This window comes from Phocoena sinus, chromosome 4, assembly GCF_008692025.1.
Source record: "Phocoena sinus isolate mPhoSin1 chromosome 4, mPhoSin1.pri, whole genome shotgun sequence".
Lineage (NCBI taxonomy): Eukaryota > Metazoa > Chordata > Mammalia > Artiodactyla > Phocoenidae > Phocoena > Phocoena sinus.
Window position 1 is genome coordinate 39658123 of NC_045766.1, and position 71864 is coordinate 39729986.

Consider the following 71864-nt stretch of genomic DNA (forward strand, 5'->3'; position numbering starts at 1 on the left):
TCCGCAACAAGAGAAGCCACCGCAATGAGAAGCATGCGCACCACAAAGAAGAGTAGCCCCCGCTCGCCACAACTAGAGAAAGCCCGTGCACAGCAATGAAGACCCAACGCAGCCAAAAGTAAATAAATTAATTAATTAAAAAAAAAATAGATAACGAACAGGACCTACTGTATAGCACAGGGAACTATACCCAGTATCTTATAATAACATATACTGGAAAAGAAACTAAAAAAGAATATATATATATATATATATATATATATATATATATATATATATGTCTCTGAATCACCTTGCTGTACACCTGAAACTAACACAATGTTGTAAATCAACTATTTTTCAATAAAAATTAAAAAAAAAAAAAGCTGTCAGAATGTGCCCAGCAGCTCTCTTAGCAGTTCACTTCACCTGCCATTAGGTGATCTTTCAGAATACAAATAAAACAAAGCAAAAAATAAATAAATAAAGCTGCAATATATTTGCATGTTAAATAATTCAAACAGTACAGAGGATATTAAATAAAAAGCAGGTTTTCCCACTACTTCAAAGATTCAATCTCCTTCTCCAGAGGAAATGGTCATTGATTTTCTATGCTCTTAGGAGTGTAGATCTATGTTGATACTGTACCTATATCTATGTGTATGTATATATATATATATATATATATATATATATATACTTTTTTCCTTGCACAAATAGAAGCATATTACACACTGTTGTGAACCTTGATTTTTCACATGACTTTTCACATAATGAAGATTGTTTCTAACACACGTATAAATCTAATTCAATCTTTTTAATAGCTACATTGAAAAATTCATTGAAAAGATGAATTAGGCTTTATTGAAACAATTCTCTATTAATGGACATTTAGAATGTTTCGAGTCTTTTGATATTAAAAATAATACTTTTAATGGAAATCAGTCTTTATGTATACGGGCAAATAGTTTACAGGATAAATACTTGGAAGTGGAATTGCTGAGCAAAAGTATACATATATTTTTTATTTTAATAGCTATTGCCAACTAACCCTCCAAGTATATTGCACTGGATTATACTCCCTCCAACAGAATATTGAAACCTGTTTCCACATACCCATAAGTCATCAAACTTTCTAGTTTTGCAAATGATAGGTTAAAAATCATATCTAGTCATTTTAATTTGCATTTCTTTAATTTTGAGTGCAGCCGAGTATTTGTCATATGTTTCTAAGTAATTTGTATTTTTCTTTCTTTAAACTGTCTATTCATAACAGTTGCCCATTTTTTATTGGATTGTTGGCTTTTTTTTTTTTTTTTTTTGCGGTACGTGGGCCTCTCATTGTGTGGCCTCTCCCATTGCGGAGCACAGGCTCCAGACGCGCAGGCTCAGCGGCCATGGCTCACGGGCCCAGCCGCTCCACGGCACGTGGAATCTTCCCGGACCGGGGCACGAACCCGTGTCCCCTGCATCGGCAGGCGGACTCTCAACCACTGTGCCACCAGGAAAGCCCACTTTTTTCTTTTTAATATTCATATTCATATACTAAGGAGATCAGCCCTTGATCTGTCATACGCCATTGCAAATTTTATTTTTGAGGTTATCATTTGTCTTTAAATGTTATCTATGGTATCTTTTTCTCGTAGAAATGTTTGTTCTTTATATAGTCAAATTCATCATTTCTTTTCTTTTTAATGTCTAAGCATCAGGTGATATCATAATGCATGACGCTGCAATGCCCAGGAGCTGTATCATTTTTGTTTGTTTAACTGTCTCAAGATGCAGAAAAGTTTGCAACAATATTCATAAAAATCTTTATTCTGGAGCATCAGTAAGCAACAACAACACCTTTCCTGGAATATTTTCTTGAAGACCACTGTTAATACTTTTGAGGTTCTTCAAGACAGCATGATAACATATGGATGTTGCCTGTAGAAACAGTGCTATGAATATTTAGGACTCTCCTTCCCCCCCCCCCCCATTGGGAAGTTGCCACTTAACATTTAAAAGAGTGCAAAGAGTCAATTGTGGAAGAAACTGGTGAGTGTGTGCCTTAATCCAAAAATAATAACTGCACCTCTCCTTGTATAGTGATATCTCATAGCGATGACACTCTACCACTGTACAAATGTCTTACCTGGTCATTATATAATCTGATTCATATGACAAGGCTAGACAATCAGGGATTGCCATCTCCATTTTGCAGATATGAAAATTAGGAAAGTCAGTGGCTTGTCTAAGCTTACATGGTTACCAAGTTGCAGAAGGGGCCTAGAACCTAAGTCTTTTGATCATAGATGCAAAGTTACTTTAGACTCTACCGTAGCCTCTCTGGCTCAGCTCACTACTATTCTCCCTGCTGCTGAAACACCTCACCACCAAAGAAGAAACTGCTCCATGGAACCAGCCTCATCAACATGTCATGTTTGAGGTTGCATTATGCAGCGAGGAACATAAGGCTCTGCCTCTTAGCCAACAGGTCACCTTTTTTTTTTTTTTTTTTTTGCGGTACGCGGTTCTCTCACTGTTGTGGCCTCTCCCGTTGCGGAGCACAGGCTCCGGACACGCAGGCTCAGCGGCCATGGCTCACGGGCCCACCCGCTCCGCGGCATGTGGGATCCTCCCGGACCAGGGCACGAACCCGCATCCCCTGTAACGGCAGGCGGACTCTCAACCACTGCGCCACCAGGGAAGCCCAGGTCACCTTTTAAGAGCAGAGCTGTACTGGACTCCACACTGTCAGATGGCTTGCGAACACCAGCTGATTTATGCTCAAATTCAATAGCTGCTATAGAATAGAACTGCAGGAAATCTGACAGTAGAGTCCTTGCTATATTGTGAAGGACGCTAGTGTTTACAATACCTACCTACAGATTCACATTTACAGTTTCAACTGATCACAAGTCTCTTTGGAATCTCACTTCTTCCAAGAATGGGCTGCCACTCTAAATTATGGCACCAGAGATACAGTCCCAAGTCTATTGTTCAGAGCCTATGACTATGAACATGTCTACTCATGGAGAAGAATAATGGTGAAAGCAGGTAGCCTGAGCTACTACTGATATTTAGCACTATTGCAGGTATCCAGCACGACTGCTAATTTGGATGGTATAACTTCTTTTAGTTTGGGGAAGCGAGGAGCCATCCTGTGTACCGTAGGATGTTTAGCAACATGTTGCATCAATTCTCTACCCACTAGATGCCAGTAACAACCCCCTTACCCCATTATGATAACCAAAAATTTCTCCAGACATTACCAAATGTCCCCTGGGGAACAAGATTGCCTCCAGTTGAGAAACTCTGATACAGAGCCTTAATACATTCTGCCAAATTCCTGAAAAGATCTTTGATTCCCAGTGATGGATCTATTAGGTGAGATCTCAGATTGGCCCACTGCTCAAACTGAAAGGGAAAGGAATGACTAATAGAAAAACTATCTGAATATACTAAACTACAATTAAAGTTTGCAAACAACTATCGAGTTATCTGCTTAGAAAGGGTGTCTTTACTTATCAACATTTTGGGCAGAATAAGGACTTCAGATGAAGAGGATTAAGTTGATCATATTCTTCAATTCATGACATCACAGGTCCCTTCTTTCATATGTGTGCATACTTATACTTATATATTTTATTTATCTCCATTCCTTATTCTCATTCCCATCACTCCTCAATGGGATCTATCCTAATATGTTTAACACGTATCTTTTTGTTTGCAGGTGTCCTTGTGTAATGTGTACAATTTTGAATACATTCTTCTCATTAAAGTATATGGAAGTCCACAATCACTTACAATTCTGAAACCTCCCAGCTTTGGACACCAAAGGTTTATTTTTCTTAAGCTCACTAAGCAGCAAAATATGACTCATGGGATGTGAGGTTATTTGTAGCCTTTATCCACTTAATGTAACCATTCCTACATTTTGCTGCAGAAATATTGTGTTCAATCATGAGATGTTACCTTTTCACTTTCTAAAATCCAACTTTTTTGTATTCCCCAAACAAATTTGACTCCAAGAGGTTTAATTGTCTACCTCTAGTGTTATATACAGATCTTACTCTGTTTTTATCTTTATGTTTTTACCCAGTATTATGTTTTAAAGACCTACCCATATTGATGCATGTACATATAGTCCATTATTTCTAACTGCTGCAGAGTACTCCATGAAGTGGATCCCTCACATTTCACCTACTCATTTACCCACTGGTGGGCAACTAGATTGCCTTCAACTCCCACCACTACGAACAGTGACTTAAAGAACATCTTCATATACAGGCTTTATGGACCTGTATAAGAATCTCTTTGGGATGTACATGCCAAGATAGAATGCTGGGTCATCAGGTATACATATACTTAATCTGACCAAAGCTAGATGCCAGAAGAATGCCCTCTAGTATAGCTGCATCAGTCTACTTGCATTATAGAAAAGATCCTAGAATCCTACATTTCACCAACATTTGTCAATATCCAATGTACTCATTTTTGCCAGTCTAAAAAGTACAAAGTGATACCTTATTCTTATTTTCTTTGGCATTTTATACCTTATTCTTATTTTCTTTGACATATTTCAGATTATAATATATCTGAGCATCCCATGATGCTGGTTAGCCTTTGGGGTTTCCTCTTTGTATACTGCCTGTTCATAAGTTCTGCCCATTTTCATTGGGGTTTCTTTTTCTTGCTGACTTGTAGGAGTTCCTTGTATACTCTCCTATTGGTTTTAGACATTGCAAAATATCTTCTCCCAGTCTGTCAGCTATCTGTTAACTTTGTCGATGGTTAACAGGAAATTATACTACAGAAATTCTTAATTTTTATATAATCAAATTTACGAATATTTCACTTATGGCTTGGGGCTTTGATGTTTTTAAGAAGTCCTTCCCACTCTTGAGTGACAAAGATAGCCTCCTACATTTTCTTCTACTATTGTAATAACTTTACTTTTCACATTTAGTCTTTAACCTACTTCCAAGTGGCTTCACTTCTGTATGTTGTTTTAGGTTGGAGTCCAGTTTTATTTTTCACCTTACAGTGAGAATTTTCTAGTAAACAATCCATGCTTCCCTGATTGTCCTGGGTGCTATTGTATCTTTATACTAAATATGCATATATATGAGTCTGTCTGTAATTTTCTATTTTGTTTCAAAGGTCCATTTGGCTGTCCTTTTGCCAAACACTATTTTTATTATTATTGCTCTGAACTATGTCTTTATATCTGGTAGGGTTACTCCCCCATCTTTATTATTCCTTTGCAAGATTAACTTAGATATTCATGGGCTTTTATTCTCATATATTTTAGAGTAGGCTTATTATTAAGTTCTTCAGAAAAGTTATTTGTAATTTGTATTGCAATTGCATTGAATGTGTGAATTAACTAGAAGAGACTTGAGCTATTTACATCTCAAGATCTTCCACCCAAGGGTATGTGTTTCCCATTTAAATTAAATCACTCTAATGTTCTCGATTAAATTTTCTCCAAAGACTATTTTATGTTTCTACTAACCCATGTAATAATCACAACAAAACTATGGTACTTTTATTATCATCATTTTCCAGATGAGGAAACTGAGCCCAGAGAGATAAGTAACTTGCCCAAGAACACACAGCAAGTAACTAACAGAACCTGGATTCAAATAGTTTAGAGTCCATATTCTTAACCACTGTACTGCCTCTCCATCTACAGGCAGTTGCTTTATAGTTTGGCTGCTACTGTGAATGGTATTTTCTTTTTATTACTGTCTATTTATTATCTGGTATATTATTTTTTATTATATTTTCTAATTGGTTGTTGCAGATGTACATAAATTTGGTTGATTTTTGAAAGTAGGTATTTGTATCCAGTGAAGATGCTGAATTCTCTTATTAGTTCTAGTATTTGATCTGTTGTTTCTGTTGCTAATAGTGACACTTTTGTCTTTTATGTTCCAGTTTTTAAATCTCTCATTTCTTTTTCCTTCCTTATAGCATTGGCCAAGACTGCCAGTACAATGCTAGATATCATGTAGTAGTAATCATGGGCAAAGAATGTCTCTTATAGAAAAGTAATGTTTTCCCAGAAGAAGGCTGTTGTTCTATCTTGGCTAAAGGATGTGCAGCACATCAGAGAACTTTCACAAAAGTATAGGCAAAAACTGTGTCTGGTGGCCAAGAATCCATTCTGAGCAGAGGCCCTATGCTCATTTATGCTGCAGAAATTACTTTTCCATAGGAGATGGCCCTTCCAAGGGAGAAATAGCTCAGTTGTGATAAACTTGACTTCATCTGACTTAAGTACATTTAACTCCATCCTAAACCCCTATGGCAACAACACAGCTCAGCATCTGTCATTTGCTTCACACAATCTGCTAGATGCAATTGTTTCTGACAATGCATTGCTCTCTATTCCCAAGGGGTAATTCACAGACCACAGCATTGGAAGGAGCTTTGGAGATCAACTATTGCTCCCATTTTACACAGATCTACAAGTCCTATGGTGGGTACCTCATCACCCTTGAGCAGATGATCTGCTAGGGGGACTGATGCCAACAACAGAGAGAGTTTGAATCAGACAAGGGGTTAACACAGCTTTCTCCTTTCTCCTACTTGGCTTCATCACTCCATCTTCAGTAAAGTTTGGCCCTGCTGAGTGTTCATGGTAACATCTCAAGGTTTACCTCATCCTTCCCGACTTCAACAGGGATCCAGGGGAAGCACCCTCTCTTCTCTCCTGTATTCCAAAAGGCTTATCCCTATCCAAGTTTAGTGCATCTGCACAAAGGTGGGCACTGGCAGCTCCATTGTGAAGTCCTGGGGCTTTAGTGCAGTCAGATCCATCAGAGATGCTGAGTGGGTGACCAAACACACCCCTCCCTTTCACACATACCCAGGGTGACTAATGCTCGTGGTACAAATGAGTGAACTGAAAAGTCCCACAGGAACCTCAAACCCAACACATCCAAAGTGGAACTTCTCAGTGTCTCCTCCAAACTCACTCCCCTCTTACAGTAACCCCTGTGCAGGAACTGGAACAACCTCCATTCAGCCATTCTCAGCACCTTCCTATCACTCTCACCTGAGGAGTTACCAAGTCTTGGTCCCTCCCCACCCTAAGTATCCCTCTTGCCCACCCTCCATTCTGAATAGGGCCTTGGTCACGCCCTCCCACTCCTGACCCCTGGGATCCATCCTCCATACTACTGCTGGAAGATCTTCCCATCATGCAAATCCAACCATGTCTCCTGCCTAAAACCCTAGAAGGCTCCCCACCACCCTCACCAGAATGTACACTCCTTAGCACGGCATCTACTACCCTCACGGCACAGCCCCATCACCCTCACCAACCTCACACCCTGTATAGGACCGCTAGATCGCCACCTCCCTCCACCTTCCTTGACTGTACTTCTGATCCCTGTTCCTTCAACCTAGAACCTGCATCCCATCCCACTGGAAGCGGTCTAATGCCTACTCACCCATCAACATTCAGGTCGCAGCCCCCTGCTTCTGGGAGCTTTTGCTGCCCCCTCACCCCCGTTGCTCCTGCTGACGTGCCCTCTCTCTGGCCTCTCCTGCCAAGACCCTGCACATCCATCCCACTAAATTGTAACGATTCTCTCCTGGACACTGTAAAAAAACTGGATTCTCTAGGAGAGTAGTTACTGCATAGCCAGTCTGATTTTCATCCCTTTCCGTGTTTAAGAGGGTACCCAGGAACAAAACACATTGAGTCAGATTTCGTGTGGGAGTGCCCCCAAAGTGACCTGTTCACTGCTGGGTGCCCCGCACCTGGCACACCGTGGACTATCTGGATAAAGGAATGATAAATGAATGATTTGCCCACCCCACTCCAGAACCAGGCCAGAGGTCAGGGCTCATCCTGGATATAGATGGAGAGCCGGTGGCCCTACTTGGCGCTCCGTCGGGAGGGGGCGCTGCAGGGAGGCGGGACCAGGGGTGAGTACCTGGGGGCGGGGGCCGTCCGAGGGTGGCGGGCCAGGGGTCGGGCTTGCCCGGGGACCCCGCGCCGCGACTCTGCGCGAATTTCTCTTTCGTTTTGGGCCAGGCCGGAGGCGGCGGGGCCGTCCCGGAACGACTGCGGCCGGGTGCACTGGGAGTTAATCCGAAAGCGCCGCAAGCCCCGCGGGCCAGACTCCACGTGTCACAGAGAAGCTGATGTAGAGAGGAGACAGAGAGAGAAAGAAAGCAAGAGACCAGAGTCCCGGGAAAGTCCTGCCGCGCCTCGGGCAATTATAAAAATGTGACCCCCCGGGTCGGCCTCCCAACCACCACCCTCACCTGCCGCGTGCACCCGTCTGCGTCCAGCTGCCCGCTCGGTTCGGTGCCCCCGCAGCGCCGCTCAGCATGTGCCCGCCTCGCAGTAAGTAACCAGCCGGAGAGACTAGCGCTCGGCGCTTGGGTGGGGAGGGGCGGCGGCCGGGAAGAGGAGGCAGAAACTTGGGACAGGCTCCGCGGAGCCTGGAAGGCAGTCAGCAATCTTCGGGCAGAGGAGAAGGAAAGGAGGAAAGACATTGCGGACTTACCCTGCGCTCGATAGGATATCGTCTCTTTTAACCTTGAAAGAGCCCTGTGAGCTAAGTATTATGCCCACTTCACAAATGAGAAGCTGAGGCCCCACGGGATGGTTTCTTGCCCAGGGTCCTAGGCTACAGCTCTAAGAGGGCAGATCCCAGCCGGCTTCAAAGCGAGGCTTTGTCACCCCACTGCTTACAAAACACTGGGTCGCTTCACCACCTGGCCTCACTTTCCCTCCTCCTGAAATGGAGACTTTCTCTAGGTGAACTCTGTCCACACCCCTATCTGAACTCACAGGTGGCCGTGACAGCGAGTAGGCTTCTAACGCTAGCACAGAGCGCTTGTCCTACAAGAACCCGATTCATCTTTCAGTTGTTGTAGGAAGACTGGAAACGGGTGGCGGGAGGCAGGTGCCCAGAAGAAATGGATGGGTGGAGATGGCCAGAAGAGGTGGAAGATGGAGGTAGGCCAGCTCATCCCCTCCATTCCCTTTCAGGCCTCCTCTTTGTGGCCACCCTGGTCCTCCTCCACCACCTGGACCACTTTAGTTTGGCCAGGAGCCTCCCCGCCACCACAGCGGGCCCCGGAATGTTCCAGTGCCTCAACCACTCCCAAAACCTGCTGAGAGCCGTCAGCAACACCCTTGAGAAGGTGAGCTTTTCAATGTCCTGGTTCCCACTCTGCAGCCTTTGTAGTGAAGGGGCATCTCCGAACCCCTGGTCACCTGAAGGAACTGCAGGGAAATTGTGGAAGTTAATCAGGAGCTGTCAAGAGAAGAAGAGGGGGCTTCCCTGGTGGCGCAGTGGTTGAGAGTCCGCCTGCCGATGCAGGGGTCGCGGGTTCGTGCCCCGGTCCGGGAAGATCCCACATGCCGCGGAGCGGCTGGGCCCATGATCCATGGCCGCTGAGCCTGTGCATCCGGAGTCTGTGCTCCGCAACGGGAGAGGCCCCAACAGTGAGAGGCCCACGTACCGCAAAAAAAAAAAAAAAAAAAAAACAAAAAAGAGAAGAAGAGGGAACTTTACACATGGCCCAACTATTAGCTAAAGAGTTGCAATGAAACTGTGTTTCCAGAGAAAGCAGGAGGGGTGATAAATTATAATGGCATTCGTGTGGGCTGTGTCTACACAGAGGAAAGTGGATACTTACAGTGTTCCTTGTAGCCTGCCAACAGAGATGGAATTGTGTCAGGCCCACACTGTTCCTCTGACATACTTATCAATCCAGGAAACCGCTATTAGGGGCGGCCTGTGTGCTCCAGGGCTTGCGAAGATGAATTAGCCTTGTGTCTAATGCTCCTCTCCAGCTTCCAGTCTGGTGACTCAGCTTGTTGCTGGAGCATCACATTTCAGGGAGCTCGTGACAGTGCACATCCAGCCTTCATTTTCTAGGGAGAGAGTTATCTAATTTTATTTACAGCTTCAGTCATCTTTTTAGCTTTCATATTTTAATGTAAAAAAATTTTTTTTTCTTCCTTTAAAAGCACTCCAACATCTATTGCTTTTGCTGCAACGGCCTAAGACTGATGTTTTAAAAGATGTCCTTTCGCCTTCCTGCTCTCTAGTAAATCTTCCTTGAAGATTTCTAGCTTGTTGCTTTATGAATATCTTAAAGTAAGCTCAATGCCACGAGTCCTTCTTAAAGAACTCTTTTTTTCCCCTTCTAATCTTTCATAACTTGCTGCCAGTTTTTCCTTACAGTTCAATCCATCTTAATTAAAAAGGCAGCTCACCAAGTGAAAACTGCAGAGATAGGTGCTTTGATTCCTAAAGAAAGGTTCGATATGGGTAAAATTTAGGAGCTCCTATTTAAATAGATGCTTTATGTGAAAAAGCTGACTCTTCTACTCCCAGATGCAGCACCAAAGGTGAAAGATTGCAGAACTCAATTTGATTTTTTAATATGATTCCTGCATCAATTTTGCCAGAACAAATCAGCTGGCTACTTGCAGAGAAAATAGAGGTGGCAAATGCATGTGACTCACAGGCCATATCTAGTCCACAGATCTGTAGAGTTTAGCCATGTCTTTTTTATTTCATTCTGATTTTTGAGTTTCATGCCATTGAAAAAGTAGACCTCCCATATAAGGATCCAAATTTCCAGCTTCTCCTGAAAAGATCTGAAAAACTATAGCAGTGGGCCCACATTTTCAAGTCTAATTTTTTTGGCTTTATTTATTCATTTTTTTCATTCAACAAGTACTTATTGAGTGCCTACTGTATGCCAGGCACTATTTTATAGATTCCTGAAGGTCATCTTTTTTAACCATGCAATAGTAATAGAGAGGTAGTCGCCATTTTCATTTTGGAATAAAGGTAAGCAATTATCACAGAAATAAAACTATTGTGTTATTTGGAGATTTTTTTTTCTTATTGAAGTATAATTGCAAATCTAACTTTTTAGAACCTGCTCAGGATAGCAGCTGCCTCGATCTGCTTGACCACCTCCAGGAACAGTGTATTCATTTTCTATTGCTGCTGTAACAGATTACCACAAATTTAGTGGCTTTAAACAACACAAATTTATTATCTTACAGCCCTGGAGTTCAGAAATCCAAAATGGGTCTCACTGGAGTAAAATTAAGGTGTCAACAGAGCTGTAACCCTTTCTGGAGACTCTAGGGGAGAATCCAATTTTCTTGCCTTTTCCAGCTTCTAAAAGCAGCCCACATTCCTTGGTGGTCCCCTTCCATCCTCAAAGCCAACAAATGAGACTTAATCATGCTGCATCACTCTGAGCTTGACTCTCTTGCCTCTCTCTTCTGCTTATAAGGACCCAGTGATTACACGGGACCCACCCAGACACTCCAGGATAACCTCTCTATTTTCGAGTCAGCTGACTAGCAACCTTAATTTCATCTGCGACCTTAATTCGCCTTTGCCACGTAACATAACCTAGTCTGTGGTTCCAGGGATTGGGAGGTGGCTATCTTTGGCAGGGGCATTATTCTGCTTACCACAGACAGGAATTTTAGTACTTGTACCCCAGCATGTTCTGTACTCTCAAGCTTTGATTCATGGCTCACGCTGTTCCCTCTGCCCTCCTCTGTAGATGCCCCATCTCTGGGGAAGACTTTGCTTCCCTTTCCACCCCCTTCCCAGAGCCTTCTGACCCTTCTCAGCCCTTCTCACTTGCCAGCATGTCTCCTGGTCATTTGGGCACTTGCCTGACTCCACAGCTGAACTTGGAATTCTGGGGGACATAACATAGTCCCCTTGTTTGTCACTTTCCTTTGTACCTAGCACAGTGCCTGGCACACATCAGGCTTGTTAAATGGAACAATGATCTCGCTCTTTAATCAAAAAGTCATCGACTTCTTAATATCATAATTATAGTCAGCATGCCTGTAAGATGACATCTGTGTGTGTGTGTGTGTGTGTGTGTGTGTGCGCGTGCGCGCACGCGCGCGTGTGTACACCACATATTAAATCTCCACTTGTCTTTAAGGTTGCATGTTTGTTATGTTCATCATGTAGTGACCTAACAGGCCCCCTTTCGAAGCTATTCTTGAAAAAGATATTCATAAAACACAGCCATGCTGACAAAAGGAAAAAAACGTTTTTGAAAGCAAGTGTCACAGCGTGGTGTAGAGGCTGATTAGCACAGCCTGTTGAAATGATTTATAGTGTTTACGTAATGGAAAAACATATCATCCAGAGAAACGTGTCCTAAGCAAAAGGGGAGGAGGGATGGAGAGAGAGTGTAAATGATCTGTTTCCTTTTGTCTTATGAAGACCCTAAAATTCCTACAGATCAGAGGTGGAGGTCAAGGGCAGCCGGCTCTAGCTTTGGTGCCAGTGCCATGGGGAGCTGGGTGCCTTGTTAATCTTGTAAACTGGGTTTCTCTTTATGTTTTACAGGCCAGACAAACCCTAGAATTTTACTCCTGCACTTCTGAAGAGATTGATCATGAAGATATCACCAAAGATAGAACCAGCACAGTGGAGGCCTGCTTACCACTGGAATTAGCCACGGTATAGAGGGTTTTCCTCCCAAAGCTTGTAATACAGTTAAGAGCTGTGCATCAGACCTCGTCTTCTTCCAAAAATGTGCATGTTTCTGGGGTCCATCACCATGGGACTTCAACAGGTCCCATTGTAGAAGTTCAATTTGGAAAAAAAATTTATAAAAACGTGGTTTTTCACAGCAGTGTGAGATATACTTAACAGTACTGAACCGTACACTTAAAAATAGTTAAAATGGTAAATTTTACATGTATTTTTTACCACAGTAAAAAAAAAAAAAAAAGATATGTTTGAGAAGAAAAGTCAGAAAAATTTACATTAAGAATTAACGATTAATGTCTTTGATGTGTGTTTTTTTTTTTTTTTTTTTTTTGACTCTAGAATGAGAGTTGCCTGGCTTCCAGAGAGACCTCTTTAATAACTGTAAGTCAGAAAATTGAAGGTTTTAGCTCATGTTATGAATTCATGTCATTGATGTCTGATTATTTTTTCTTCTAGAATGGGAGTTGCCTGGCTTCCAGAAGGAGCTCTCTTATGACGGTAAGACACAAAATTCTTTCCTCAAATGCAACGGCAGGGGAAGGGGGGGTACGTTTTTAGCCCATCTCAGTAGTTCCTTCCCCTCTTCGTCGTATTATGCAGACCCTGTGCCTTAGCAGTATCTATGAGGACTTGAGGATGTACCACATGGAGTTCCAGGCCATGAACGCAAAGCTCCTGATGGATCATAAGAGGCAGATCTTTGTGGATCAGAACATGCTGGCGGCTGTTGCTGAGCTGATGCAGGTAAGGCCTTCTTCATGCTGAGACCGCCAGCCAGGGTCCCTGATGAAGGGGTATACCATCAGCCCTTCCTGGGTTGGGGGAGGCCTGAAATGCCCCCTTCTGAAGCCAGCTACATATTGGGGGAGACAGCCTTGGGGGCACCCTCTAGAGAGAGGGCAACGTAAGCAGGTCACATTAAGGAAAGCAGCCTCCTGCTTGTTGACCATGCGGTACGCACCAGGCTCTGGGCAAAGGTGCATACATTTCCTTATGCTGTCCCCTTGGCAACCACCTGGGGTCTGTGCAGATGAGGAGACCAATGCTTAGAGGGTTAGCCACTGGTCTGAGGTCACACAGCTTGGAAGTGGCAGAGGCAGGATTTAAACCCCCGTCAAAGGGATTCCACTGCACTCATCTTCTCATGCATCTCTAAAGCCTCTGGGATGTACATGCAAGGGGCTGGCATGCATATCTGCAAATACTGCTAGAGAAGAGAAGCGGGGCTGGTGCCTGGATATGATGCGTGCTGAACCAAAATGTGAATGAAAGAAAAGAATGACCTATCACCTGGGGACAGCCACAGTGTTACTCATAGACAAGAACGTGCTTTGTAACTTTCTGAATCACCATAGCACATGATGCTAACATAAAACACACAATTATCCACTTAAGAAAGAGCAGGGTGAGTGCCGTGTTGGCCAGGGCATGGGATAAAAATACGGCATCAGAAATGATTGTCTGAAAAGAAATTTATTTCATTCACCCTTTTTAAATTTTTTTTTTGGGGGGGTACCAGATTACTGGTTTGAAAGGCAGTGAACACTGTGCAAGTATCAAAGAATGTTACCATCTAGAGAGTTGTAGATGATATTTCATTTTCAGGACCAAGAGTCGAATCAGTTCTACCAGTAATCAGACAACTATGCCCAGACCTTTTGTCCCTCTGTGCCTCAGTTTCTTCCTCTGTAAAATGGGATGACTTTACCCACCCTACCTTTCTTTTAGGCTTTTTGTGAGGAAGTACAAGCAAAACTGCTGATCACTGTGCAAATATGTGGTCTTGCATTGTGTTATCAAATTAAAGGGCTCAAACTGTCAGGTTTATTTATCTCACATGAGTAAGTGTCTTTAGTCAACAGGTCTGATACTGACTGAGAGTTTCCAATCAATAGCAACCCATCACCTCCCCGTTCTGAAAAGGATGCCGCTTCTTAATGTAACATATAAAAATTAATTACATATCACAGCAGATGTCGTCTTAACAGAATTGTTCCTTGCTAAAATACAACTCCCACTGATGATTTTCTAAATAGCTTTCAGGGTCTTTTCAGAGCTCCCTGAAGATCCATGTGCCTGGATAATGAGCATTTCTTCTCTCAGGTTCTGCCTGCCCATCTGGCTGGGAGTAGATTTGATTTGGTTTAGGAGATGCAGTGAGGGAGTGGGTTGCAGGCTCTGAGACATGTATTGGCTTCACTCATCTTTACGGATGAACGTTTTAATTTTGAAATACTGTCTATGTCATGCTCAATATTTATTCTCCTAGGCCCTGAATTCCCACAGCAAGATTGTGTCACAGAAACCCTCCCTGGAAGAACTGGATTTTTATAAGACTAAAGTTAAGCTCTGCATACTTCTTCATGCCTTCAGAATTCGTGTGGTGACCATCGACAGAATGATGAGCTATCTGAGTTCTTCCTAAAAAGCTGAGGTCTCTCCTAAACTTAAAGTCATTTTTACAAATATTGGAACCAAAGAAATTGTAATAGGGCATGGGTTAAGAACTGGGGCGGGGGTGGCTTGACCTGTTCCTACTTAAGCTGGTACCGGAATTCTCATGCTTGTTTACATTAGTCATTACTCCAGATTTGCAGGATGTGACTGTTCTATCCACATGATTCCTTTGATCAAGTCTGTTTCATATTTACTATGGATAAGTTATTTTTAAGTTTTCATGAGCAAACTGATGAGGGGAAATGTCCTCCCAGAACGTGTTTTTCTTTTTTCCCCTTTAATAGAAGAGCAAGAATTTATAAGCTATTTCAGTACCAAAGAGTTTGTAGGAACAAACACTCAAGCATAATTTATTTTAAAATATTTATTTATATAATTTTGTGTTCATGAAAGCATGTGAACTTATATTTATTTATATTTATTAAGATATTTATTGTCAAGTGAATTTGAGATATACCTTATGTTGTTTTAAAATAAAATGACTGAATTAAAGTAATTCTCATATTTTTCTAATGTGATTGGAATATTTGAGTGTTAAAATACACATCATGGGAAAACTGAAAACTCTGATGAAATTTGAACAAAATCACCTTAGAAAGAATGCCATGATATTCTTACTCATTTCCTAGTTCCTTTAGTCTCACATTTTAAAGGGAGCCTCATAAGGCTAGATCTGACTTAATACTGAGGCCGTTGAGTGAGTTAGTTTTTGAGAATATACTTTATTACTTTTGTTCAACATCTGAATCTAAATATAAAATACATAAAAATGTTTTTCCCTATTAACCACAGCCCCATAACATACTGTGCATTAAACAAATACATAATAATATCCACCAACTGGGAAAAGCATCATTAAGAGGTCTTCTAGTCAAATTATTCTAATTTTTGTGACCCTTTGGGCTCTCAGGGGGAAGTTGCTTCTAAATTACAACTAGAAAAACTCTCCCTTTGCTTTAAATTATATAGAACTTCTGCCTGAACCACATGGATAACTGCCTTCCTTTGGCTTAAGAGATGTGCTTTTTAATTCTTTAAACCATGAGAATTTTAGAAGATTTACCTGATGGAATAATACCATGTAATTTTCAAACTCTGATAATCACATTCCTCCTTAATATGAAAAGGTCATAAGAAATGAACGATTCAGAGTCCGTCCTGTCCCCCCTACCTTTCCTCATGTGAATCCTCCCCTCCAGAGCTCAATTCTTATCCCTGTAGACAGGGAGGGGAATGTGTGTATGGCCACCCCAGGTCCTCACTTGTGGGGAACTTACGCGTTTTTCAGAGTCTCACCCTACTTGATGTACAATTAGATAGAAATCATCAAGCTGGATCCCATCACATACCTTCTTTTCTTTAGGAATTCCTCCCCAAGCTTGGATGACGGGCAGGTGATTCACAGGTAGGAGCTTCTTGCCTTTAAGTATCGGTTTTGGGGTCGGCAGCTTCGATTGTGGCGAGAACTCATGGCTTTGATGAAGCTGGCACTGTAGAGTTACTGCCATCCCCGCCCCGACCCTGCTTTCCTCTCCTTCCTCCTCACGCCCACCCATTGAATGGCGACTTGTCTGTTGTCTGGCCGGTTGTCTGTGCCCAGAAACAAGGAGAGGAAAGCCTGTTGACTGTGCTACAGACTGGGTTTATACAAAGGGACAAAGTGGCACACAAAGGGTCGCTTTCGTTCTAGAAATTGCCATGACATACGCTTCAGAAACATGACTGGCCCAAGAAACAACTTCACAACTAATTCCATTCTTCACTACACGGTCAGTTTTCTGGGTTTTTTTGTTTTAAGCCTGGGTCTGCCATTTATAACTTGTATGATGTGGCCATGTTGTTTTGCCCTCACCCTACCCGTTTCCTCTTCTAAGTGAAGATAGGGACTTCCCTGGCAGTCCAGTGGTTAGGACTCCGCACTGCCACTGCAGGGGGCACGGGTTCGATCCCTGGTCAGGGAACTAAGATCCCGCAAGCCACGCGGCCGGGCCAAAAACAACAAAAAAAGTGAAGATACTACTAGAAACTTGATCTGATTGATCAGGGGTTAAATGGAGCAACTCCTACAAAGCACTAGCGTTGCACCTGGCAAATAATCTGTACACAATAAATGTGAGCCATCTTTGACAATGTTTATTAGCCTCGGGGTTTGGTGACTGGGCCAAATTGGTTAAAGCCTCTTTGCTACTATTTTCTTACCTGTGAAATTCAGAAAACTGTAGCCCCTATTTCACAGCGCTGTTGTGAGGACTGAATCACTCAGTCCAGTGCTGGCATCTAGTCAGTGCCGAACACCAATTTTTTTAAATTGTTAGACTGTTTGCTTGAAGACCTCAGTGACGCCCTGTCCCTCCAGGGCACTCAGCTATCCGGGGCGTTCAGCAGAGGAGGCCATCTGGTGCAAGACACGACAGCAAAAAAAGCAGGGTCCTGCCTTTCCAGAACAGAGGGTGGGAGCAAAGTGACTTGGTGAGACCGAGGTCCCCCCTAAAAACAGGCCCCAGACCTAGACTACTAGAGACATTTGATAACAAATTACTTTTTAAAAAAGAAAATAAACAGTTTAAGTGTTTCTCACACGTAAAAATGACTGAATCAGAGAATTAACATAAAAAACAGCTGACAGCTGCCCTACTGAGAGCCAAGAGCTTTGGGGAAAGGGGTCAGTTCTGGGGAGTGGTCTGGCCAGACATCCAAAGGTGGGTTTGGGAAAACTCAAGAGATGCACAAGGGCCTTAGACACCTTAAGGAGGAAAGAAAACATGGGAGGGGAGAAACCCAGCTTTGTCTGAAGCCAGCACAGACAGAGACCGTGAGTCCCCCTGGCCATGTCACCCTGGGCCATGCAGTTGTTGTCCTTGTTTAAGGACAAAACATTTGGTTTTAGCTAGCGTAACTGTGGCTTCCTGTTTAAGGCAAAGTGCACCTACAATATCGCTGTGGACTGAACAATTTGTGTTCCCTTAAAATTCATATGTTGAAGCCCTGATCCCCACTGTGACTGTATTAGGAGATGGGGCCTTTAGGAGGTTAGGTCATAAGCATGGAGCTCTCATAGTGGGATTAGTGCCCTTATAAGAGACTTGGAGAGATCTCCCCCCAACCTCCATGTGAGGACACAGTGACAGGTGGCCTGCTGCAAACCAGGGATAGCTCTCACCAGACACCAAATCCACCAGCACCCGCATCTTGGACCTCCCAACTTCAAGAACTGTGAGAAACACACGTCTGTTGTTTAAGCCGCCCAGTCTGCAGTTTTTTGTTGTAGTAGCCTGAGCTGAGAAAACTTTTAAGTACGTCAGAAAGAGAAAAACAAATACCGTATGCTAACACATATATCTGGAATCTAAGAAAAAAAAAAAAAAGGTCCTGAAGAACCTAGGGGCAAGATGGGAATAAAGACACAGACCTACTAGAGAATGGACTTGAGGATATGGGAAGGGGGAAGGGTAAGCTGTGACAAAGTGAGAGAGAGGCATGGACATATATACACTAACAAACGTAAAATAGCTAGTGGGAAGCAGCCGCATAGCACAGGGAGATCAGCTCGGTGCTTCGTGACCACCTAGAGGGGTGGGATATGGAGGGTGGGACGGGGGGAGACGCAAGAGGTAGGAGATATGGGGATATATGTATACGTAGAGCTGATTCACTTTGTTATAAAGCAGAAACTAACACACCATTGTAAAGCAATTTTACTCCAATAAAGATGTTAAAAAAGAAAAAGAAAAAACCCAATGACAATTTTCCAAAAACTGAATTGTATCAACTTTTCGGTTGAAATGTATTTGGTCAGAACAAGTCAAAAACTTTAGTTGCATGTATGTATCTTTGAGTATGATATTAAAATTATGAGTATAAATTATGACATCAATGTAACATCAGAGACAATACACTCACGTAACCTTTTTCAGAAGCAATAGGAACTAATGCTTACTCCGTGCTTACTAAGTGCCAGGCATGTTTCTACAAGTGTTTACCACAAATGCACAGAATCCTCCCAAAAACCCTAGGAGGAGGTGCTATTACCTTCCCCTTTTTATAGATGAGGAAACTAAACCAAGAGGCCATAGACACTTACAGGGTAAGTGGCAGATGCTGGGATCTGAACCCAGGCGGCCTGGCTCTGGCCTATGCACACAACCCCAGTATCCTTTGCTTCTCATATTAAGGTCACACAGTAACTCATCATAACCATGCGAACAGCCTCATAGTTACTTATGCTTCTCCTCTCTCCCTCACTACACTGTGAGAGCTTCAAGTACAGGAAATGTCATGTTATTCAAGTATTTGTGTACTCAGGCCCCAGCACTCAAAGATGGTAGAGAAAGGCAAATCTTCATGGGTTTCCACACGTTTCTCATTTCTTTTCCTAATCTAGGAATACATAAGAAAGTCTTTAGTCTTTAAAAATCAAATTATTCCCAATTACAAAAAAAAAGTTAAAAATTGTAAAATGCACGTGCTTGCTCGGCTCAAAACCATTATACATGCTTAGAATGGGGGAAAACCCAAAATTCATTAACAATTCATTCGTTGTTTTTGGTTTTTTGGCCTAAAACAAAGGTTTATTTCTTGCTTGAGGTACATGCTCATTGCTTATCAGCTGGGGGCTCTGCTCTCACGGTTCTCTTCTGGAACACAGGCTGATGGAGCATCAGCTGTCATCTGCTGTCATCATTGCAGAGGGAAAGGAAGGCTGGAAGGTCTCCACAAGCCTGTTGACTTAAATAATTGACGTGTCTATGGTTTGGCATTATGTGATCCCTTCAGGAGCAAGGTGCCGCCCAAACATCCATCGCTGGTGAACTGGAAAGGGGTTTACCTCCCGTTGCAGAAATCGTAGATACAAACTCCTGGACGACAGCTTCCAGAGACCCAAGCAGTCATCTTATCAGCTGGTTCCCACGCTGCCCCCGACAGGAGTGGGTCAGGGGTCCAGCAGGGTGCCTCGATGACCCCTCATCAGCCCCCAGAAACCCCCCAGCAGAGCGGCTCCACTTCTGAACGCTTTACCAATGCAGGTTCCAGGTGAGATTTCCTTTCACAAAGGGCTCCTACAGCTAAAGAAAGAACAGAGCTCAGCCAAGCCCCTCCCCGCAGTTAAGTTTTTATAAGGCACAAAACCACCTTTTAGATTTCTCAACTTGCTTGAAAATAAAACACTGCTATAAATGCATAGATCAGACCCCCTTCTAAAAATGAAACTCGTGCCAAAGGTTACAGCAGACAGCAAGAATGTACTTCTGCAGAATAAAGATAGCAGCCTAACTACAGGCTGTTTAACCGGAAATTTACATCACGATTGGAATAAATTGGATCTTAAATCCTCTGGAGGCTCAAGGCTGGAAGTCCCAGTTAAAAAAGCAGGAAGAACTTCAGAACTCTGCACTCAGAATTCAACCCCAGGGCCTCTGTTTTAGTATCAGCAGCCACAGAGCCATTTACAGAAATGCTCAAGCCCTGGAATGTGGGCTGGAAAAGATGCATTCCCAAGCAGTCTGGAATCCCCACCTTCAGCAAACAGTGTGCTGCTTCAACCCAAGAAGGACTTCCAGCAACGGCAACAGGCTGGGCCAACCGCTGAAAACCACTGTCCTCGTGAGAGCACTCTTAAATATCGGCAAATACACTGGCCTCTTTAGAAAATGGAGTGGAAACACTCTTCCACATGATGAAGCAGGGAAGAAAGGTTGTTCCCTAAAGCAATCCAAAAAAATAACAATACGTGCCCCCAATATGCAGAAAAATCCTGTTAACAGAGATGCACAAGTAAGGAACTAATTATGAATCTGCCTGGTTTTACATAAAAACATACCTCCCCATCCACGGGGCGGCGGGGAGACACACTCTAAATCATTCCTGGAGTGAGAAGGGTTAGGGGATGTGCAGGTTCTCCTGAATCTGTGCAAACTCCTGGGTTAGTTTACCCTGGTTTACACTCACTCGGCCTCAGCCCAAGAACTGGGGCTGGGAGCAAAACCAACTAACGCCCAAACAGCCAAGATAATAGTAACCAAGGAATATGATGCTTTAAAAAGTAATGTGTCGGGCTTCCCTGGTGGCGCAGTGGTTGAGAGTCCGCCTGCCGATGCAGGGGACACAGGTTCGTGCCCTGGTCCGGGAGGATTCCACATGCCGCGGAGCGGTTGGCCCGTGAGCCATGGCTGCTGGGCCTGCGCGTCTGGAGTCTGTGCTCCGCAACGGGAGAGGCCACAACAGTGAGACGCCCGCGAACCGCCAAAAAAAAAAGTAATGTGTCAGTAAATAATAATACAAAGACGACATATTAGCACTGTACAAATGCAGATTTATTGTTCTTCCCTTTATCCACAGTAGGAAAAAGGTTGGAAATTGTTAGGAAAGCAGCTTATATACAAAGCACTTCTGAAATTATGCTTTTCTTTGGAAAACAACTTATAAAAAATAATAAACGTTTAAAACATTCAAGTCCTTTAAGTATTTTACACTTCTGAAGGTTAAAACTCCATGTGTTTCCTATAATATATAGACCAATTTTTAAAAAAACTCATAAAGTGACATTGATTTGAATTCCACAGAATCCCTGACCATTAGAAATACGTTCTTCCCTATAAAGTCAATTTGTTCTTCACAGGCAAAGCTATAGTTAAAGTGTGTTTCTCTAATTCATTGAGATTGAATTTTACTCTCCAGCTAATGTCTTCAGGAGACTAAAAGTAATTTATAGTTTCTTCAAATAAGTTAACATATCCAAAATGTTAATCACCACATGCATAATTCTGGGAGAGTGACAGTATCTATACATACCAAAAAAAAAAAAAAAAAAAAGATTTCACCCATTAACAAGAGCCAATATGGCCCATTATTCCCTGGGGCAAGTCCTCTTTGAGAAGAGATGACAGTTCTCCCTTGGTCCTGGCTAAGGCTATTTCTGAGTGGCATTCCTGTGCTCCCCACCCGCCAACCCTCCCCAAAGTAAATGACCCAGGGGCCAAAGTCAAGAAATGTAGTGTTTGGCCTGGTGATTTCAGAAGGTTGATGAACCTGCAGGGACTCTGAAGATGGACCCAGCTGAACTTGCCCAGTGAGATGACGCAATCACCTCTGAGGGTTTGCACCAACACTGATGGGGAGAGGATTACATTCCTTTCTAATCACCCTAGGACCAGGTAACATGATTGGTTTAAAGCTTTAGCAGACCACTAGCCAGACTGGTTAGTAATGTGAGACGTGGAAATCACACCCCACATAAAAAGACATATTGTACCTGGAGGCACATAAGTGTCTGACTGCGTGGGAGCTAAAAGAACAGGAACCTCTCTTTATTGTTAATGTCATTAGGAAAAAAGCTAAACGAAATTGGTGCCATTTAAGTACTCCAACACTTAACTGCTAAAAATGTTTCAAACACTTGATATATATTTCATAGTTCACAGACTCCAAAAGGAAAACTATCACACTTCTCACCTGACTGCGTTGGGTCATTTTAAGCACCCTTTGCAAGTGTATTTGTTTGGGTGGGGAAGCGGGTGGGAAGGTGTGAGTGGGAGGTACAAAAAAAAAAAAAAATCTTGATATTGCAGAGGATTTTTTCTTCCTCAAGGTTTCCAAATCTTTCATTCGCTTTGCCCCTGAATAATGTGAGCTGTGGGCAGCCTGTGAAAGGAGCTGCTTCCACAGGCTGTGCAGCTCTAGGTTCCAGAGTCCACACCCAATTACCACGGCGAGGGTCTTTGCAGGTAAAAGTTCCTGAAGCTTCCTTTTTCAGCTCATCTTCCAAACTTCACGTTTCCTGTAAGAAACCTAACAAAATAGAGAAATGAATTCAGAGATTCATTGTTGGGGGGGAAAGGGCACATGCTTTTAAAGAAAGTCACTTGTCCATTTCAAAAAAGAATTCCTGGGAGTGGCTGGGTTTTCCTGAGCTGAAGATAAACCAGTACAATTTTTTAAGGTTGTAGTTACAAGATACTAAAACGTCCTGATAAAAAAACAAAATTCAGCCAATTAGCCAGACATTGTGGCTACATGAGGGCATAAAACACTGGTAAATCTCTGGCTTTTTGTTTGTTTGTTTTTAACTCACAGAAGAGTTTTCTCCTATTTAATGAGGGGAATGGACTAAGAAGCTTTTATGATCCCCTTCACTGCTAAAAAATGTCACAAACCCTTGTCAGCAAGTCAAGCGTCTAGTGAGGTCAACAGCAGAGAAAAAGAAAACAAAAAATAACAACCCATTCTACAGGATTTGTGAGATAGTCAGAGTTCCAAGCCTTCCTTTGATGGAAGAGGCTGTGATTATTTCCTTATCATGGCACAGAGGCCAGACCGTCAAGAGGCAGAAGTGCCTAAATGCAAATAAGTAGATTTCTACATGTGGGCCTCAGTGACTTACATAATTTCAACATACCCAAGAAAAAGAATGAAAAATTTGATACTGAAAAATTGGCTCTTCTATCTGCTTGCAGCTTTTGCATCCAAACAATGGTGGGGGAGTTCAGAAAGCCTGCCCACCACACCTAACAGCATCCTGAGAGTTGGCCGCCCCAGACTTTTACTTTTCATATAAGCTTCTGGGGAGCTGACACACTCTTATATTCTTTAAGGAATAAAAAGTCCAAATAGAATTCCAAATAAAAACCTCTCTCTGATTTTCTGAGAAGTAACACCACATTTGTTAATCATGATAACAATATATAATAATCAAAGCTGTGAATTGGTTTGACCTTGATTCTAACAATGTGCTAATAAGTAAGTCAAGCCACAAAAAAAGAAGTGCTTAAAACAAAGGAAGGAACCCTGTGGTTTTCTGGATTGAGACCAGAAACAACTCCCTTTAGCTCTCTCTCGGGTTCTGCTCTTTCCCTTCCCTTCTTCGCTGCTGGAGGTTGACTAGTGCCACGCAGTGGCCTCCTGGAGCACTGCTTCAGCACCACAGAAAGCCTAGAAGGACCAATGAATGCTACCAGTCAGGTCCCTGCCTGAGCCTCACTACCTGCCTGGAGCTTTACAAGCAGTACCTCTTTTCGTTATCACACCAGACCCAGGACACTGGGGTTTTGCATCCATTTGACAGATGGGAACATAGAGGTTTAAAGTCAGGTAAGGAATTTGCTTAGTCATGGATATATCGTACAACACAGGGAATACAGCCAGTAGTTTATAACTACAAATGGAGTATAACCTGTAAAATCTGTGAATCACTATGTTGCACACCTGTGACATATAATATTATATACCAACTATACTTCAATAAAAAAAATTTTTTTTTGCCTAGTCACAAACCTAGCCAGCACTTGAGATGGGATTTGAACACTTCCTCTGACTGCATACACAAGTCACCTTTACTTAGATTATGGCAGCCCACATGCTTACTGCTACAGCATTTGCACAGTTCTCTAAACCCGAGCTTATAAATACACAAGCAACACATTCTATAATAGAAATTTGCTATTTGCAAAGACAGCTTGATTTCAAGTAAATGACTAAGATAACTTCCTGCTTACCTTTCAGCACATCTTGGACTTCAACTGAATTGATGTTTTTCAAGCAGTTCCATAAATTCTGAGCTGTGGCGTTACTCTGCTCCTTTTCTTGCCACTTCTTCAGCATCCTAAACTTATTGATCGTGACATCTTCTTTCTTCTCCAGGATAGCATCAATGTCGCTAATCTTCAACTTCAGGTTGGCAATGGCAATCTTTACCCACTCCTTCCCCAACTTCTCAGCAAGGTTAATCAACTGAGTGTCTGTTAACAAGGCTTTAGTCTTCACTCCATCTAAAAGCACATGAAGAATTCAGTTGTTCCTCTAAACACTTCATTTATAGCCATTTACAATGAAAACGTATTCTCTTTATATAAAAAAAGAAACCATGATTCAAAACTTTAATAACTGCTTTTAAAATATATTTAAGCATCGGGCTTCCCTGGTGGCGCAGTGGTTGAGAGTCCGCCTGCCGATGCAGGGGACACGGGTTCGTGCCCCGTTCCGGGAAGATCCCATATTCCGCAAAGCGGCTGGGCACATGAGCCATGGCTGCTGAGCCTGAGCTTCCGGAGCCTGTGCTCCGCAACGGGAGAGGCCACAACAGTGAGAGGCCCGCATACAGAAAAAAAAAAAAAAAAAAATATATATATATATATATATATATATATATATATATATATATATTTAAGTGTCAAAAAAATCCCTGCTTTCCCAACTATTTTAAGGACCAAAGGAAACAATTTCATACAACATTAAACTGGGGTATAATGCTCACATGATAATTCAATAATTCAGGGAATTAAATTGTTTTATAAAGCAGCACAAATTAGGTTGGAGTAAAAAAAAAAAAATCAGGCACCAAAAATAATTTATGTGGCTCAAAAAGAAAAATATACAGCTTTTGCCCTTGCCCAGCTCTGCAACTTCATCTAAGTGTTAATACCACATACAAAATGCTACCTTTAGTGGTCAATAAAGAGAACAGCAAGAGATATGAATTGCAGTCTCCATTCCACCATCTCCTGGCATTAGGGGAAAGAGCACATTCCACGGAAAAGCCAGGGGACGGTATCTGTAATATCTGTTGCTCACTAAGAAACAGTGTCATAATCTTGGAAGGGTATATGTTTGCCAATGGAAACCACTGGCCCCATAAAGAATATCAGCCCTAGCAGTAAGGTGGATTCTCTATATTCCCACAGTGCAGCAAAGCTCACGGGGTACAAGGTCTCGGTTAAGGATCTTCAAGGCCTTACAAACACTGGAGGTGACATTAGAAAGGAATAAGAGGGAGGAAGAATCCTTCCTGCCCCTCCTCCAGGACCATGACGCTTTCACTCATCTACAGCCAACAATCTGTTAAAGTGAACCTAACGTTTGTATTGGACCCTAACGCACTTCAGTTTCCTCTCTAACGTTCTAGACAAGAATGGGTTCTCAAGGGTGGCCCCTGCCCCCTAGTGGTCTCCTGATACACGGGATCTGTCAAAAATGTAAGTTCTCAGGACCATCCCCAAAGCCCCCAAAATGTTATGTGGCAGCCTGAATGGGAGGGGAGTTTGTGGGAGAACGGATACATGTATATGCATGGCTGAGCCCCTTTGCTGTGCACCTGAAACTATCACAACATTGTTCGTTGGCTGTACTCCAATATAAAATAAAAAGTTTTTTTGAAAAAAGTAAATCTTATTTATTCGCTACTACATTGTCATCTCTAAAAAGGTTGGAAATCTTAATTTCTAGGTAGTATTTGATCATTTTAATTCTATTTCTAGTTACTTGCTGTTGGAGCTAATTTTAAATAGCCAAATAATTGCAAGAAAAAAACTTTCCCTAAATATCAATTTAATATAAAATTGGTTCCCATTCAGTTATAAATGAGTAAGTTCTGAGGATCTAATACACAGCATGGTGACTATAGTTAATAATACTGTGTTGTACACTTGAAATTTGCTAAGAGATGGGTCTTATGCATTCTCACTACCACCAAAAAAAAAAAAAAAAAAAAAAGGCTATGTGAGATGACAGATGTGCTAATTAACTTGACTGGTAAATATTTCACAATATATGCATACATCAGAACGTCACATGGTGCACTTTAAGTATACACAATCTTGTCAATTATATCTCGATAAAACTGGAAAAATATTGTATCCCAATTTGGTTAGCTTTTAAAGTAACTCCAGAGCCTCATTTTGATGTTCATTAAATAGAAACAATAAACTTTTCTCTAGTGACGTACAGTAAAATCAGACATATGTCATCCTCACAACCTCCTGCTCTAGCATGTGAAGAATAGCTTATTTTAGCCTACAGAGAGTTTATCTGCTTTTAGAGATTCGCACCTTCTTACAATGGTAGAATAAAAGGTATTTTGATGAAAGGGTTAATCTGGGGAGTTACATGAGGCCCCCAAAGCCTTGAGGTCTTGTCTCATATAATTTGAGTCTGGGTTTTTTAACTTAAATTTGTGAATTCTGGCTGGACTTGAATTTTGAGGTACATACTCCATCTTCTGGCTCCTTGGAGTATTGTTTTTAAATGCTTAAATCTCTACTGTATTTTCACAACTATCAAGCCTTGGTCTCTGCCATTTAATTGGAAGAAATTAAGTTGACCTTTGTCTCCAATAACTGAGCTGGCGGCTCCTTCCCCCAAAAGTAGCTAATAACTTTGAGGCCAGTGAATGCACACATGGACATTCACCATTTACCCCTTCGATGAATATTCACTGTCTTCTACATAAAAGGCTGCAGGCTCAGTGTTATGGGAAAATGCACAGATGGACAGGCCACGGGCCCTGTCCCTACGGGCTGCAGGAGCTTCCCCTGGCCCTCCATTCTACTTTCACCGAGGGAAGGGGAGGAGTGCGCAGTCAAGCTGGCAAAGTAAGCTGGGGCAGACCAAGAAGGACCCTTGTCCAGCCCTAAGGAGCTGGGACACAGGGGGAAAGTATCTGGGAGGGCACGCCCACCTAGGATGTGGCTCCAGGAGGACTGACCCAAAAAGCACGTGTGTTGCATGAAAGTCAATGGGGGAGACGAGGGAAAACGACTCATAGCCACGGATGACGTTTTTACAAACCTGAAGTGCCAATCTGCTTCATTCTTTTATCATAGACCACCTCATCAGGTAAGCTGCTACTCATCTTTCGCCGCCTATTACCTTTAAAAAACAACAACAACAACCACAAATTGGCTTTCCCTTAGGGTTCTTATTATCTACCCATCTTCAAACTAGAGTTCTTTTTAAAAAAATCATCATTGAGATAGAAACAAATTGAAAATGGATTCAAAGGTCATTCCGATGATTAAGAGTTATGGAACACTCCTTAACGTTACCGTATTTGCACAGCAGAATTAAAATTCTAGTGGATGGAAGGTATAGACGAGTTTAACATCCAGTCCCGAGCACTTACCACTTGTGCTGCTTTTCGAAATGTTCGGGTTCTGATCATGCTGAACCCAGTCACCTGTTAAATTACAACAAGCAGCAATTGGAAAAAATCGTTTTGAAACTGGAAGTAAAGCAATCGATTTATGAAAGCACCTGAAACCCCAGGGTCTCGGCAACCTCTCTAAAGTTCAAATACGAGTTTGGGGTTTTAACTTAGTATGTATGCAAATGCACTGGGCTTGAACTCTTGAGATAAATAACAAGTACTCCTTCCAACACGTCTTGCGGGACAAGTGTTTCCCAAACTTCGGTCATCCGCCCACCACTGTCATGATATCTGCCATTACCCATCTGCCAGGTGATATGTCATTCGCTCCATATTTCTTTAAATCTAGAACTACCGTAAATAGAACAGTGGCATGATGTGCCATATGGAGACGGAAGCCATAAAAATAAACATCGTTAAACTTTAAGTGTATTTGTATGTACTCCACGTAAAAGAATCTCACGTATGTATTATCATTCTGTACTTGAGGGGTTCTTTCTGGACACTTCACCTGTGATTCGACACCACCTGCCCCACGTGAAATTCAGCCCCTGCTCTAACCGATGCCCACGTGTCAGGCAGGCCTTCCGCAGGTTCCTTTAGTGAAGATGCCTAATAGTGATGGGCAATTTCAGTTCATTGTTAGCTTAGGCTGCCAAAATAATGGAGACCAGAACCATCTTACAATGCAGAATATTATTAAGTAAGTTTAAAAAAAGAAGTCTTAAAAAGTGGTCTTTAAAATTGCCAAGAGGCTTAGTCTAGAAGAACATCTGTCATTCAGGCTGCTACACGTTAAATACCTTTATTCCTGTGGCATTTGCTGTGATTAAAAAGTAACATCTTTCAGGTTCACTTATTTGAGCATATTAATGAATACCGAGCAAAAATACTACAATCCCCAATACACAGTCCCAACTAGGACTCTTCCCAGCTAAGTAACTGTAGTTTGGATAAAAGGGCCTGTTTCAAAACTGGCTAACTTAAGGGTATAATATTGAGAACAGGAGTCACACCTATAGAAAAGCTTCCTGCTTAAACTAGCACAGAATTCCAAACTGATTAGACTGGGTTTCGTTTCTGGAGTATAAAGACATGAGAGCAAATATGGACTCTGTGCACCCACTGACTCTGGGGATTTGGACGGTGGGTGCCTGAGAAGGAGAGCCGGCACTTCTGCCCAGGAGCTGGGGCCTCTGTTTCTCTTAATCGAATGTTTTAATATTACAGTGATGGGACAGACAACTACTCTATTTGCTTTTCCACCCAGGCCACCTGCGCCCCCTCAACCCCCAAACAGAGTTTTAATTGAAGATACAAAACACTCACACTCTCTCAGTTTTGCTTTCCATACAATTTCCTCGGAATCCATTTCAACCAAAAGTAATTTAAACTCCACTGGTTGCTCCAAATACACTTCACTATAACTTTTCAATTTTAAAAGTGAACCATCCACAAACTCAATTTCCTTTAAAAAAACAAACAAACGTGATTTTTCTGAAATTTAAAAGTTGCGTTAATTAACAACATAAAATGTCAGATAAGGAATAACGGCAATGAGAAGGGTTAGTGCTTGAATGCTGAAATTTTGACCTTGGAAATCCCACTCCTTAATCATACATCCTCTCACTCTCCTGCTTCTAATCCCTCCTTACTCTTACTCCAAACTGCTTTTCTACCTCATTGAAGCTTCTAGTCCCGTGGCCCTAGTTTTCTAAAGTGTAACTTTTCAAGCCTTTCCCGATTTCAACGTTTCATCTTTCCCAAATGGCACCTGTGCTCACCCATCAGCCACCCTATCCTAGGTGCTTTTAAACTCCTCACCATCTTTTTCCTAGATCGTTCTCCAATCTGCAGTTGATTCCGCATTTACAGAACTACGTGCAGTGTTCTGTCCACGTGTCCTCATTGAACACCGCCGTCCCCCAACAAATCCTCGTATCGCTATTTTACGGATAAAGAATCCCAGAGAAGCGTATGAACTTGCCCAGGTCCACACCTAGGAAGTGGCGGAACTGGAATTTGAATCCACACCTCGTGACTCCAGAGTGTGAGCTCTTAACCACTACACAGACTGCCTCCTGCCTTCCACCTCCTCTGCTGCTCTCCAGGCTGGCTAGCAAGGCTGGCGGGAGAAATACATCTTTTAAAAACTATCAGTGACCTGCACTGGGCATCACCATCACAAACCAATGGTCTTAACCTGTCCCCCACCCTTTCCGTTCCAAGTCACTAGTATTATCTTCACAACCTTCTAAGGGTCAGTCACCAGGGCCTACAAAGCTGAGACAGCGCCCTCTCCTGGCCCTACTCCTCCTAAATCCCTCCACGTTCAGCTTCTCCAGAACCATCCTGGGGCCTCCAGCCCAACTGTACATCCCCGCCCCCTCACTTAGACACCAGCGGCCCCTTTTCCGGGAGAGCTTCGGAAAGCTCATCTCTTCCGGGGAATCCCTCACCCTTCAAACCCAGAACAAACATCACCCATGTGAAAAGCATTCCTGGAGACCCACTGCACTTCATACCCATCTCTATAGTAACACATTATGCTAAAATTATTTCTTTTCATGAATGGAGTATTTCTCTCACTTTGAGGGAAAAGACTGTGACTTATTTGTTTTTTAATTCTTATCTCAAGCTGACTGGTAATAGGCACTTCTGATCAATGTCAGTTAAGCAAATCATTAACGGTCTAAAACTAATAAGAACACCTTATATTTACACAGTTTGATAACTTTCAGAGTGCTCCCAAACCATTACTTGGTATGATCCTTACAGCAATCCTGGGAGATTATCCCCATTTTATCGGCCAGAAATGTGGTTAACAGAACGTAGACTATTTAAAGCCCTCCAGCTATCCACATCTTTTGTAAGAATGAACTCCTGGGACCCCCTCGGTGTCTTGCTGGGCACGTCCATCCATTCAATATGTATTATTCCCTCTCCCAGTGGTTCTTAAACGTGGCAACACATTATAGTCACCTTGGGAGCTTTAATAAGCCCAATGCCCAGGCCATTGCCAGACCAATTAAGTCAGCATCTCTGGAGGTGGGACCCAGGCCACGGGATGTTTTTAAAGCTCCTCAGGGAATTTCACTATGCAGCAAAGGCCAAGAATCACTGCTCTAAGCACACCCTTCTCATTTAATTCCACTTCCCAGACAAGGCTGCAGTTTGCTTCTCGTGATTGTTTTGGTGTACCATCTGCCAGGGCTTGATCAGCTTAGAAGGGCTGAGAGTCAGCCTCTCAGATCCCAGTGTGGGGACAGTGGCTTGAGAGGCCAAGGGCAGTCGGGGCCCTGGGTGAGCCCTCCAATGCCCAGGTGTGTGCAGATCGCCCACCTGCTTTGCACATTAGTTTCCTCAGCCATGTTGTTGTAAGGCTCAAATGGTTCAAAGGGTGTGGAGAGACGCTTTGAAACTGGAAAGGAAGGAAGGTTACAGAAGACTGTCTGACCAACCTGACTGCTTCTACAGGGCACGAGGCCCCTAATAATATAATAAAACAGTACAACATGGACCACTGCCATTAGCTCTCTTGGCTCACATTTTAATTTAATGGAATCAAAACATGTTTTCAACTTTTCATAAACTGTAAAACAAACAAACAAACAAAAGGAGGTGTACAAAAGGAATTTCCATGCAGACGTCCAGACTAGAGAAGCTGTGGCATATGCTCAGAGCACATAATGAAAATAAGTTTTAAAAATAAACTAAGTCATTTCCGAGAAACCAAGATCACTTACAAATGTCATGGTGTGTACAGTGAATAGTTCAAATCTAACAACAATTTGTCCTCATAACTATTTTTCAAATGCCTTCCAGTAAGAAAAGCCCAATATCCCTTGCTAACATTGTTTGAAGAATTTAATTTAAAATGCAAGAACATTTAAAACCTTTCTAAAGGGAAAGAGATTGGATAGTCTATTTTTCCAATGACTTCAGATAAATCCTGAAATTCAACTGCATTTTTGGAATAAACAACAAGTTTAGCAAAACAACCGCCTTCTTAGAAACTGGGAAATAAAAAAGGAAAACAAAATGCATTATTTTGAATATCTTCAAAACACCGTATCTAAGAAATATACACCCTTGCTACTACTCCAAGGTGGTTTTTAAAATACCTACCTCGGGGGTGATTTCAGCTTCTGGATCACTGATCAGCCTGTACTTCTTCCCATTCTGCAACAACTTCTGGCAAACGGGAGGCTTGTCGATTTTCATGAATTTCTTAGAGGAGTGCTTTACAGACTTGGAAATATCCTAAAGGAGGAAATGGGTTTTAGTTTCGAAATCCATCAGCAACAACTGTCAGAGACCTAAGAGCCAGGCTGTGCATATGCCAGCTGCATTATCTTCACTTCCTCCTACAGAACGACAGCGGGAGAGTAGCTTTCACAGTGCTCACAAGGGAAAAAAGCCACAGAGGCTGAGTCGCCTTTGATCTGCACTTCCGGCACCCAGATCGCCAAACATCTTCCTGCGAAAGCACTACAGCCAAAAGCAACACTTATACCCTGTGTGGCACCAAAAAATCTGCTTCTGAAGAATCTGAGAAAATTAAATTAGCACTCGCACTACACATTTGTATTACTAACTACATGCCCATCGTGTGAACAGAAAGCAACTCTTTTACTGTACATGGTTCCAGCCTACTCAGAGTTTGTTTCCATCCTTATTTTCACAACTATCCCTTCGACATGGCCCTAGAGCGGACACTGACTTTACATGTAATGTTCGAATGCCCCCAAGAGGTTAATGTAACCTTTGGCCCAAGCTCCCTTGGTAAAGCAGCTGTACAGCCGAACATGAAATTTAGGTTTCCTGAGGCAGAGTTCAAGGAAATCTTTTCCTACGTAGGAAAAAAATCAACCCAAGAAGAAAGGTGTAAAAATAAAACACCAGCCAGGAAGGACATCCTGCCTTATGCATGCCACACTCCCCATTGTTCTGGGGGCATCCTTCTCTACATTTGCTGATACAATCAGCTCCCTACCCCAGCTTCCCAGGAAGTGTGGGATAACACTCTTTTAATTAATTGATTTTACTTTAAAAAAATATAAAGCTCATCAAATAATAGTACTTATTCCAAATCTAATGCTAACTATACATTTTTTAACTTTTTATTTTACATTGGAGTATAGCTGATGAACAATGTGGTGAACGTTTCAGGTGCACAGCAAAGTGACTCAGCCATACATGCACATGTAGCCATTCTCCCCCAGACTCCCTCCCGTCCAGGCTGCCATATAACACTGAGCAGAGTGCCCTGTGCTATACTAATTATACTTTAGATGTGATTATTTTTATACCGTTTTAAAGACTATTTTCCCAACGGAAAGTATTATCTTTAAGGGGACCACAGGAAGCATATTCTACTTGCTTAGGAGGAAACTAAGAACCTATTACTTAATCAAGTTTTTATACTTTAATACGTATTGCTAATTAAAATCAGTATAATATTTTAAAGCTTGGAAATATTACAACCTAAAACCACTGGGACTAGGTAGTTTGATATAAATTCTATAACTCAAATTATAACTCATAAATGAGTACACTTTATTATAGCTCTAATGCTTATTTTTTTCCAATTCTGTTAAACCCTAATTTTGAATCTGGAAGTATAATTTTGAGTCACTGCTTTATCTACTATATTTCAGTGCTCCGTCCGCCTCTAAGTCATTATAACTGTATTGACAGTGAGTCAGCCTACGAAAGGAGATTCAATTCTCTGTTATAGCTACAGTGCAGAAAATGGGCTAAACATCATGGCCTTATTCTGTGTTCTGGAAAACCGGTTCCATTATGAATATCCACACCCCTCCCCTCAGGCCATGCTACCTTAAACACATTGGGTGCTTCATGAACATGTGCTGCTACAAAACCCAGAATGTTGAACCCAAGGTCAATTTTTATCCAAAAAATTGCTCTGGAATGAGTTACCCTAAGAGATCCATCTTACTGACAGAGCTTTAGGCCAAGGAGAAACCTTCAGTCACCCTACACTTGACCCAAAGACCTGAAACGGCTCCCCAGTGTATCCAGAGCGGGTGCTTCTCCAACTCTAACGTCCCAATCACCTGGGAATGTTGACCAGTGCAGGCTCTGAGTCTGCAGGCCTGGGTGGGGCTGAGACTTTGCATTTTAACGAACTCCCTGCTAATGTCAGCCAGCCACTGCTGGTCTCCATGTCCCCTGGCCCCCTGGTCCCCAGACCACATGTTTAGCAGCAAGGAGTAGAGAACAGATGGCCTAGGCTGCCCACCAGGCAACCCTCTCCAAGGCCAGGCCGGCCTGTCTGTGCCATCCCCACCTCTGGAGCGCTATTTTCCTATCTCTTATCTTCACGACACTGTTTACATGTATAAACACCTGTACTCCGTGGATCTGAGGACTTGGCGTGCACCTAGGCACTGACCTGATGACCTCTGTGGGCGAGCACCAAATCAGACCCGCTGTGGGTGACGCTTAAATCAACAGGGACGGGACCCACCCAGATGTCATGTGAAGTCTGAACACAAAGTATTCAACACTTAGTATTCACTTTCATTGATTTACCTTGATGAAGGACTCATTATTGGTTGCTATGTACACTCGAAAAGACAAGGATGGGTTATGGTCGATGGCTTTGTACAGGATCACAGCCCCGTGGTGGAATACTGTTTCTTCGCTTTGAATAACGGGTCCCACAGGAGAAAGAGAGCTCACGTGCCATTTGACGTGGGTTGCAGAATGGTCCACAGTATATTCTAACGAGGCCCCAGTACTTTTAACATGTAAGACTTTGAACATCATGTTGGCATCGCAGTCTGTTAACACATGAAGGTGAATCAGTATTCCAGGTACTGTATGGGCTACACACATACTCTCACACATGTGCACTGCACACATCAACTAAACTTTTAGCAAACGAGTACTTACGACCCAAGCAGAGGGAATGTGGAAAATGAATGGAGGTAAGGCAGGTTGGGTCACATTTAACATCAAACAAGGGTCCACCGACAACCCAGGGCTTCACAACCAGGTCCGCGTATTTGCTCCAGGACAGGACGCAATACTTGATGTCAACTTTTCTGTTAACCTCAAATATCAGACCAGTCTCCGTGCACTGGTAAGTTCCCTCTGTGTCCACCTTCAGTCTGCATTGGATAGATAAGAACATCTGTTTAGTCCTGATGTTTGGTTAGGAGAAGACCTCTGAAAATTATTTTTTTTCAATTCATTTTTTGTTTTTAATTTCACTCAAAAGCACTAAGGGAACGAACGCTATAACATTCTGAAGCAGCACCATTATCAAAGAAAACAATCCAAGTAATTACATAAAATGTGTAAAGTTAGTTATGCTTTTTGTGTTTCCCCTACTTGGGGTTATAATTATGTAGAAAGTTAAATTACTGAAGCTATGTCTTCTGCATTCACAATTACTTACAAAAACTGTCCCCGGGAAAGGAGCCTGGGGGTCACTAGTTCATTGTGTTTCTGGAGGAAAAGCACATATATAACCTATAAGTAAATGCTGTTTTCTTAAATAAAGCAAATTAAAGAATCATCCCTTCATAATTAAAAGTTACTTACATTTTCGGCATTACAGTGTTCACAGTGAGATTGGATTTCATTAAATTCTAAATGACAGAGAAAAAGTTTTGCTTATAGGAATGTGACTGGCATTTTCAGACAAAAATTGTTTTAATAAATATATAAGATATGACCAGATTACAAAATTCAAAGGTACAGGTCCCTCAGCAATAATGCGAATATTTTGGAAAACATCAATTCATACCTGAATTAAAATGGTCTGTGGGCAACTCTTTACCCTCCCATTCTTCAACTGTAAAAGATATGGTCACACATGTATTGGCGTAAGTCAGTCACAGCGTAAATCACTCAAACCCCCATCTCCAGCTTCACAACCAACGGGAACTTTATTTATTTATTTTTTAAACATCTTTATTGGGGTATAATTGCTTTACAATGGTGTGTTAGTTTCTGCTTTGTAACAAAGTGAATCAGCTATACATATACATATGTTCCCAACGGGAACTTTAAACATACATTCAACATCTCCGCGAGTGGATTCAGCGCCACATGACGCATCATGCTTGTGAGTCCCGCTGTAGGTCTAAAGGCATGAAAACGAGCTTGAAAGCGACTCTTAAGTCTCCATGCACCCCGTTTTGGCACATTAAGTCTTTAGCTGATCTTCTGGAACAGAAGCAACAGCTCTCAGAATCCTCCTCTCACACCACAGGCACAGGGAGAACGGGATGAATTAGAGAAAACGAGAGGGCAAGGGCACTGCCTCGCTCTTACCCTGATTAGACGCTTCCTCGGTGGAAGATTCTCTTAGCTCCCCATCTGTGGAGACAAGAAAGGACCGAGGCACAGGTGGTCATGGACGAGCTCTTCACTCGTTACTCCTCACCTAGGCCAGCGTCTCAGCTGGACAGCCGCAGCCCCCAGTGAAGAGCCCTTCACGGTGGCCAGGAGTCGGGAACTAAGCTGGAGTCATTATCCCCAAGGTAGGGCTTGACTGGCATCAGCCCTTCAGGCTGGTACAGAGTTCAAGATAAGCTTGGAAGTAAGAGAGGAGTTGACGTCTGATTTTAGGCATATTTAAACTGGAACTGTCTTGTAAGCGTCTCTGATTTAGCATGTAGACTCCTTCCATCGGCTCCCCACTACTTTCAGCTTCTATCAGCCTCCCCACGCTTACTGCCCTCCGGTCACTCTGAGCTACTCTCCACACCAAAGCACGCTCCTGCCTCAGGGCCTTTGCACACTTACTATCTCCTAGAACAGATATTCATGCTGCTCGCCCCCTTACATCCTTGCAGTCTCTGTTCAAATGTCGCCTTATCAGAGAGGCTTTCTTGATGCCCCCACCCCGACCAAAGCAGGGCCTCCCTGACACCTTGCACACTATACAGTTCAGTGTTTCTGCTTCCTGTCTCTCTCCCCACTAGAATGTAAGCCTCATGAGGATTGTAACCCCAGGGCCTGGTAAGTGCTCACTTTCTGATTGACTAGAACTCCAGAATACAAAAATGTATTACGAAAGGGAACAGTGGTGAATTTTCCTATTATCTACACCGGCCGCTAGTTGCGTGAGCTTTTTGGGCACTCTAGTTATGCACTAAATCTCTCTGTCCATTACTTTCCTCATCTGTTAAATGAGGATTAACATAATACCGCCCCCAGAAAGACAGAAAATAAAATTACAGGTAGGTATTACACCTGGCACTCGGCAAGCACTCAGTGAGTGCTAGCTAACTGTTATTAACTATTATTTTGCTAGGGCAATGGGTGGAACTCATTAAAAAATTAAAGAATTCTAAAGTAGACAATAACTCTTCACTTGGGGTAAGACCCAATATGTTGAATGCTTGGTTTTATATTTTAAAGATCTGAACAAGCTTTGGAAGGGTGAGCCCATGGGTAAGACAGGCATCTTCACCACATGTGGAAGGTCCTAGGCCACCACCAATGCCCAGAAGGTGTGGACTCTCCCCAGGACGCTGCTCCAGCCCTGGCCACACAAGCTGCTTGCTATCAGGGCATTCATTATACAGGAACCAGGAGTTGCAAGACAGAACCAGCTTTAAAAAAACAGCATTAAGATGAACTAGAAACTAGAGACTAAAAGTATTCAGAATTCTGGACTCAGAATACTATAGATCCAAAGGTTCTTAAATACTGACCTAAGTCCTGCACCACAAAATTCTTCAATCGTATTTCCACAGCCACTATCCTAAAAACCATCACAAAATTCTAAATTATTTAGCGGCTATCATCTATACCCGGGGTCCGCAACCCCTGGTTCCCGTTAGGAACCAGGCCTCACAGCAGGAGGTGAGTGGCGGGCGGGCGAGCGAGTGAAGCTTCCTCTGGGGCTCCCCATCACTTGCATTACCGCCTGAGCCATATCCACACCCCCCTGACCCGGGTCCATGGAAAAACCATCTTCCATGAAACTGGTCCCTGGTGCCAAAAAGGTTGGAGACTGCTGATCTACACTGCATTTCATCCACATCTCATGTTTTTGTTTCTACCTATCTGCCTTGGGAGCAGAGAAAAGAAAAGAGGTTAGAGAATCCTAACCACCCAGCAAACTGAGTCTTCCACCAGGCAAAGCAGAGAAATTGATGCAATTCTCTCCAACACATAAACCACAGCTTCTCTTTAATCCAGACGACACAGGTGACCTCAGAGCTCATGCCTATGAGTGGAAGACATATCCAATCACGAGGATGATGGGTGGGCCTGCATCACCAGCCAGCCCACAGAAAAGTAAGCATCCCAGGGCAGCCTGCCGGGTCCTTCCACTTGACCTGAGAATGGAGGTGAATGGGGTGGGGGGGGGGTCTCTTTGATTTCTCCCCAGGGTGGAGGATAAAAGGTCTTTTAACAAAGAGAATAAACTTGGGGGGAAGGCAGGGCCCCGTGGATAGCCTCGGGGCTCCAGAGACAAGCATCCTTAGCCCACCCACTTTCAGTGCCAAAGACATCCAGGAGTCTAATTTGGCCAAGGGCCAGGTCCAGCAGCTCCCTGACCCACACATGCCCTGTCTGACCGCACTGACCGTGCCCTCCCACCCAAACATGAGCCTATCTCGAGCCTCTCTGACTCAAATGTCTTCCACCTGGTTGCCACCCTGGTGAGGCCCTGGTCCAGGCCTGGCTTCCAGGACTCTGAGGGCCCTGCCTCTGGACTCTGTGTCCCTATGGCCATTTACTCAATTATTAACCAGGGACAACAAAGACCGGATCCCAATACACAGCTTTCTGACTTCATTTCTATCCTAATCCAATCTACTGGAGGCTAGACTTCTGACCGCATTTTGCAGGATGAAATAGTCCTTATAATGTATAAAGGGGATTGGAAGTAGGAGGGCTGGTACACATTCTTTCCTTATGGGTATCAGAATGTGACATCTACTCCACGAGTGTGATACAGAAATAATTACAGGTTCTTATCAATACATAATGTGATCGTAAGGAGCTTACAATTACCTTCACGGGTTTTCCACTGGGAAACCGCAGAGAGAATTAGATTAAAGACAGAAGGACTTCTGAGTGAAGAGACTTCATTAATTTAAAAATATTACAAAGGAGCCCTCTGACTGCCTTGCTATAGTATTTGTGTTCATAGCAGATTATATTCTAAGAACTGGGGGAAAAAAATCCTGCAGTAAAACAAAATCAGTTAGAATATAAGCTTAGTCATGCAACATTTTTTTCCTAAGTCTTTCACAAAACTTTAGATCGAAACCAAATTTTATATTTAGAATCTACGTCTTTACAGTGGTTTCATACCCAAGTTGTTCACAAACAGCCAGAAGACCAAGCCAGAAACTTTAAACCACAAATGTACAACATTTTCAGCAGCAAACAGTTTACCCTGTGATAAACTGTGGGCGGCGACCACCTCGGAAGGAAGCCAAGGCCGCTGCGGCGACAATGCAGATTTCAGCCAGTCCCTCAATCTCTTCTTCTCTGGGAACCGTGAGGGCAGAACCACACATGCAGAGTCTTGGCATCAATGCAGACCAGGAATACATCCCTTGTATTCCAAGTCTACTGAGCTCAAATTTTCAAAATGCTTATTCGTTTCCCAATGTTGAACCCAATTTTACACAGGAAAAGATCACGAACAAGCAACTTGCAACTTAAACATCTCAAAGCCTATCCGTCTTTCTTCCTTTCAACAACAAAAAAGAAAGTCAGAGGAAGGAAGGATATACTCACTTGTTTTTTCTGGTTTTGGCGTCTCGTTATCTACAAAAAAAAAAAAAAAAATGTCTAAATCAGATTCATACGACAACTAAGAAAAAACACAGGCTAATGGGAGAATAGGTAAAATGTTTGCCTCTCACCAATAGCAACCATTTCCTGTCTTTCTTTTTCAGCTCATCCTGTTTTGCCACTTTGCTTGCCAACTAGCAATTATTTACCATGTGAGTACTTTTTCAGTACTTCACAAAAAAGACACTAGTAATTATTATGTCCTCAAGCAATGTAAGTGATCTGGGCAGTACTTTAAAATAAAAATAAAGGTGTCTATGTTTAACTAGAATTCTGTAATTAAAGAAACACATACACAGATAACTCACCAGATTCACTTTCAGAACTGCTCTCAGAACTGCTGTCCTCACCTAAAAAAAAGCATATGCCAGGAGAAGCACACAATGAATAAAAGTAGGAACTATTTTTTTTTAATTATACATATAATAAAACAGATCCAAACTCACCTAATTTCTTCTTTTCATCCATTCTCACTAAGTCCCAAACTAGTGTGGTTTACATAAAAGAAGGCTTATCTTTCTTTGGAGCTGGATAAAACATACTTTAATGGCTTAAATATGAGCTCAAATCACACTCTGGCTGCAATAATCACTTTATTTGGGTGTCACCCAAGTCCCACCCAGCCTGACCTGCTCTCGCTGCTCCCGTCTTGGACCCGCACTCGTACGTCTAGAAGGCTCCATGCAAAAAGTTCAATGACACAACAGTGCAGAATACTGTAGTGTAAATGCCATTTCCCTGAAGCATAGGACAAACAGTCTATACTGTTCAACTACTTCTGGAAAGAGCGGTCCCCAAGAATACTCCCTCCCCTTTCTCACGCCGAACTCGGCGCCTCCGTCCAAGGCAGTCAGGCTTCTGTTCCTACAACTAGTTTGGAATCCTTTCCCTGATGTCCCCAAAGGCCCACTAAGCCCCAGACCCATGACTCCCACGGGTAGACGTGACCCCTACCACCCCGTCCTGCCCGCACAGCCCTCCCGTCTGTCCTGGTTCTCCACCTGCCTCTCCGTGTGTCCTCCATTTGCCTTCTGCTCCGCTCCACACTCCACCCACACTCCCCACTTCCAGCCTTCTTTCCACCTCAAGAGCCCCAAGAGGGCTGGCCACCTACTCCCAAATCTGGATCTGACCTCAACCTCCAGGCGCACGCTGGGCCTCCCCTGGCTGACCAGATGAGCGCCCAGGCAGAATCTGCTTGGCCAAGTGCACCCCCTCCATTCCCTCCCCTCGACTGCCGTCCTGCTTCGCCCCCCACGCAGGCCCAGGATCCCCTGAGCAAATACACGGAAAGCTATTAATATTATTCTCAAATCTTCCCTCCCTACACACAACTACTGACAACCAAAACCGAGGACGGACAATAGTTCCATGGAGAAATGGAAAGATTTGAGAATAAAGATGAGAACGATAATACAGCAGCTAAGAGCAGCTTTTTGGAGTGTTCACTACGTGCCAGGCACTGTGCATATACTTACTCATTTACATGTATTCACTCATTTACATTTATTTACTCACTTTGCATATATTTACATATATTTACGTAAGGGCTTTACGTATATTTACACATTAACTCTCACCTCCAAATGAGGTAAGCTGAGGTCAGTTAACTGACTTATGCAACACCACGGAGCACCAGGGCATTCCCCCTTATCCCCCGCCCACGAAGCCTGGAGCTAAGATTTCAACTTGAGCGGTCTGGCCTGAACTTGCCCTCTTAACCATGTTGTTACACTTGCAAACATGCTTCTCGTTACTTCAGCAGTTCAACACCCAGGAGCTGGAGACTGATTGGATGGGGCTGGGTGGGGGGAGTAGGAGGCAGACTCCTGCACGAGAGGATGCCTGAGGGGAGGGTGAGGTGTTGAAACAGGTGCTGGGAAATCAAAGTGATAGGACATGGCCTTTGTCTTCCAGGGCTGAAAGAACAGAGCAGTGCGTTCTCAACCTTGGCTGCATGCTGATATCACCTAGGGAGCTTTCTAAACACACCCATGTCTGGGACTCTGGGATGGGGCTCGAACAGCAGTATTATTTTTAAAGGTTCCCCAAATAACTGCAGTGTGCAGCCAGGGTTGAGAACCACTGGCCTAGAATCAACCCATTTTAATCACTTCCTCGTTCCCCAGGCTGTACCCCAGGATGATTACCACTCCTTCCTCCAAGCCCTTACAGATGCCATCCCATTGCCTGGAAATCCCTTCCCCGGACCCCACTTCCAGAGCTCCTAGGTATCCACTAAGAGCCAGTGCAGTGTCACTTCTGCTGACAGTCTCCCTCTGCCCCACCAAGGTAGGTGAGCCCTGCCTCTTTCCTGATCCATCCTGTCACATTTACCCCATTGCCAAGCAGTGCCTGCTTGCTTAGCTGTCGGTCTGTGGGCCCTGGAGGACTGAGGCTGTGTCTCACCACCTTGATTCCCCAGCACGCATTCCTATACAGATGCTCAATGAATGAATGAATGAATGTGTGAACGAACGAATGCTTTGCCCAGCTTTAAAGAAGCAAGCAGCCCCTACCATGGCCCCTCTTTATTCTGTCGGTTCCCTCTGGCAGTCTGGGACCTCTGCAGGGCTGTAATTCTGCCTGGACCAGTCCCAGGTGAGGCCCACCTTCTGCCCCAGGTCCCTGGGAGAGGGAGTCTGGGGCCAGCTCTTCAGCTCACCTTCCCTCTGGTTCTGGACCTAGGACTCCTGATTCTATTTCTGCCTCCCTGCCCTGTGAGCCTGCCCAAGCCCCCAGGACCATTTTTCTGCCTCACGGCACAAATTTGAGAACTAAATAAGATGTCTGCGAAGAGGGACCAGCCCAGGGCCTCGCACACAGTAGGCACTTAATAAGTGTTACTAATAGGTCACATTTACTCCTAAACTCCAGTGACAGGCCAGTCCAAGCCTGCTACTACAAGCACTAAACCCTTCCCATATTTGTGCAGGTGAAAGCTCTGGCAGCAGGCTCCCTGTTCAGGGAAGCTGGTGCGCAAACAACCCCCAGCTCTGAGCTTCTCTTCTCCCAGCTTCTCATTCTGATGGGTGCCACCTTCACCACGCCCGGCTGTCCTTCAGAATGCCAGCCTAGATGCGGACAAAATCCATACTCCTTCCTTTGATCCACTGCATTCAACTAAAAAAACGCTAAGCTTTTAAAAATAAAAGGAGGGAAAGGTGAGAAAGGGAACAGAGGGAATGTGACAGCAGGCAAACTGAAAGAGCAGGTCCCATGCCTTATCTGGTCCAGAGGCCGGTGCATTTTCTCCCCTCTGAGGGTTGGACACTTCAGGGCAGACAGCAGGGGAATGCAGGCCACAGCCCCCTCCACATGCTCTCAGCCTAGAGAGAAACAGCGGCTGCACAGCCCGCTTCCTCTCCACTCCCAAGGCCAAGTCAGGGGTCACTCCCGTCTCCCCTCTGGGGCTCGTTGCCCTGCCCTGTACCCCGTATCAGCTCTGCTCTCAGTTTACGAAAATCACCCTCTGCTTCTTAACAAGGCCAGCCTCCCTTCATCCAGATGAGAAGGGTCCACCCCTTCTCACCACTCTGGCCTGAGATGTCTGTCCCTTCACTCACCTGACAATCTGTGCTACCCACTGGCTGGACTATACTCTGCGGGTACACACTTTTAACTCTCATCTTTTGATTCGGACACTATCACCAGCAGCGGACTTTCTCCTCCTTTCTCAGACAGCTGGGGGAGAGCTGTCCTTGCACAATCCCATTTTAATCTCCATTTTGGTTACATCTTACAAATCCATAGTTCTCCTCTTTTATTTAACGTTAAAACCAAAGGGTACTTCACATAACTTTAGGTACTGTTCCCCTTTTGTCACTAGGAAAATGGAAACCTCATAAAAATAGCCGATGTCATCATCAAACCCGTGCAATGTTACCTTGAGGAAAAAGAGAAAATATACTTAATTTTCCAGATATAACAATAAAAACTCTACCGTCTGGCAACAAGATTGCCAGTTGGCTCTGTTCTCAGAAATGACAAGGGTAAGGAAACAAATCAGAGGGACAACTTTTGCTACTTGTCTGTCCTGAAGGATATTCTATTCCACATAAACCTAATCACAGGAATAAATCAAGTGTGCAAAAACCACAGTCCCAGCAAACTGTTCGGGAAGCAGGGCCCTGGGCACGGACATGACTGAGCTTAAGTTTTTCAAGAAAACATGTGGATTTTTTTCTGGACAACAAGCTTTGGATATTTTTCTTCTGATATAACCTGGTTTTTTTCCTATAACGACCTTATTGAGATCTAATTTGCATACTATACAATTCACTCAAAGTGTACAATTCAATGGCCTTTCGCATATTCACAGAGTTGTACATCTATCATGACAATCAATTTTACATTTTCATCACCCAAAAAAAAACCCCTGCACCTTTTAACTATCCAACCTCCCCATTCCTCCCAGACCTAGACAACCAATACTCTATTTTCTGCCTGAATAGATTTGCCTCTTCTGGACATTTCATATAAATGGAATTACATAACACACAGGCTTTTGTACCTGGCTTTTCTCACTGAGCACGTTTCCAAGGTCCAACCATGTTGTAGTATGTATCAGCACTTTATTCTTTTTTATGGCTGAATAATATTCCATTATATGGTGTTGTGTATTGAATTGTGTCCCCCCACCCCAAAAGAAAATTCATGTTTGAAGTCCTTAGACTATGACCTTATTTGGAGATAGTCTTTATAGAGGTATTTACGTCAGGTAAAATGAGATCATTAGGGTAGGCCCTAATCCAGGATGACTGGTGTCCTTACAAAAAAGGGAAACTCAGACACAGAGACACATCATAGGAAGAACATCAAATGACCATGATGATGGCTATCTACAAACCAACAAGAGAGATCTGGAACAGATCTTCCCTCCAAGTCCTCAGAAGGAACCAACCCTGCCAACACCTTGATGTCAAGACTTCTAGCCCCCAGAACTGTGAGACAATACATTTCTGTTGGTTAAGCCCCCCAGTCTGTGGCACTTCGTTACAGCAGTCCTAGCAAAGTAGTACAAACGGGTATACCACGTTTTGTTTATGCATTTAAAACCTGATGGACTTTTGGGTTGTTTCCAACTTTTGACTATCATGAATGATGCCGCTGTGAACATTCATGCACAAGTTTCTCTTGGGTATACACAGAGGAGAGAAACTGCTGGATCAAATGGTAATTTGTTTAGCTATTTGAGAATGACCTGTTTTCCCAGATGGCTGTGACAATTTACATTCCCATCAGCGGTACATGAGGGTTTTAATTTCTCCACATCCTTGACAACACTTGCTACTATCTTTTTCATTATAGCCATCCTAGTGGGTGTGAAGTGGTATCTTGCTGTGGTTTTGATTTGTATCTTCCTGAAATGATATTGAGCATCTTTTATGTCTTATTGGCCATTTGTACATCTTCTCCGGAGAACAGATTTTTTAATCCAAAGGGCCTATGTAATCTAGCCCCCACCTGCCTCTGCAGACACACTATGGCCCTGCCACCTTTCTCCTCGCTCTCTGATTCCAGTCATCTGACCTTCTTCAGCCTCTGCAAACAAGCACTGTGCACTTTCCCACATCAGGGCCTTTACACCTGCAAGTCTTTTGAACTAAGACAACTCTACTGAGCCAACCTTTGCCCTGTTACCTCAATTCATCCTTCAGAGTTCAAGTCGACCATCACCTCCTCAGGGAAGCCTCCCAGGATTACCCTAGCCAAGTATCCACCACCTGGCTGGGCTCACAGAGGACCCGCTATTATGTTAGTGGAGCCAATCTAGAAAATGGCCTGACTGCCCCATCAGATAAATTCTCAGTTTCACTAAGTACATCTTTATCACCAAACTTTAAAGTCACTGATTTCACTAGGCTAGGTAATCACGGAAGTTTAAAATTCATTCAACTCTTTCAAGTAGAAAGATGAAAGTCCCTACCTTTCATTCAGATTGTTTGAAGTAAAACAGAAAAATAAATGGTAATTTATCTTGCTATGAATTTGTTATTTTGTAAAAATTTCATTTGGGCATTTACCAATATTAACCACATCCCTTACCTGATTTAGAGTCCTTTGAAGTATCTAGGTTGGGACTGGGGCAATCTAAATTTTGAGAAAGAAACAAAGTTTAATAGTATAAATACAAGGATAAAATAGAAGATTACGTCCATTTTTGTAAAAGCTGCTAAACCAAAAATAACAGAAGCGCCCTATTCCATAAACTGAATCACCTCTTTAGAGCCAAAGCAGCCTTGCCTGTCAAATGAATGCCCAGTTACCAATGGTAAACAATGCCATATCCTCAAAGGAAAAAAGATTTAGCTCAAGAAACCATAAGCCTTTTCCAATAGAGGGCAAACAGAAAGCCAACAAACTTTATAATTACATTTGGTTGGATCCCTGGCAATCTCTCAATTTTGTGCCAAAGGGCATTGTTTCTTTGTTTGATTAACTCAGCAGCTCCCTACAAACATCCCTGGCGATTAAGTAACTTGACACCAGAAAGGAAAAAAAAGCACCTGGTTTTAGATTTTGTAACTGAAGGGCAGACGATGGTGTTACTATACCAAAGAATCAGTGTCCTTCCCCAGTTAACAATCAATTCAGGCAAACAACTGTCAACAATTTAGTAAAATGACACAAATGAGGATGTGAAGTTGGCCAGATAAGTTGTGACCAGACTAGGGAGGACCTGGAATGCAGTTAGGAAGAACTGGCCTTGGGGGATTGCTCTCCTACAGGGAATGACATGGAGACGCGGAATAACATGGAGACGCAGAATTACATGACAGCTTCAAGCTGGAATGGGCCATGGGCCATCCCCAAGATGTTGGTGGACACTGGGGGGTACTGACGCTCAGGATGCATTAGACTCCAGAGAGCCTGACACAGAGGCCACTGCAGAGATCCAGATATGAAGTGATGAGAGCCTAAGCCAGTGTGGATGCATGGGAATGGAGATATTATAGTATAGGAGAAGAAGGGGTAACTGCTGCAGAAGTTACCAACAATGTTAAACAGAGCAAGAGCATTTCTGTGTAGGGAAGGATTGCCCCTTAGCTACCATGTCCCTAGTCTGTATTTACGCCATGCTCAATTAGCCTGCTCATGGAACAGACAACTCTTCCATTTCGTTTGTCTGGAACATTCACCCACGCCAGGCTGGTGAACAACAGGGGCTTAATTACCAGTTGACTAATTCCCCTGGATGTGGGCAGAGACTACTGTCCCTTCAATTTAATAAGCATTGACTTAGTGTCCACCGTGTGATGGGCACCCTGCAGCATTAGGAGAAAATCCATGTCCCAGCAAACAGCCTGTGTGAGGGCAAGCAGTAGCCACGCACAGACAAATGAAGAAATCAGGACAGTACAAAACGAAGGAAGGCCCGTATTCTGCTGGTCCAAGAGAGAAACTGAGACCACTCACTGCAGGTGCGGGATTCAGCACAAGTCCTTGAATTTGGTAGCGCTGAAACAAGCCTGGGAGGTTAAGTGTGCAGGAAGGGAGAGGCATCTCAAGCAGACAAAAACAGGCAAAAGCAAAGAGAGGGACGGGTGAGGTTGAGGTCAGCACCAGGAAGCAGAAAAGCTGGCCAGATCCAACCCTACACTTGACAGATTCACGACAGCCCCATACACTACACACTGCAGCCAGATGTTGCAGAAACTGTTATTAGATTTTAATCAGAATACTTTTATCAGGCAGGTTATTATTCTGTACTGGAAAAATGAAACACAGGAGGGATATGGAACTTGCAAAAGTAAGACAGTGGCCCAGCGATGAGCTGAGGAGTTTCTAAGCCACTCTGCAGCCAAGTGACACAGGTCAACAACTAAAGTGGCCTCGGAACCACCCTCCAGAAGGACTCGGAGCCATGCAGCACACGATAAAGAGAAGGAGCCAAAGCAAGAAATACATCCCCACACACTAGTTACAGCCTTTAATAACAAGCAGCACAGGTCCAAGAGAGGACTCGACCCTCAGCAACCCCCAAACCTAGACCAAGACCTTCCTTTAATAAAGGAGTATTGGGCTTCCCTGGTGGCGCAGTGGTTAAGAATCCGCCTGCCAACGCAGGGGACACGGGTTCGAGCCCTGATCCGGGAAGATCCCACATGCCACGGAGCAACTAAGCCCGTGCGCCACAACTACTGAGCCTGCGCTCTAGAGCCTGCGAGCCACAACTACTGAAGCGCACACGCCTAGAGCCCGGTCTCCGCAACAAGAGAAGCCACTGCAATGAGAAGCCTGTGCACCGCAACGAAGAGTAGCCCCCGCTCGCGCAACTGGACAAAGCCGCACGCAGCAAAAAAGACCCAACACAGCCAAAAATAAATAATAAATTTTTTTAAGTAAATAAATAAGTGTTTATTTGACCCACTTTCAGGGATAGAATTGTGTGTTGTCATTTTCATTAAGTATCTAAAATTGACAACAACACTCAAGTATTAAAGAAAATATCTAGTCATTGTGTATGGAACATTTATAGAATTCAATTGACAATACTTCTCTAATCTTACTTTATTGAATTTAAAATAAGGTTAAAAAGAACATTAGAGCCAGAGTTTTAAAGGAGAGAGATGTAAGAGCACTTATTTTCTATTCTTAAGTTATAAACACTACAAAGGCCCAAGTTCTTTACACTCCTTTTTTCTTTTGGAATATCTGTTGAAAAACAATCTTAAAGAAAATTCTGAAAAATTGTCATTATCGCATCATCCTAACCTGTTGATTATTTTAACACATTTCTATAAGTTGGTGAATGCATGAATGTAAACTGCAGCCAACAGATAAAATTAATAAAAAAATCATTTTCTAAAAACGCAAATTTCCACAGTATAGGTTAAGTTTTCGATAACTCGACATTGACATAAGAGTTCCATACCTTTTTCTTCTGAAGAGGCACTGTGATCATCACTAGAACAAGAAAAGAAAACCAGTTTTATAAACGGATACTAATTTTATACAAAATAATTATGAAAGTCTTCAGAATGATCATACTATGTTTCTGCAGAAACGTTGCAAATGAAAGAACTCTCTCCCTCCTCAAGGCTCTTCCTGCCCCTCTCACTCCCCACCTACCATTACGGCCTGACTCCAAACCATAGGATATAGACGGGGCTTATGGAGCGTGCCCTTGAAGCCCAGCCTGTCCGCTCACACCCCGGCACCCCGGCACAGGGTCCCCGCACGGCATCCCCGTGCCCGCCACGCCCCCTGCTCTGCCGCGTTTCCAGCGATCCATCCTCCTTGCCCTGCCCAGCCCGCGCTGGCCCCCAGCCCCTCCTCCTGGTTCCCAGAGCTGCTCCCTGAGTCGCCCTCCCTTGCCCAGGTCTTCTCACCTGCTTCTTTGGCCTCCTCCCTCAGTCACAGCACGCCTGAGAATTAAGGGCTCGGACAGCTCCCATTCAATTAACCGGTGCTTCCCCCGCCTGACCTGACGTTCCGTCCTCACCACCGCCTGGACTCCCTCTGCCCTTGCTAGTGCCGGTCTCACGCGAGAACTCACGGTCTCCGCTTCCCACTCCCTACCCTCTCCCGGAATCAAAGCCGCCTGCCTTCTGCTCTCCCACGTTACCGAAACCACCCAAGCTAGAGCCACCGAGGTCTCCTGTCTGACAGACCCAGTGGGCCCTCTCCATCCTTAGTGACTGCTCTCTCTTTAGATGAAGCACGTGACAGGCTCCCTCCTCCCCCTTCCCGTGCCTCAGTGGCCTCTCCCCTCTCCATGTGCTCCATCTCCTGGTTCCAGGCCCCAGCCTCCTGGGGATTAGATCGCGGTGTCCCAGGATCACATCAGTGCACCCTCCTCACACTGCCTCCTGCTCACCTTCACGCCAAGGTTTCAGATCCTAAATCTTTGCCCCCTTCCAGGCCCCTTCCCAGAGTTCCAGGTGCCTAGGGCCCAAGGGTCAATTCAGCACCTTCAATGGACTACAGTCAGCACTTAACTAATCACTGTCTTCCCCTCTCCAGGAAAACCCGCTCCTCCTGACCTCACCAGGTCACCTAACTGGAACCTCCAGGTCATCACTAGCGCCTTTTTCTCAGCAAGCAGCACAATCCGTGTCCTCCTAACCTCCTCCGCCTCCTCCAACACATCTCTCAAATCTGTCCCCTCCTCAATGCAAACTGTTTCCGCCTCCATTCAAGCTCTCTCCCCACCCAGCTGGTTGATTATATTCTCTCATAATTACTGGCTCATTCTCTTGGTTTGTCCCTCGTGTGACCGTCAGCATGACCTAATCATGTCTTTGCCTAGACTCTTTTGGCCAAAGCCTGAGCTACTGGCATGGCACACAAGGACCCCCACCCTGCTTCCTCGTCTCCCACCCTGCGTGCTCCCTCAGAGGGAAAGCTCTTCAGTGTCCCAAGCATACCCTGCATAACACACACACACACACACACACGCGCGCGCACACACACACACACGCACACACACACACCACTCTCTCTGCACCCTCCCCCCAAAAGGGTCACTGCCTGTGGCCTTGCAGGTCAGGTACCCCAACTATGTATGCTCCATGGACATGTACTACAATGTTGGGGTATCCCCTCGGGTTGTGTGTGCTTGTACGTGACAGCCCTGCCCTCCCCCTTGATGCCCAAACTGTTCCTCATCCCTTAAGGACAGCATTTCTCAAGGTGTGGACTGAGGACATTAGAACTCTACAGGGTGCCTTCTAAAAACCATTTTTTCGGGGCCCACTGAATCAGAATCTTTGATGAATAAATGAAAAAGCAGGCAGAAAACAACAATGATGCTATTTGCACTTATGGGGATGTGAAATCTTTCTGCATTTTCTCACTGGATCATCCCAATAAGCCTATGAAGGCCATTTTACAAATGCAGGGACTGAGGCTCAGAGAGGTTCATTAACTTCCTTGAGGTCACACAGCTAACAAACAGAAAAGAAGCACTTGACCCTAGGTAGGCCATTATGACTTCAAAGCCCCATAGGTGCCTGGTACCATGTCTCCCTTCACTCCCCACCACTTTACCCCAAACCCCAATCCTGGCAGTGAAAGTAGACTGAGGAAGAAAACAGCAAAAGCAGCAGACCAACTGCTTGCCCTTTCCTTTCTCTTCTTCAGTCAAGTTAGTCAGGAGCCTCCAGATTTTGAAAACCTCCTTGAATCAAGATTTTTTCTGGTGAACATTCCCAAGTATTTGGTATTTTCTAGGAAAAACATGTATTTTCATTTTCCGACCTAAGTCCTCTTATTTTTTAATCCTAAACTCCAGCTCAAAAGGTCAGAGAGTGGTGGTAAACCTGAAATTAGGAAATGCTTCAAGACACTAAGAAAGGCTAAAATATGGTTCCCAATGAAATACACAGAAGAAAAAGCTAACCACTGCATCTTTTTTCTCCAGACTCACACCTCTTATAATGCAGTCGTTGTGCCTTTTAATTTAAAAATAATTATGAGAACTTGTATTGAATAAGAACTAGCCGTTCTTATTGTACAAAATATGTCTGCTTAAAACCCACTCTGCGTCCCCAATGACAAATTGCGTTTTTCTCTTAATTGTCCCTTTCATATTCCCCTTTCTACAGCTGTTTATCTTTATTTCCAGATGTGTGTACATGTGTCTAGATACCAGAACTTCTGCTAAAAACCAGAAAACCTTTATGGAAAACCTTTATTTTCTCCATGTAGTGAGGCTGCAGGGTACAGGGCCAGCTCTCTGTACTAAAACACCCGACAGTTATGGGGGAGGAGACTTAGCCCGGAGGTGGAGGAGCCCGCCCGCAGGGCAGCTCCAGGAGTCACAGCCGGGTGGAGGGAGCAACCCCAGGGGACCCACAGGGGCCCAGCCACTTTACAGAGCAGCGGAATTTGCTACCCTAAAATATGTCTCTTTGGTATATTAATTATTTTAAGTTGGTTATTCTCTAGGAAACAGCAGGCAAAGGGAAAAAACATTGAAAACCAAGCAGGAGTTACCCTCTGTAAGAAACATTTACATTTGTAAGGGAAATCGCTGTCTGCAAGGGTGTCCAAATCTGCATCTTATCAGTGGAGAAGGCAGTGAGTTAAATGTGCATCACAAACCTTACCTGTGTTTACCGTGCTCTTCCTGGTGACCTCCCAGAACTCACTCTTCTCACCCTTAACATCCTCTTTCGTCTTTAGCTGAGGATGGTATTTAAGGTGAGGGCTTTGGCCTTTTTCAAGTTTTCCTCGGTATCTCCCGTGTGTCCCTGTTATTGTATTTTTGTGTGACTTTCTCCTGTTAATCTGTGTCATGTCACAGTTTAAATCCTTACACCAGAAGAACCCTTCTCCCTAACACACTACATGGATGCTAGCTAGTTCCCCACATCCTCTTCCTTTCTGCTTTTTCCATGTGGTTTTTAAAAGGAAAACCACGGCAACCACGGACAGAGAGTACCCATTCCAAATGTTCCCAGTATAATTTAGGGGCTGAAGATCAGCAGGGAAGGGACTTGGACATTTACTTAACATCACTTAAAATTCCTTACATTTTGATCGGGACTCCACCATGATGACTAGGTATAATTTCGATGCCGCCCCATGTCTATCAGCTCCCAGGCCCAGTCTAATACAGGCCCCTTTCCCTCAGCGGGAGGAGAAAAAACCCTGCATCTCAGCATAGTAAAATCCCACCTGAGGGAGCCTTTCTCCCACCTCCACTCCCAGCCTGACAGGTGGATAGTAGGTGCCAGAAGGATTTCACTCAAATCTGGCTCGATAAGTAATAATTCTCCAGTTAAAGATCTTCAGCAATTCTTAGAGTGAAAATAAAAATGTAATATAATAACTAACTATTTTCTTTAACTAATATTTAAAAACTATTTACTGTGTGCCTGAACCCAAGCCAAGGACCCCAAGCCCATCGATGGGCTCACTGCAACAACCTTTTTAGTGCTTGATACTGAACTAGTGTCACCTCCGTTTCACAGATGAGGAAATAAGGCTCAGAGACCTTAGTTATTAGGTATAATTAAACCCATAATGAGCCCCAAATCCTCCTCTTAACTTTTCACCAGAATTAAACCAACTAGTGTTTTACTTCTTTTAGCCCCTATCAACCTCCTGGGAAATAGGCCAGAAGAAGTTAAATGGGTTAAGGAAAGTGGAAAAGAGTTTATGTTAGTCACAAACTGGAGTTAATCTGCATAATCATGAAATAGCTATACTTTCCAGAGAATAATCTCAATGAAAGTAATATTCTCTACAATACAGATCTCTTTTCATCAACTGAAATTAGCTCACAGGTGCTGTGCTAAGCGAAGGGGGTATAAAAGTAACACGTGACACATGAACCTTGTCCCCAAGGGGCACACTAATGGAAGAGAAGACAGATCAGGAAATAAATAAATGTATATCATGTGGGAAGAGCAACATAAAAGCAAATATAAGCTATAGTCTTAGCCCAGAGCAGGCTATGATGAACTGGGAAGGACAGAGCTCTTATGCTGAGAACACAGGCGTGTAACTAAGGCCACTTAAACCATGATGTTAAGGCCAGCCTGCATTTTCAAAGAATGCTACGCCTCAGGTAGGATCTTCTCACTGTTAGACTCAGAAAAAAACTGAAGCGGAAAGGTGCCTACAAGATCTTCCAGCCTGATGCATTATTTTACAGAGGGGGAGATAGACTCTAGGAGAAGTGAAGTTAACGAACACCCAAGATCACACAGCAAATTATAAGCAGAGACAATCTCACAACTTGTCTCAGGCCTCTTGGTTTGCCCATCAATTCATCCATTTAACAAACATGGATGGATTATGTGCCAGGCATAAGCGAACAAAGCAACTGGGTCTGTGCCTTCAAGAACACATCAGCCTGATGGGGAAGACTGTCTTCTTGTATCTGAGACAGGAAGTGCTTCAAGAGCACGTGTCTAAGATTGAAAAACTGGAGAGGGCTTCCTGGGGAAGTGACATTTAAACAGCCACAAAGGACAAGCAAGAATGGACAAGAGAATGTTGCACAGCTTCTGTCTGAGGCAGGAAGGAATTAATCAATGTCCGGGAACAGGAGGAAAGCAAGTGTGTTCAGGGGGAGAGAGGTAGGAGACGAGGAAAGACAGGGAGGTGGAGAAACTAACTGTAACCAAACTGATGGCAACCCCAGATGCTGAGTGGCGACCATTCAGTCCACTGAGCAGTCTTCGTATTTCCCCCTTGGGAAGATTTGAAACTTGAGAGCAAAGGAGGAAGTCAACAATGCAGGGTCCCAATGCAGGGTCTGCTGTCATCAGCATCTTTCATGGAGAATGTCTGATCCTGTGAGACCCCCCTGACATTCTACAGGCTCAGACACTGCCTGTGTTGAGTCCAAAAGGCCCAAGCATTTCCCCAAAGAAAATCTCAGTCCCCCAGACCACAAAAGCCAGACCACCCTGAAAAGAAGTTGTAGTACCAGATGACAAAAACCACTCAAGAGGCTAGGCAACTTTAAAACATACTCCAAGGAAACTGCCTTCACTCAGAATCAGGCTCTAGAAGCCAACTACACAGCCTCTTCCACACTGGCCAGGACAGAGGGGCTTCCTGAGTACCAAGCCCTCTGGGACCAGGCCCTGAGGGAAGGTCAGGGTCCAGCCGCCAGCTGTCAGTGCCCCCAGGGGACACTTCCCAAGCCAGGCTGGTTTCCCATTATCACCCAAAGACCACCAACTGCAATCAGCTCGCCCGCCCATGACGGAAGCCATCCCATAGCTTGTTTCTTCTGTGTTCAGGTTTCTGAATGAGAGCACAGGCTTCAACGCTTCGGAAAACACTTAGTATCAGCAAAGATAAAAATTCCACAGGCCTGGTTCTCCAGGCTGGCTCCTTCATCTACCCCTCTCCCTTCCTTTTTTCAGTTACACCAGTTACACCATGCAAAAATAACAGTGAAATGGGTAGGTCTTTGGGCATCCAAGGGGTAAAGGACAAAACCTGGAAACTACCGCGTTCATCAAGAGGAGAATGGATGAATAAAATGTGATATCATCATATAATGGAAAACTGTAAGCCATGAGAATGAAAAACTGCTTACACACAACCGAGAGAATTAATCTCACAAACATAATGTCGCAAAAGAAGCCAGACACAAAAGGGTATATACTGTATGATTCTATTTTTATAAGGCTTACGAACTAGCAAAACCAATCTCTGGTCCCTCTGGGGAGGAGGGACAGGAAAGTAAGAGGAAAATAAGGGGGGCTTTTAGGGTGTTATATTCTATTTCTTGACCTGGGTGGTGGTTACACAGATGTGTTCACTTTGTGGTAATTCATCAAGCTGTGCACTTAAGATGCTGTGTTTTCTGTATGACTGTATATACATACACACAAAGGAAGGGTTTTCAGCAACTTGGGAAAGGAAAAATATTATATAGGACTTTAGCTTTACTGGCCACGTTCGTGAATGGAGAATGACCCTAGGTGGAAGGAAGAGGTGACCGCATTGGGGATATAGCCCAAACGGCTGCTGTGGGGTGGCAGGAATTAGGAGGAACAGTTTCGGGGTTTACTCCTTTCTTTCTCCTTGCAACTAACTGCCAATGAAATCTCTGCATAATGTACTCCAAAGGGAAGTGGGGCCAAGAGGGAAAAGGGCTGGAACTAAGCTGGCTTAAGGGAGACGGGAGGCAGCTGGAACACTTCAGGCAGTGAGGGGACAAGGAGGGACGGAGGAAGAGGAAGAAGAAGGAAGAGAAAGAAATCCTAAGTGCCCAGGGTGGGCAAGAAGGACAGCTCACCTGACTGGGGATGGATGGGGTGGGGTGACTCCCATGACTCAGCCCCGTAGAAGGGATCCCTTCTCTACTCCCCTCCCTGAGCCCAGGTCTGATGTACACCTAGATGAATGGTTTTATTGCACTGCTTTGCTGTGCTTTGTTTATAAGCCGTTTATAACCTCTGGGAACTGAAGGAACAAGGAGTGTGTATGAGTGTCTGTTTGTGCGTGCGTGTGTGCAGCCAAGGATTCCACATCCCCAGCATCTAACACACTGTTTGGCATATAGTTTGCACTATTAAAAAAAAAAAAATGTTCATTGGACAAATAAATGACAGAAAGAATGTGGTAATTAGATATAAAACAGAGACTTCCTTAATATTGAAAAATCAGTAATAACAGCTTAAATGGCCAAAAATGTGGGAATGGCTAAGTATCAGAGGGACATACTGTGCAGCTACTACAAATTGCAACTAACTGTAGCAAACATCTGTAGGGTGCTTTACAGTTTACTGAGAATTGCACCTCCCCCTTGTTTGACACACAATTATATGGACTTTGTTACCACACTGAAGCGTTTAAACGACACATTAGCAACGATCTCCCTGAAGAGGGCAGAAAGATCACAGGTGGTGGACTAACAAGTTTTCAGGGAAAGTGGTGGGGAAGGCCCACATTTCAGAGTAATACTGGGAAGGCTGGTAGAGGTTTCCTTAGCTCTGTGTAAGTAACTGTGCTAATTTCACACACTGTATTTCAATTCACTTCCTCTTTTTTTTTTGAGGAACAAAACTTTACTTTTAGCCATAATTTGATTCAAAGTTCTCTTTAACAATCATTTACAAGTCTTGCTGTTAACTGACCACCTCTAAAGAAGTGTTTTTGATATTCCAAGCGGACACAGTTTATGTCCTAGTGTAGTTTTATTCATGCTAACTTCAAGAAATTCAACAGCAAAACCCATCCACAACAGACTTTTCTAAGATTGTCTTCCTGATTGCAACAATGTTTTAAAGAATAGATGAGGAAACACACACACACACACACACACACACACACAAAAAACAAAACCAAAAAATCCCTCCCTCCTTCCTGAGAGAAGCTGGGCCTAATGTTCCATGAATGATCCACGAAAAACTGAAGTCGTGAACACTTTAAACCTCTGCATTCTCTTCTTCCTCTAGCTGATCCTGTAGAAACTCTTTTTGTGTCAGGGACTGTCCCATAAGTAAATTCTCTGCAGAGTCTCAATCTTTGCCGAGCGTTTCTGCACTGTTTTGGGTTGGACTACCTGCAAGTATTTACTGGAATGAGAGGATTACCTAAAGGATATATTTCACAAACAAGCCATCACGTGTCTTCTGCTGAAACACTACATCCAAACACTACAACTAAAAGCCTGCTTTTGCAGATGACAGTGAGTCCTGGAGAACTCGACCACAACATCCCAAACCAGCTCTTAATAGACATTTCCACGTAAAAAGCCGCTGCTTTTAAAGGGCTGTGGGACGCTGATAACACACAGAGGCATTGGCTGCCTTTACAGTAATAGCAGAAATCCTTCAAGCAATGTTGACCTCGCGCCTACTGTGCTCAAGACATTGTTAGGGCCCCATGGGGGCACTGAGGGGATGATGGGCACGGGGGTGTCCCACGCATGGGCAAAAAGGGATTAAGGAAATAATCCTGCTCTCAACTCAACTTGAAAGCCGGGTGGCCAAAGCACCGATGGTGTTCAGTAAAACCTCCCCAGTCCTCCTCCAGGTGCAGAGGGCGCAGGAACTCCAGAGAGCTGAAGCTCGAGGGCTGGAGACACACGAGGACAGCAGAACCGGGCCTCGGGGGCGGGGAGTCGCCACGGAGGCGGGAAGGGAGCCGGTCCACACACGCTGAGAGCAAAGGGGATGCCGCAGGGAGACTTGCCCTCCTCCTCACCCGCCCGCCGCCAGGTGTATGTGAACAAATCGGGCCCACCTGCCGCTGCCGCCGCCGCCGCCGCCCCCGCCTGGGGACGGGTAGCGGGCGTGGGGAAGCCGCGGCGACAGGGGGCAGCAGCGCTGCCCGTAGCCCCGCCTCTGGGCCGGGAGCCCTGGGCCTCCGAGCTGCGCGCCACCGCCTTCCGCGCGAGCACCTGCGCGCGACCCCGCCGCCGCCCGCCCGACCCAGGTGCGACCGCCCGGGCTCCCCGCCGGGGATAGGGGGTTGGAATCCGGGAAGCACGGCGCGTCGCCTCCCCCATGCTCCGTGCCCGCGCGGGGCAGGCGCCGCCGCCGAAGGGCGCTTTGTTTGTGCGGCCCGAGCGGGGATGTCGGGGCGGGAGTGGAGCCCTCGCCCCACCCGGGAAAGGGCAAAAACAGAGCCTGCGGTGAAGGGTGCTAAAGACCGCAAAGCCCCTTCTCCACGCGGCGATGTTGGGTCCAGCCGCACCCCACCCCCGCTCTCCCTTTCTCCTTCCGAACCCCCCCCCCCAAGCCCCGCGGCTGCGCTCACCTGCTCTCCGCGACCCCCGCGCCTCGGCTCATCGTCGCTCGGCGACTGGGGGGCGGGGGGGACGACACGCGCGCCCGGGGCTCGACGCTCGAGTGACGCCGGGGCGCCCGCAGGAGGGGTTCGCGTGCCGACCGCTGCCCTGCGCACCCGGAGGCGGCCGACGCTGCCGGGGGAGTGAAGAGGGCGAGCGAGAGCCACAGGGGGAGGGGACTGGGCGGGAGGGGGCGCCGGGCGAGCTGCTGCAGCCGCAGCCGGAGGCCGCCCGGGCTCCCTAACGGAAACGCACGCTCGCCGGCGGCCCTGCGCGTGCACGCCGGCGTGCACACTCTCACACGTGTGCACACTCTCACACGTGCGCACACCGGCCGCTCGGTAGCTGCTTACCGCCATGCCCGAACTAGGTTTGGTGACACTAAGCCGAGGCTTCTGTGAAAGAGAAGGGGCAGCGCCATTCTGGAGGGGACGGAGAGCTCATGTCATTCTGATTGGGATTGGATACTCCTGTGTCTGGGGGGGTTTTCACGAGACAGCCCGCCCCCTACAAGGAATTCCCAGATTCTCTTCTTAGGATCTGTAAGCCCCCTGAAATTCTCTTTCAGATTTTGTACCTAAATACAAGTGTCTGGGATGAGGGACCACAGCTTCCTAAGATAAAACAGCTGTGTGACCCCCAACCCCACCCCAGACTGTAAGGATGGATGGACTAAACCAATGGCTCCCAAACTTTGCTGCACGTTGAATCACCCAGGCAGTTTTTCAAATCGCGACGCTCCGAGTAGTATCCCAGATCAATTACGTTAGTGCAGTGGGATCCAGTCATCCGTATTTTTCAAAGATCCAGGTGATTGCAATATTCAGGAAAGTGTGGGAACCACTGCTTAGACTGTCTGTGATCCTCACTGTACACTGTTTTCTTTTACCCCTTTTTTCAGCGTGATTGTTTGCTTGTCTGTCTTTTCCATGAGGTGGTGGGTGTCACACAGCATCTAGCCCAGGTCTGACTCCCTGTAAGTGCTCAGAATGCCTTTACTGCAGGAAGGAAGCAAGGCAGAGTCAGGGATAGGCCCTCTACCTTGTAGACCCCTCTTTGCTCTTTCTGAAATTCTCCACAGGCTGACGTACCCTTGACCTCATGGAAATGGCTTCATTGTAAGGCCTGAAGCTGGGGAAGAAAATGGGTCATTGCAGCTTGAAGGGATATCTGTCTTTTAGATTCTTCCAAATGTCTCCACCCCAGAACACCCCTTACCTGCCTCACTGTGACTCAAAGGTCCAGCGCTGGCAGTGTGGGTGTGTGCAGTAAAGTCATAACCCCGATGGATGGAACACCTGTGAGTCCAGCACTATGATAAGATATTTTATACTCTGGGAAAAAGCTGGCCTGGTGCTATCACTGGGCCTTGGTGTTCTTCTCTTAAACATAAACATGGACAATTTCTCAGACCATCAACCTGAGACAAGGCCCCTCTGTGACCACGACGGATGAAGACAAGAACAAGACTCCTTAATCGTGTCTAAACACAGACAAAGTATGAACATTGTCCAAGCCACAGTGGACACACAGCTATCCTGACCAGTTAGAGTGACCGCTGCTTCTTTGCCAGTTAAAAGCCTTAGCCTCTCTCTGGTCTGCCCTTCTATGGATAAGATTTATGAGGTTACACACTCATAGAATGACCCCTGCTTTCCTAAGCCTTCCCCCAATCAGCTAACAAAATCCCAAATCCTTTAATATTTCCTAATACCCTCTCACTGACACACCTCCAGGATGGTGTGCATTTCCCTCACTGCAATGAGTAATAAATTCAACTTTGTAAACTATAGGTATATTCCTAGGGGTCTTTGGCAAGGGAGCATTAAAAATAACTCCGTCGACACAATAACAGCACAAGGTAAATATTATACCCTCTTCACGTATAAGCTAACCAGGATTTGTACAGATCCTATGACTCAAACTCACACAAGGCTACCTGGCGGTCAACGGAGAGCCAGGGTGCATGTTCACCTGCGTTTGTGGGGAGCCAGGCTTGTGTGTTGCTTCCTCACAGGAACTGTGTCTTCCACATGAGCCTGAATTCCAGTCTTTTGCAGTTCAGTCTTTTTCTAGCTATGGGAACTTGAGGAAGTCATTTAACTTTCTTGACTTCAGCTTCCTTGCAAAAGAAAAACAATCAATAAAAGTGGGTCTAGGAACTGGTATTTTTTTATCGAGATAGACAACATTTTATTAGTCACAGGTGAACACAATGATTCGATATGTGTATATATGTGAAATGATCACCATAATAAGTCTAGTTAACATCCATCACCACACATAATTATAAAAGTTTTTTTTCTTTTTTTCTTTTTCTTTTTTTGCGGTACGTGGGCCTCTCACTGTTGTGGCCTCTCGCATTGCGGAGCACAGGCTCCGGATGCGCAGGCTCAGCGGCCATGGCTCACGGGCCCAGCCGCTCCACGGCATGTGGGATCTTCCCGGACCGGGGCACGAACCCGTGTCCCCTGCATCGGCAGGCGGACTCTCAACCACTGTGCCACCAGGGAAGCCCTAAAAGTTTTTTTTCTTGTGCCAAGAACTTTTAAAATATAATGTCTTAGCAACTTTCAAATATACAGTACAGTATTATTAACTCTAAGGGCATATATACTATTGGTATATTTTTCGTAAGTTCCCCAGGTAGCCTGACACAGCGCCTGTTGGCAGACCCTGGTTTGGGAAGTTACCTTGCAGCTGCCGGATCTGAGTTACCCTTTTCCACATGCCATTGTCTCACTTGACTCTTACCTCACTCTTCTCTCCTTCCAGAAATTCTCCTTTGGCTTCCAGGAGGCCCCTGTGATATGACAAGCAAATGAACTAAAGCCTGAAAAACCGTGTGAGTGGACTTGGAATAGCATCCTGCAGCCTCACCTGAGTCCTGGGACGACTGCAGCCCTTGTGGACAGCTTGCCTGCAATCTCATCACAGACCCTGGACCACAACCGCTCAGCTAAGCTACTTACATATCCCTGACCCACACAAACTATGAAATAATAAATATTTGTTGTTTTAAGCTGTTATATTTGGGGGTAATTTGTTATGCAGCCAAATAATAACTCATACAAAAGGAAATAAGATCCTAGAGTTAGTGCGGTGGAATCACATCATTTGCGCTTTTAGGTAAATTCAACCATACTCACTCTGCAAAAGAGGGAGAGAGAACAAGTTACTGTGTTAACGATTCTGCCTGCTACTCCAGTGAAATAAGGGGATGTGATGAAAGAGGTAGATCTGGCTTCATCAGTCAGTCTCTGACCCAGTCCTGGGCATCTCTCATGGAGAAGAAAGTCTTAATGCACATTTTTAAATATCTATGTTTTGTACAAAGTGGGAAGAATAAGTTAATTCACTGACTTGGGATCTATATATAACATAGTCAAAATGACCCTTGAAATCCCTTAACTCATCAGGACCTGAGCCCAGGACAGCCCCAAACCAAGAATAGTACTGACTTTAGACCAGTGTAAGAGGGAGTCCAACCCTGGGACCCTGGCTTCAGAAGACCCTTCCGTGGCCCTCCTCCAATCACACCTCCCACGGGCTAAGGAGTCCCTAAGGGATATGCCCTTCCAGAGCCTGTGCTCTGCCTCCCACTTCTAGACCAATCTCAGGGGATGAGAGACCCCCACATCCCTGTCCAAATGGCCCTGAGCTCACTTCCAGGGCCAGCATAGGCCTTTCCCCAGGTCCAGCTTTCTAAGGGTGGGGCATAGCACTAAAGAGCCCGTGCCAGGGCACAGGGAGACCAGGTGCAGCTGTTTAAAGGGATGTGGATAGATTGTGTGTGCAAGCCGAGTGGCCTACCCACGCGCACAGAGCCCCTTGCCACACAGACGGACCAGCAGCAGAAGACCAAGAGGGAAGCCCACGGACCCCAAGCTGGCTCTCCAAATGCTGCCTCGTGCTGGTGTATGACTCTGAGAAGTCTCACTTGACCTGTCCTTCCTGTCAAATGAATCAAATGAATATTTGACGGGAATATTTGTCAAGGCAGGAAGACAAAATATATTTCATTAAACAGTGCATTCACTCGATTTATAACTTTTACATGTTTAGACATATTACATATGGATGTCCATTTGTACTCTAGCCCAGGGTCCCACAAATGATTGGGATGCCCTGGCCCAGAGCTAACTTCTTCATCTTTATTTTGTTTCACTTTTTAGTTTTCGACTCTTTTTGCCTGAGAGAGTAGAGTCCAAGGCATTATTTGAGTGGGAGAGGAGAGCAATGGGATAAGGTGATTATTTTTCCATCTCTTTCTCCTTTTATTTAAATATATTGGTGTATGATTTTGCCTAGCACATTTGGTTAAATGCACAAAGATGGTGTGTCTTCTTTCTCGGAGGCCCAAATGGGGCTTGTTCTTGGGGATCTCTCTAGGTAAGGTCAATGACTAGATTTGTGTGTGTGGTGGTTATTGCTTAATCCTTTGCTGGGATAATTACTCATCTCAGTTGAGAGTGTCTCTTCCAGACCATTTTCCCTGCACCTTCATATATATTACAAAAAAACATCGTGTGTGTATGTTTGCTTCAAAAATTGTATGATATATGCACTATTTTTCAATTTGTTTGTTCTTTTGCTACAGTATATCTCAAAGGTCTGTGCATCTTAGTAACAAATTTTGCTATTTATTTATTATTAACACTATTATTTATTTATTAGCACTATTCTGTTAAAAATACTTTATCTGATTTTGATGTTAAATGTACTATATGAAATTTGTATGTGTCATGCACGTTTTTAGATTAAAAATGTAAGTTTATTTATTTTAACTTTTGAGAAGGGGTGTTAGTGGAGAGAGATTTGAAGAGAGGATTTCCTGAAGACATCTAGGAGAATTCCTTAAATACTGCAATACCAGGGTGAGAATTGCTTATGTAAGCTGTGATTAAGGGAAGACCAGCCATTTTCTGACTTAATTATGGCAAAAACTACTCAGTTTTCTCTCCATGTCTGTTTTCTCTGTGTCCTAGACTCTTGTTTTCTGTTTCCGTCTTGGAAAGGCAGGTGCAGACAAGAAACCAACAGTAAGATGTTCTTTGGGTGCTGACATTAGCCAGGGGAAATCTTTATTTATGTGTTCTAGCAACTCTTGGTTTTCTTCCGAAAGGCCATTTGATATATTCTCTTGAGTTCTGAGCTACCTTGGAGCTTACATTGTTTGTTTTCTAGAACAAGGGCATCCAACTTTTTTGTTTAAGGTACTTTACATGGCATCCTAGGGCTTGCTATGCATCTGCTTCTCCAACTGACAAAACGTGCCATCCTCCAGGCTGCACAGGGAAAGAGGGTGTTGCCCACTGTTCTGCTGTCAGTCAGAGCTCACCACAGTGCATGTTCATTACAGCAAAACACACCACCACTGACAACAGGGAACTTTGCCCAGAACTGACAGACCCCCAGCACTGAAGCTAAATCATTTATCTAGAAGAATCTAGAAGAATCTTGTATCTAATTGTAATGGCCTGAATATTCCCCCCTCTCCCGGCCCCCAAATTTATATGTTGAAGCCCTAACCCCCCAATGTGATGGCATTAGGAAGTGAGGCCTTTAGGAGGTAATTAGGTTTAGACGAGGTCATGAAGGTGAGCCCTCCAAAATGAGATTCATATCCTTATAAGAAGAGAAAAAGACACCAGAGCTCCCTTTCTCCACCATGTGAGGAAATAGCAAGAAGGCAGCCTAGTTGTGAGCCAGGAGGCAGGCCCTCACGGAAGACCAAATCTGCTGGCCTCCAGAACTGTGGGAAAGAAATGTCTGCTTAAGCCACCCAGGCTATGGTATTTTGTTATAGCAGATCGAGATGACTTAGACACTAGTCTTTAGGCTTCTATGTCTGACACCTGTTACCATAATTTTAGGGAGGGCCACTCTGCTTCTGCCTTTATCTAAGTGAACTTTCTCTTTGTCTCAGTTACTTAAAGAGACAGGGAGTGTATGAGGAAGAGATTCCAAGAAAGTGAATTTAGTCAGGAAGTTGGCATTCCTGCCCTCCTACACCCGTTATGCTCCCACTGTAATCACGCCTCTGAAGACGTAACTACCTCAAAGAATCATTTCCACATCTAGTTTTACAGTACATCACTGTGTCTTCAATTAACTCTAGGGGTGTTACAGAACAATAAAATGTCATAACACTTTTTTTTTTTTTTTTTTTTGGCTGCGTTGGGTCGTCGTTGCTGCACGTGGGCTTTCTCTAGTTGCAGCGAGCGGGGTCTACTCTTCATTGCCGTGAGCAGGGTCTACTCTTCTTTGCAGTGCGCGGGCTTCTCCTTGCGGTGGCTTCTCTTGTTGCCGAGCACGAGTTCTAGGCGCAGAGGCTTCGGTAGTTGTAGCACGTGGGCTCAGTAGTTGTGGCGCACGGGCTTAATTGCTCCACAGCCTGTGGGATCTTCCCGGACCAGGGTGCGAACCCGTGTCCCCTGCATTGGCAGGCGGATTCTTAATCACTGCGCCACCAGGGAAGTCCCTCAACACAATTTTGGTTCACCTTAATTTTGAAAGTTGAACATCATCCAGGCTTTTTTCTAGAAGACAATAGAATAATTGTCATCCTAGAAAAATTGCAAGTTTTCCTTTTCATGTGTTTCAGTACTGTTTTATGTATAAACCCTGTTCCCCCCATTTTGATGACAGAATCTGTAATATTAGTCAGGGTATTAGTTAAACTGAGAACAATTTAGAAAAGGCTTGCTGCACAAAGTGGGGTCCACAAGCCAGCAGCGGGGGCATCACCTGGAAGCTTGTTAGAAACGCAGAAATCTCAGGCCCACCCAGACCTGCTGAGTCCCACTCTACCTTTTAACAGAATCTCCTGTGATTTGTAGGCACCTTACAGTTTGGAGAGCACTGATTTTAAGGATACTGGGTAGTTCACAGACGCTTCTTCAGGAGGACCAGATTTGGGATGTTAACATCTGGAACAAAATCCAAGTCACTCCTCAGAGGAGCTCAGTGAGGACAGCAACCTGGGGGCCCAGGTCACAGCCCAACCCCCAGCTTAGGTGAGGCCAGGAAAAGGAACAGAAAGGAGGCATGTGCCTCTGAGGCGGAGGGATTCTTCAGAACAAAGGCAAGGGGGTTCAGCTGCTGGGTGGCCAAAAAGAATGACAGACCTCCTCTCCCTATGTATTTCTTTTTGGAGGAATTGGTGGAGTCCAGCTCTGCATTACCTGCCCAGACAACTTTAGCAAGTGCAAGGACATGTCATAGCCTGATTTCCTCATCTCTAATATTACTTTAAAGTGATAGTTTCTGTTGACACAGAACTTTACAGTTTGCAAAGCATTCCCACGCATCTATTTTCATTTGAGCCAACAGGACAACTCCGTATGACGGATAAAGTAGCATTACCTCCATTTCACATATTGGAAAAGAGAGGCACAGAGCGACCCGAGAGTGCTAAGACCCCAGATCTTCAAGCCCTCGTACTGTGACCCTGGAACCACAGCCACATGAGTTCATGTGTGTGAAAGTAAATTGAAAACTGTAATGTGTTATTCCAATAAAAGGTGTTCCTTAGCACTCTAGTAACATTCCACAAATACACGTCTAACGGAATCGACTCGTCCACCGAGATGCTGGTCCCAGGATCGGCTTGTGTTGTGTTTCTCTCCTTGTGTTGTGGTAAAACTATTGCCAGGAAAAGCTACTAATTAATATTAGTGATTATGTGCATATGAATGAGCAATAAGGGAAACCCTAGCAGCCCAGATGGAAGGAAACGATCACACTAACGTCGTCGCATTGTTTAGAGTCTCCTGCAGAAAGTAACTGAGAAAATCTTAAATGTGTCTTTTGAACTACTTTAAAGAACTAAAATGACCATTTCAATTATTTGTTATTTATCCTCATCCTTTCCACATTCTTCTACAAGGTCCTCTGACCAATTCTAGGAGGTTCAAAGGCAGCTAAAGGACCAGGATAACGATAAGACCAGAATTCAAGTCTTCTGTTCTTAAAATCAATGTTTATTTTGGGTTTTTCAAATAATGAGTCTGTTTTTTTTTTTCTCTAGAAAGACACAATAGTTTCCTTTCATCTGTCTGTTAACAGTAGGTCACACCCTACAGTTCTTTTATCCTCTGTTATGAATTTCACTCACTCTAGTTCTTTCTTTGTCGTTGATGTTACATTTAAGGGAAAGGATTTTCAGCAGGGTTTTAAATTGGGTGAGGTCTCAAGGTCAGATGTCTTTGGCGAAGCCTGCCCTAGGAAATAGCTTTTCAGTTAAAGCAGTAGAGAAAGGAATATTAGGTTTTTTTTTTTTTTATTGTTATAATCCCTGCTCTGCAAATAGATGATGAAAAATACATATTAACACCATCCTGTCTAAACTGAAATGTCTTTATTCACATTCATTTCCTTGCCTTTTTGTGGGGAGAGGGCTCCTTTTCTATTTTGAATATGTATGTATTCATAAAAACTACCATTTGTGGTGTGCCTACTATGTGTTAAAGATTATACCAAGCATTTAAAATATATTATCTTGGAAATTCCCTGGCGGTTCAGTGATCAGGACTCCATGCTTTCACTGCCGAGGGCACGGGTTCAATCCCCGGTTGGGGACCTAATATCCCACAAACCGCTTGGCGTGGCAAAAAAATAAATAAATAAATAAAAGATATCATCTTAAATCCCCTTTGGTACTATCAACAATATTATCAACACTCTGCAGTTGATTATACAGTGGAATAATTACAATAATAGTAATCACTAATTTTCACTGCTCTTTACAATATGATTGGCAACAGCGCTGAGCTCTTTCATGTGTATTGTCTTGCTTAGTCCTCACATCTGCCTTATGAGGTAGCTACTATTATCATTCCCATTTTACAGATAAGGAGACTGAGAGGTTAAGAAACTTGCCCATGGTCACTCAGTTAATAAGTTTTGGAGTGGACATCCATCCCAATGCGGGTTTATTGCCAACGCCTTTTTGTTTCCAGGAGCAGGTTACTGCTGAGTTCCGCTAATTTCTTCATAGACACAGTTGCCTTTGAAAGGCCTTTGAAGGCCTTGCTCAGCATAGACTCTAGCATTAGACAGATCTGGCTTCAAATCCCAGTGAATTTAGTCTGGCCATAACCATCAGGACAGTTTCTCCCAATTCTGTCACCAAGTCTACTTTCCAGCCAGTGGAGAAGGAAGAAAGAACAAAAGTCCACATCCCTTCCTTTTACAAGCAAGCACGAATTCTGCCCCCTTCCCACGGGTCTGGACTTCATCTCATGGCTAGATCCGAGGAAGGCTGGGGAATACAGACATTATACTGGCAGCCATGCGCTCATCTAGAATTTATAGATTTTACTAAGAAAGAAAGAAGGGTAGAATGAATATTAGGACAACCAGGAGTCTTTTCCTCCTCAAGCTTCACCACTCTGTGACCTTGGACAAGTTACTTATCCTCTCTGAGCCTCAGTTTTGTCCTTTGTAAAATGGGGATAGTAGTATCATAAGAACATTGTTAGGATTTAGCTAGTGTGTGTAAGGTAACTAGCTCAGTGCCTGGCACAAAGCAAGTATTCAATAAATGTTAACTACTGATAATATTGAGAAGGATTGTATAATTGAAGCACCAGATTGAAGCTACAATGATGTATGATGACTCTCAAACTTGAACTCTATTGTCAGCATCCCACAAGGACTGTTTGCTGGGTATTGTGTAATTGCTGAGTTTTCTCCTATCTATATTTCAAGGAATTCTGGAGGTAAATGGAGTATTAAAAATGAGATAGGGCTTCCCTGGTGGCGCAGTGGTTGAGAGTCCGCCTGCTGATGCAGGGGACTCGTGTTCGTGCCCCGGTCCGGGAAGATCCCACATGCCGCGGAGCGGCTGGGCCTGTGAGCCATGGCCGCTGAGCCTGCGCGTCCGGAGCCTGTGCTCCGCAATGGGAGACGCCACAACAGTGAGAGGTCCGCGTACCAAAAAAAAAAAAAAAAGAGATATTTTCAGATTCTCAGACAACTGGGGTTTAATTTCCCCAGGTAGAAATGGTGATCCCACTAGAGTGTATATGTGTCACCCTATATTATCTAGATATATTTAGATACAATATCTAGATATTAACCTAGAGCAGTGACACTCAGCCCTAATTCTGCAGAATTTCTGGTGGTCTCCAATTATTTCTAAGGGTACAACAAATTCTTCAAAATAAACTTAACTAAAATAAGTTTTATGCACACAATATACACAATATTCTGACATTATTTTATGGAACATTTATTGAGCTCTGACCATGTACCAAGCACCCTGATAGGCACTGGAGATCCAAGTGAAGGTAGACATGGGCTCTGCCTTCCTGAAGTGAACAGTCTCTCAGGGGAGATAGATTTTAATCACATAATTGCACATGTCAATGTTAAAATTGCAGCTCTGGTTATGAATGGGAGGTACATGGTGCTCTGAAAATGTACAATAGGGGGAAATGGCTATACAGAGAGATGGGGAAGGTTTTGCAGAGGAAAGTCATGCCCTTTCGCCATCTGAAGCATGAGGAGGAGTTGAAGAGCTTAGAGGACATGTTCTGATGCTCTGGAGTCAATCAGGTTTTGTGGGGTCTGAAGAATATAACACTTCTTTCAGGAAAAGAATATACATGTAACCTACTTTTGCAAATTTTACAAAAACACATGACCATGGAGAGACATTAAGTGCCCTGGGCAATTAAGGAACGCTAAGGCTTACGCTTCATCAGCTGCAGGTAACCCCCTTGGGATGGGATAGACTCACGTCATAGACTGAAATGGGCCCAGTAAGGCCTTTGAGTTGGGGATTTAAGAGGCAGTCTTATTACCCTTTCCCTGCTACTTTCCACTCTGTGAACTTGTGCAAGTAACTCTCCAGTCTGGTTATCCTTGATTGTCATACTGGGATTTAAAAAACTTTTAATAAAACAGTATGTGTAAGCACTCGGACAGAGGTGTGATCACTGGTAGTATTGTTACTAAAGCATTTGAAAGACCTCGTTGTCCTTCTGTGAAATGCAGGTTTACTCCAAGGCGAGAGGCTGTCTCTGAATGGTGGTTCAAGGACAACCCCCCCTAACCCATTCACAGTATGAGGTGGCTGTCCTGAAGCCAGAGATGGGCTCTCACCAACCAAAGCCTCAGGCATGTGGTGAAAGCTAACACTGATGGCTTTTGAATGAGCAAGGGAAGTTTCTAGGCCCTGACAGGGGAGACAGTACTCTAGTTCCCTCTTAGAGTTAGAGCCAGTGAGAACTCTGTAGTAACCTCAGTTTTTAGATTTTTTTTAAAAAAATAAATTTATTTGTTTATTTTTGGCTGTGTTGGGTCTTTGTTGCTGAACACGGGCTTTCTCTAGTTGCGGCGAGCAGGGGATACTCTTTGTTGCGGTGCTTGGGCTTCCCATTGCGGTGGCTTCTCTTGTTGCAGAGCACGGGCTCTAGGCACGCGGCCTTCAGTAGTTGTGGCTCGAGGGCTCTAGAGCGCAGGCTCAGTAGTTATGGTGCATGGGCTTAGTTGCTCCGTGGCATGTGGGATCTTCCCAGACCAGGGCTCGAACCCGCGTCCCCTGCATTGGCAGGTGGATTCTTAACCACTGCATCACTAGGGAAGTCCCTGGAGCTGACTTTCTGAAAGGTGTATTCATGGGCAGAGAGATGCCTCCATCTGCCACCCTCAGGATGTGCAAGCCAAGGCAGAACATAGCATGGGTGACCCACCGTCTCAATTGGCCTGAAACTCCCAGTTTTAACACAAAAAGTGCCGTGTCCTGAGGAAACTCCTCAGGCAAAATGAGGCAGTTGGTCGCCCTCCCCCAGCAGAGGGCACCTTGTAAGCCCTTACCATTCTGCTGCCTTCTAGTGAGAGTAGGTATGACAGGCATTATTATTGTCCACCCACTTCGGGTTCCTCTCTATTTCCTCACAGGAGGGAGGATTACACTTCTCTGTTCCTTTGAAGTTAGGTGATGTCATGTGACTTGCTCAGTCCAATAAAACATGAATGTGACCTCTGGGTAGAAGCATTTAAGAACCAGTATGGGGGAGGCAGGGGAGAGAGAAATTAGGAATTTGTGATTAACTGATACACACTACTATATATAAAGTAGGTAACCAACAAGGACCTACTGTATAGCACAGGGAGCTATACTCAATAATTTGTAATAACCTATAAGGAAAAAGAATCTGAAAAAGAATATATCTATACATATATATGTATGTATGTATAACTGAATCATTTTGCTGTACACTTGAAGCTAACATGACGTTGTATATTAATTATACTTCAACTGGGCTTCCCTGGTGGCGCAGTGGTTGGGAGTCCGCCTGCCGATGCAGGGGACGCGGGTTCGTGCCCCGGTCCGGGAGGATCCCGCATGGTGCGGGGCGGCTGGGCCCGTGAGCCATGGCCGCTGAGCCTGCGCGTCCGGAGCCTGTGCTCCGCAGCAGGAGAGGCCACAACAGTGAGAGGCCCGCGTACAGGAAAAAAAAAAAAAAAAAAAAAAAATTATACTTCAACTAAAAAAAAATAATAATAATGAAGTTAAAATTTTAAAAAAACAGTATATAATCCTTCATATTTCCTTCCTCCTGCCGTGGTACTGGCAACATCTAGATGGTGGAGGCTCTGTCAGCCTGAATCCCTGAGTAAGGACCACACAGAGCAAAGCCCCCCACCAACCCTCAACATTAGGTAGCAACAGTGTATAATAAACTATTGTTCTTTTAAGTCACTGAGATTTGGGTATCTTTTGCTACTGCAGCATAACCCAGTCCACCCTGACTGATACAGGAAGTCAAACCAAGACCCTATGTAGAGTTTATAGTAGTAATATGGTTTTAATGATTTTCCTGTGGAAGATGATAATAAAACCTTTGTACATATCCCAGTATGAGGCTGACAGGAGGAAAAAACAGTGTCATTTTTCCAAACTATCCAGCAGGAGAAAGGCCCTGGACTAACCTGAAGGCCTGGCGAGTAAAAGTCCTTGGGTGTCAGATTACACTCACAGGTGTTGGCCTCTTGACTTCCCAGGACTGGACAGGTGCATGGTGCCCAGGCCCTTCAAAGCGAAGGAGGCTCTGCCACTAAAGATGAAAAATTTTAATGTGCGACTCTGATAGTAATAGGGTTAAATTAGATATTACATATATATATATATTTACACACATACATACATATACATATATTTAAACAAGTTTATGGAGGTATCATTTACATGCCACAAAATAATTTTAAGTTTATGATTCCATGATTTTTAGTAAATTTACCAGGTTGTGCAACCATCACATTTTCATCCATGAGAACATTTCCATCACCCCAGAAAGATCCTTCCTACCTATTCATAGTTCATCCTTATTCCCACCTCCAGCCTCAGGCAACCACTAATCTACTCTCTGACTCTATAAGTTTGCCCTTTCTTGACACTCTATATAAATGGAATCATACAATATGTAGCCTTTGTTCCTGGATTCTTTCACTTTGCATAATGTTTTTGAGGGTAATCCACATTGTAGAATATATCGGTGTATATATCAGTATCAATATATATGTTTTTACATATATATCAATATGAGTGTGCATATATATATATATAGATACAGATATAGCGTGTGTGTGTGTGTGTGTGTGTGTGTGTGTGTGTGTGTGTGTGTGGAGAGACAGGGTATGATGGAGAAATCTTAGGCCTCAGAGACTATCAAATTTGTGTTGAAAGTACAAATAAAAACAAAAATATGTGTTGAATCCCAGTCCCTGGAAACTCTCAGAATATCAGTTCAGTTACTCCCCACTCCCTTAAGAGAGTAACAAAGTCTCTTTATCTGAGTACAGACACTGCCCAACATATTCCAGCATTTTCATCCTCAAGGTTTATACTGAAAAGTGACTATACATTAGAAACAGTATCTCCCTGTCTAGTGATACAGAGACCGGGCAGAACACCAGAAACCTCACAAAGGCTATCTCCTCCTTGTCACTCAACTTCTCCTCAGCCCTGCAG

At 44.1% G+C, this 71864-nt stretch overlaps 2 protein-coding genes across 3 annotated transcripts; one reads left to right on the forward strand and one right to left on the reverse strand.

Annotated features, from left to right (window-relative positions):
• The first annotated feature begins 8025 nt into the window (after positions 1-8025).
• Positions 8026-15447, forward strand: IL12A (interleukin 12A). 2 transcript variants are annotated; one of them, XM_032630439.1, is made up of 7 exons: positions 8026-8332; positions 8984-9138; positions 12348-12461; positions 12834-12875; positions 12951-12992; positions 13095-13238; positions 14764-15447. In XM_032630439.1, the coding sequence occupies exons 1-7, from the start codon at positions 8317-8319 to the stop codon at positions 14917-14919; spliced, it is 669 nt and encodes a 222-aa protein (XP_032486330.1). In that variant the 5' UTR covers positions 8026-8316; the 3' UTR covers positions 14920-15447. The 2 variants fall into 2 exon arrangements, with proteins under 2 accessions (XP_032486330.1, XP_032486329.1); XM_032630438.1 differs by lacking the exon at positions 8026-8332 and having other exon boundaries at positions 8615-9138; positions 14764-14939.
• Positions 15448-21240: 5793 nt separating this feature from the next.
• Positions 21241-58301, reverse strand: CARD8 (caspase recruitment domain family member 8). The gene is made up of 18 exons (XM_032629387.1): positions 58234-58301; positions 57850-58149; positions 48545-48576; positions 45715-45759; positions 39975-40016; positions 39610-39639; positions 36175-36219; positions 35645-35692; positions 35440-35486; positions 35294-35343; positions 34786-35003; positions 34423-34673; positions 31993-32127; positions 29194-29332; positions 27841-27894; positions 27507-27587; positions 24440-24712; positions 21241-22736 (listed from the first exon to the last, which is right to left on the reverse strand). The coding sequence occupies exons 1-18, from the start codon at positions 58299-58301 to the stop codon at positions 22717-22719; spliced, it is 1878 nt and encodes a 625-aa protein (XP_032485278.1). The 3' UTR covers positions 21241-22716.
• Positions 58302-71864: the final 13563 nt, after the last annotated feature.

Excerpts from the sequence above, each read along its gene's own strand:
- CARD8 (XM_032629387.1), bottom strand. The coding sequence starts at position 58,301 with ATGGCGCTGCCCCTTCTCTTTCACAGAAGCCTCGGCTTAGTGTCACCA. Across the intron at positions 24,713-27,506 it reads GAAGCAGATTGGCACTTCAG|ATGGAGTGAAGACTAAAGCC; the intron begins GTTTGTAAAAAC and ends ATGTGCTTTTAG. Across the intron at positions 22,737-24,439 it reads AGTCCAAGATGTGCTGAAAG|GTTTCTTACAGGAAACGTGA; the intron begins GTAAGCAGGAAG and ends CTATTTTGTTAG.
- IL12A (XM_032630438.1), top strand. The coding sequence starts at position 8,911 with ATGGATGGGTGGAGATGGCCAGAAGAGGTGGAAGATGGAGGTAGGCCA. Across the intron at positions 12,462-12,833 it reads TACCACTGGAATTAGCCACG|AATGAGAGTTGCCTGGCTTC; the intron begins GTATAGAGGGTT and ends TTTTGACTCTAG. Across the intron at positions 13,239-14,763 it reads CTGTTGCTGAGCTGATGCAG|GCCCTGAATTCCCACAGCAA; the intron begins GTAAGGCCTTCT and ends TTATTCTCCTAG.